General features: G+C 42.1%; 2 protein-coding genes across 6 annotated transcripts; both read left to right on the top strand.

Annotated features, from left to right (window-relative positions):
* Nucleotides 1-40,618: 40,618 nt before the first annotated feature.
* LOC147440371 (DNA-directed RNA polymerases II, IV and V subunit 12-like) lies at nt 40,619-63,162 on the top strand. Of its 5 annotated transcripts, none has more exons than XM_086530129.1 (4): nt 40,619-40,744; nt 41,926-42,015; nt 61,825-61,917; nt 63,025-63,162. In XM_086530129.1, the coding sequence occupies exons 2-4, from the start codon at nt 41,961-41,963 to the stop codon at nt 63,153-63,155; spliced, it is 279 nt and encodes a 92-aa protein (XP_086386255.1). In that variant the 5' UTR covers nt 40,619-40,744; nt 41,926-41,960; the 3' UTR covers nt 63,156-63,162. The 5 variants fall into 5 exon arrangements, with proteins under 5 accessions (XP_086386255.1, XP_086386259.1, XP_086386256.1 ...); XM_086530133.1 differs by lacking the exon at nt 63,025-63,162 and adding an exon at nt 62,020-62,387 and having other exon boundaries at nt 40,635-40,744; XM_086530130.1 differs by having other exon boundaries at nt 40,650-40,803.
* Nucleotides 62,298-63,894, top strand: LOC147440370 (uncharacterized). The gene is made up of 4 exons (XM_086530134.1): nt 62,298-62,331; nt 62,431-62,470; nt 62,542-62,567; nt 63,134-63,894. Exons 1-4 carry the CDS (start codon nt 62,298-62,300, stop codon nt 63,328-63,330), a joined length of 297 nt encoding a protein of 98 aa, XP_086386260.1. The 3' UTR covers nt 63,331-63,894.
* The last annotated feature ends 8,195 nt before the right edge of the window (nt 63,895-72,089 follow it).

Genomic DNA, 72,089 nt, shown 5'->3' with positions numbered 1-72,089 from the left:
ACCATTACCTCTGTGCCATAGACCATTTTAAGATTTTTTTGTTTTGTGGTGCCTTCTAAGCAATTCTATAAGCCCATGATTCTATTGGAGTCTTTACATCCCTCAAATGAAAAAACCACCCATGGCTATGGAGAGACCACAGCCAGTGCTAGGTCAACAACCACCCTGCTATGCAATAATGCGGTATCAATTAAGTACATGCATCCTAAAGGACAAGTAGAGGTGCATGCCATAGTATCTTTCATGCCCTATAATAAGGCTAGCTCATCGATGGTGGTAGTAGAGGAAGAATGGTACACTCAGTCGGTAACCACCATGATGGAAGAGGAAAAATGTGTACAATCAATTGGTAACTATCATGGTGGAACCAGTCTATCAAGCACCTCTAGAGGCAACACCTATTTACCTCATTGAAAACTAGGGAGACATGCCACTCATGATCAAACAAATGCCTAAATCGAGAGTGGTAAATTTCCAAATTATGGATTGGATGATGATCAGCAAAAATATTGTCCCAAACTTGATAAGAATGCTAAGAAAATCGAGGCTTACTGCTGCATGTGGTGTGGCAGAAGAGGGTGGACATTATCCTAAGGATTGTCCTAGAAACTCTGCAAACAAAGGAAAAACGTCCATCAACATAGTACATGTCATGTTGGTTAGCTCCTCTGATAGTGACCCTCCAGTGAACCTACAGCTCCAAACAAGGAAGTGATAAGGACACATGCAAAGGAAAACAATGCTAGTGAGCCAGACAATAGTAAAAGGTCTTTTAAAGAATCCAAAAAAGAGAGATAACAACGATATGGGCTAGGAGACAGAAACAATGAGAGAAATTGAAGAGAAAGTTCAAAGGTTGCTCAAGGAAAGAAGGAAGTCAATGTAGACAGAGTTCAAGGAACCAAAGCTAAAGTCAAGAGGCTTCGTACTGGTAGATAAAATTTATGAACCCCTTAATGCAACCTTGGAATGAACCCATTAATGCAGTGTTAGAAGCTTTTTGAACGGGCTTAAGAGTGGGTTAGACAATGGAAACAAAATGGAAAAACTACCCAACTCCTGATATGGAAGTAGCAAAATTAGAGCTTACCAAAACTTGGTGCAAATCACGTAGATAATGCTTGAGTCGCAGAAACCAAAACTTGAAACCATTGGGATATCTACTAGCAAAAGATGAAACAATATCAAAACAAATGGAGATAAAGGACACTAAAGAATTGAGGGATTCTTTAGTTGAAAATGACAAACCAAAAAACACAATACCAGACAATGAGGACGCACTAAAAGGAGTCTCCTTAGTGGAGGAAGATTGATCGAATCACTTGTGGGAAAAAATTAGAGAGGTGAACAATGGAAGCCTGACAGTGAAATCAGCTCCAATCAAAGAAGTTTGGCTAGGCTACCCACCCATGGAATTGGATGAAAAATCTCTATACAAAGATTCTGGATCAAAGCAATCGAGCTTTTCTAAAGCCCAAGCACTCAAAACCCTACCCTCATACTTGGGAGATAACGAAGAAATATCCTTGGTATGTAAGATCATGAAAGTAAATCGAGCAAAGTAGACTTTAGATGTGGAAAACCTTCACTCAATCATGTCAATACCTATTCAATGCACTATAACATTGGGAAGATTGTTGAAGATCAGACCACAATGAGAGTATTTGTAGAAAACTTTAGAGAAAGTTGGAATTACAAGATCAACAAAGGAAAAAGTCAAAGAGTCACAATTAGAAGAATCTCAAAGTAAACTTGTCAAATCCATTCCTATGAACAAAGTGGGAGATTATTGCGAGGGAAATGAAGAAAATACAACTTTTCCTATGGAATACAACGATGTAAAAACCATGGTTGTATTAGACACTTGGGCAGGCATTTTGATAGCCACCACAACAGTCTAGGAAGCTTGGGATAAAACAGTAATCAAGAAAACAAGAATGAAATTGCAACTAGTAAATGGTCACATTAAATGATCAATGGAATTGCTAGAAAATGTGATAGTTAGCTCATGTGGAATTAACTACCAACACACATTTCCCATTGAAGATTTTGAAAAGAAATTAAACTATGAGATAATTTTGGGACGACCTTTCATGAGACAGATGTAATTGATCCAAAACTATGGAAACAATTACCTATATTTGAAACAAGTAGGATCAATTACACAAGTAAACCTAAAAAGATCACTCTTACGAGGATGTCCTAAAAACACCTATCCAAGTCTTTGACTTCCAAACATCAGCTGAAACTAAATTACCATCGTGTTTGAACAAAGATAGTCCTATCTAGATGTGTGGGGCTTCACAAAATGGTAGTTTAAGATGAGAAGATTGTATCTTGGATCGAGAAGTAAACAATGAAGATTATGTACCTGAACCTTTTTTTGAACACTTGTTTAAGCCATTTGAGTGGACTCAAATATTGGCTACCATGGATATTTGTGTCAACGAGTCTACACCAACCTTTTTTTGTGACAAAGAAGGCTACAATGTTGTTCCGATCCAAATGGTGACTATTGTGTTGTTGGATGATCAACAAGTTTTCTCTGATCATTATTATGATGCTATTGATGAACTAGAGGAGAAGACTTTTACCACAAAAGTTCTCTGGCTTTTCCAATGAGCGTTGAAGATGACAACAAAAGTACATGAAAAAACCAAAGGGAACAAAAAAATTATAGAGTTAATAGTACAAAAACCAATTTGTGCCAGAAATCGAGGGCAACATACAATTTCTGATGATGGTTAATTCGGATGGTTGTATCAAAGACAAAATCACTGGCAGATACCCATCTCAAAAAAGGGAAAAATGCAAAACAAAAAAAAGCTCTCAGAAAGCCAGCAAAGTTAAAGAAATAGAATTTTCAATGACTAGAATGGAACGAAAGGTAAAATATCAAGAACTAAAAAGAACCTTGAAAAAAGTTTGGACCACTAAAATGGAATCAAAAAGTGATAAACAAGGGGCTATAAGTACTCCATAGCATTACAAGAAGTATAATCTGCAAGACTAAAGGATAATTATAGAGCAGTCCATGAGGCAACCTAGGGAATCACGAACATCCTATGAAGGCTTGAAAATGACTCTATTGCACGTGTCAATGCAAGGGACTTGCCGATACACTGTGTGCGAGCTACAAATGGCTCCAAGCACACAACTATATTAATCCAGCAAGCTCAAGAGAGCAAGGGTGTGTCACTCATCGCCCTACGCTCGCCTTCGTAGAGGATTCCTTGCCGCGAAGAAGAAGGAGCCGCCGCTGCGCCGCTTCACCGTCGTCGTGCGCCGCTCTCAACCGCTTCACCTCCGTCATGCCTTCATCGCAATGCTCTCTCTCTCTCTCTCTCTCTCTCTCTCTCTCTCTCTCTCTCTCTCTCTCTCTCTCTCTCTCTCTCTCTCTCACACACACACACACACACACACACGCACACACAAGGAGATGAACAAGAAGAAGATGGAGATGGAGCAAGAGCTTTCTTCAATCGCACAAATGAAAGAATGAATGATTTTTAGGTTTAGGTGACTTTTATATGAGCTCGCCCCATTCACACTTGGGTGCCCATACTTAGCCAACTAACCCTTGAATGTTCCTGTTAGAGTGCACCTCTCATCGGTGATCACTCTTACCCTTTTCCTATTGGACCGACAAGCCGGCCCATGACTACTAGAAGTGGATGCCAGTGGTTAACATGCCCCCCTTCCTGATGTAGATTCCGTCCTCGGAATATAACAGTGCAGCATCAAGATCCATGATAGAAGTACCTGTCAGAAGAAAAACAACATTGTGAAAGCTCAAAGGCAGCATCTACATGTGCGCAATAAGTGAGATGCATACATGATATTCTAGGAAATGCAAAAACAAATTCATGAATTGTAACATTGCCAACTAGAACAAGCGTAGTGCCTGAATAAAATGCAATTGAGTTAGGGTCTATTAGGTCGACTCTAAGAGACGTACACAAGAATAGGGCTAAAGTAAGTACTAGATTGACCAACATTAATGAAAAAATGTCGAATAAAGAGTAGTTAACCTTAGGAATGCTCGTCGGGGTCTAAGGACTAATGGTCTTGTCACTTATACCACTTAAGTGTGATCCACATAAAATACAAGGAAGTTTGTGCTATTTGCTTTCTCTTTTCTTTTTCTCTTTTTTTTTCTTTTTTGTGTTTTTTTTTTGTTGTTGTCATAGTTGCTACAAGTAGCTGGGGGGCTCGAGGTCTCAAATACCAGCTTGAGCATAAACTAGCCAGGAGACTCAAGGTCTCAAATACGAGCTTAACACATGGGCTTCCATAACACAAGTCACACTTAGGTGGAATAAACTAGAGAGAACTATATTCTCATAGCCTAAAACATTACTAAAGTTACTACAATTAATAGACTATTTAGAAATTAAAGTCGGTAATTAAGTGGCCTAGTTTAGCCTAAGGTACTAAAAGCCAACTAATAGACCAAACTCAAAGAGAAGAACAAGGTACTAGAAGTTTGAAAAAATTATAGCATCTAAATTGGCAATGTCACAACTTCATAAATTTTATGCATAGAAGAATTTAAACGACAAGATGCAAACATGTAAATGTGGAAGCATAGATAAAAGGAAGTAGTACACATTATATAATGGAGAACATCCATTGTTGTTGTCTTTCAAAGGCATCCTTATGTAGTCACAAACTGCACAATAGTCACCACCAAACATCCACCTTCCAGAGGTACATCAGTAGGAAAAGGTACCAACACTTATTTAACACAATTAAAAAACATAAGGAACCCTAACCTAATTATTTGCACTCCCCCTAGAGAGTCAAGGGAATAGGATATTGTAGAGATTGGGGGGGAACCCTAAGGCTAAACCCCTATCCTCGTTGTCAACAAAAAAAAAGTCATCATTCGTGAGACCATATGTGCCATCCGTGTAATCATGTAAATATTCTTCTTCATCAAAGGCACCAATGTTTAGTAAGAAGGTCACTAGACGCCTATAGTCATCTTGGTCAAAAGGGTAGGCTTGTGCAATGGGAGAAACACTCTCTACTAAGTATGGATCAGTCGTGATCAAGAAACGTATCAATCATTCTAACTCCTCAAAATTCCTCTAACATGCTAGCGTACCTACCAAATCCCATTCACAGGCAAGCACCGGAAAAACCATGTGAAACACTTGTGAAAAGTAACGAGGGTACCTCTCACCCAAGGCAGGAGTAGATGACTCTAGTGTACTAGCCATATCTGTACACACAGATAGATGATGTTTAGAGTGCAAATATTACAAGGGTCGTGTTCTTGTGCATAATGTGTTTTTATGATTTTGTGTTATGTATAGAACTTGTAAGTTTCCAGATTATTGTTTGGTGGCTCTTGATCTTTTAGTTTTTTATCTTGTTTTTGTGAATATAAGGCTTTATATATACATTCCCTAGGATTGGAGTTTGAGAGGTCAGGGAGGAAGGTTGAGAGGGAAGCAAGTGAATGATGGATGTCAGCAAACACTCCCCCCTTCCTTGGGTAGATCATACATTTTGGAAAGATGTCGTCACCTTTTGAAACCAATTATTCCAAGTTGTTATGGGTGAAGGCTTTAACCAATAGTTTTCGACCGCCCTATGCGTTTCATCTAGTTGCAAGGGTGGTAAGGTACTCTCCCATGATTTTATTTGCAACGTTGTTGTAGATGGTGAACTTACAACGGGAGGTGCAAACTCTTCCTTGTTTGTATGGATATGTACAATGGTGGGTGGACGTTGTGTCAAAGCTTCTATTTTTGTATAAGAACTACATGAAGAGCAAGAAGCTTCATTTGACTTCCTATTTCTGAGCTAGGTGGAACAAATCGTTCTTTCTTCGATACCCAAACTAGCTCTAGAGCGGGTGTGTAGCATTCCGTCATTTTTCCTTTCCACGATCTTCAATTTGTTTTGGAGCCACAGGATTGAGCTCACATGAGCCAGGTGACAAGTAAGATTACAATTTACGTTTTGGCACCCAGATTTGATCATTTCCTTCATAGTAGCCTTGGGCTTCCAATAGTTTTTTAGGAATCCAACGCAACGTTTCTTTACATTTCTTGGGGCGAGTGGAACGTCTCTTACCAGGCTCCTATCTTTTAGCACTAGCTATGATCGCTAAAGAAGCTTTAGGAACCCACTTGTATGTTTCCTTTGTTATATTGGGATGGGTCTTGTGTGTCTCAAGCTTTATTTCAACTACATTAGTTGAAGCTCTAGAGAGTTGGGCTATGGGGACATATGGTTCAGTCTCTTGGACATGCAATGTTTTGGGTTTTATTTCCTTAAGAGGTAATATCTCAGGGACTATGACTTGAGTGGCAGGGCTAAGAGTTGGTTTTTGCGTTGTGACACCCCCTGTCCCCCAATCAATAGTGCATTTGGAGGCTATCATCCATGTGCATCCTAGGTTTATATTACCCTCCATAGTTCCAACAGGCATGACCAAAAAGGCTTGAGCTAACAACCCCATTGTCATAACTGATAGAAGTGTGCCAGATTCCAAAAATTACAGTTTTTTTCTTGTTGACATCCTTGACTTGGATAATACTTTCAGATAGAGGTGGCTTCCCTAACTGACACCACACCCCATATGATAGCAGATTATATTTAGCACCCATGTCCAATAAGGCGTTATATAGCACTTTTCCATAGGCATTGTTTAGCTCAATAGGGTATCGTAGAGGTGTGTCAGAGTCCAACCAATCCTTGTCGGTTTCAACGTGGAATGAATGTGTAACTCCAAGGTTAGCCTCTCGTTGGCGTCTTATGAATTCTTGTCTGTCCTTAGCCTCAGCTTGAGCTTGTATCTTTTTCAATTCTGTTTGTGCCTTGGCTGCCTTTTTTTTATGGATGGCACATAGCTCCTCTTGGCTTAAAGAATCATAGTATCTTTTAAATTTGCTCCCATTGAGGAATCCACTGGTTTCAACTCCATCAAGAGTCACACGAATGGTTCCTTGTGGGGTGATCTCACATACTCTATATGGTCCTTTTCCCCCATATTTCAACTTTTTCTTTTCGTTACGCACTCCATACATAAGGACTTTATCACCAACATTGATATCTTTGTTCTTTAGATGACGGTCAAACCATTTCTTCCTCCTATCTCTCCACAAGTGCATTTTGCACAGCTAATTTCCTCTCTTTATCTAGCCTTTCAAGGATATATAATCGCTCAACTAATGGGTTACCATTCCAACCTTCTTGAGAAGCTACTCGAAGACTAGGAACGACAAACTCCCATGGCATAACCGCTTCTTGGCCATACACCATCTTAAACGGTGTGCAATCAATAACAACTCTGTATACAGTACGATAAGCCCATAAAGTTGAAGTCAGCTTTAAATCCCAATCTGTGCGATGAGCTTCCACCGTTTTGGTCAAGATAGAGATTAAGGTCTTGTTAGTGCCCTCAGCTTGTCCATTTCCTTGTGGATAATAAGGTGTGGACTTATGGTGAGCTATCATAAAAGTTGGTAGTGAGTTCTTTTATTACTCCATTTCTGAAATGAGTACCATTGTCACTCACAATCACAAAGGGACAACCAAATCTTGTAATAATGTTCTCAAAGAGAAACTTGGCAGTTGACCTCGCGTCGTCCTTATGTGTCGCCCAGGCTTTCGCCCACTTTGTCACATAGTGGCAACGATAATATATCAAGATTGAGTGCTATGAGCTGCCAGACTAATTGGGCCTACAAAGTCCAAAACCCATTTTTCAAATGGTTGAGTCACTTTAACAGGATGTAAGGGCATCTTATCCTTTCGTCGTGTGATCTTGTAACGTTGGCATTCATCACATCCTTTTGCAAAAAGTGATGCATCCTTGAATAAGGTAAGCCACCAATAGCCTGATTGCAACACCTTTCTAGCTGTTAGTTCCCTTGAGAAATGTCCTCTGGCTATACCTATGTGGGCTTCTTAGAGTATGTATAAATACTCATCCTCACGGGCACAACGTCGAAGAATATCATCCTTCCCTAGCCTGTATAGAGTTCCTGCAATGAGAGAGTAAGGTTCACATTCTTTTAATAGTTTTCAAGCTATGTCCATACGAATCTCTCTAGGTGGAAAACCATTAACTAGAAAGTTCACAATCTTCTCACTCCATTCAGGTATGGTTTCGACTAGGAATAGAGAAGTATCGGGAAACTCATCATTGACTCCAGTAGGGGCTTCACCATTGGGTATACGAGACAAAAGATCCGCCACGACATGTCTTTTGCCAGGTCTCACCACAATGGTAAAATCAAACTCAAGGAGAATTAACAACCATCGTGTAATTCTTCCCGTGGAACAAGGTTTATTTACTAGATGTTACACTCACGTGTCCCTTAGGTAGTTTTGATGTGAACCGTTTCCCTATACACGAGCACTTTTTACTCTAGCACTGGCTAGAGGTTTTTTCCCCGTGTAACCACATATACACACTATACGCATGTGTGGTAGTACGTTGTACTTAGGGAGACTCGTATCTTTCTCTCCTACTCACACTTGAACTTCTCATAACAAAGTGAGGGAGCTTCAAGCTATCCATCTTCTTGTTGTGTGTGTATGTGCATCTACGGGTGTGTGTGCATGTCTATAGCTTCCCTCACTCCCTTCTTCACCCAAAAATGGTGCATGTGCATGTCTATAGCTTCCCTCACTCCCTTCTTCACCCAAAAATGGTATCAGAGCAGGCTCTTTAGCTCCCACAAGCATTCTCCTTCCTCCATACCTCATATTAGGTTTTGCAGGAGGTGCATCCTCGGGATAGCTAGTCACCATTTTGCTCGCCACGGGTGCTCCAACTGTCCTTTTTGCTCAACCTAGGACACAAAATGAAGCTAAGAACCAGTACTACACAACGATATCACGAATCACCATTTCTGGACACATTAAGGCTTTTCTGTAGCAGCATTTACAAGTCTGCAGATTTTCTGAAGGTTTTGTCGGGAGTGCATTTCTTGCCAATTTATTGTTCGTGGGTGCTATGGCAAGCAACAATGACTTGTTTGGCATGCTTCAAGCTGAGGTTAAGCTTGATGGGACCAATTATCCGATGTGGTCTTACATGATGAAACATATACCTGTTGCAAAGTAACTATGGAACATTGTGGCGGATGTAGACAAGAGACCTGGCAGTTCTACTTCTATTGTTACAGATGCAAGTAGCTCTTCAATAGTTGTTTCTTCATCTTCTCCACCTACACAGGATCAACTTAGATGGGATGGAAAGGATGCCCAAGCACATGCTTTGATTGCTCTTTTTGTGAAGCGTCATATTGTTCCACACATTCGATCTTGCACTTCATCCAAGCAAGCTTGGGATGTACTTGCTTCTTTGTATGCCGGGCGCAATGAAGCCCGTGTGGCTTACTTGAGGAAGCAACTTGAGGAAATGCATATGGCTGAAGGTGTGTCCGTTGATGTGTATGTTACAAAGATTAAGGATTTGAAAGAGTAATTGGCAAACATAGATGAGATTATCTCGAACAATTCTCTCATCTCCACTTCGCTTAAAGGGTTGCCAGATTCTTTTCAAAGCTTTTCTACTACTCTTTGTTTGGTTGCAAAAGGAAATCCCAACATGTATACTTTTGATGAAGTTGTGTCACTTCTCTTACAAGAAGAGCTATCTAGAATGAATAGAAGTGGTTTGATTGAGGGAACTCAAGCACTTGCTATCTCTCAAAGAGGTAAAAGCAAGTTCAAACCACCTGTGAGCACATCAAAACCAAAGCCCCAAACTCCCTCTTCCACTAATTCTTCTAGTGATGGTGATTCACAAAAATAGAAGAGATGCCAGTATTGTCGAAAGTCGGGACATACCATTGAGGAATGTAGAAAGCTTACAAAGCATAATGATAAGAAGAAGTAATTGGGCATGTCTATCATTGAGAGCACGAGTAATGCAAAGGATGATGAAGCTAATCTTGCTCAAGATGTTTGGGCTTGTGTTGTTACATGCACATATGATTCTTCATTACATTCTACATGTATGACAGTGCATGGGGCTGATCTTGATTGGTACTCTGATAGTGGTGCTTCCAAGCACATAACATCATGTAAGAAGTCTTTTTGTGTCCTTGCAAGATGCACCAAAGGGGGGCATGTTGTTTGCGCAAATAATAAATGGGGGTGTTGTGACTCTCAAGAATGCCTTGTATGTGCCAGGCATAAAGAAGAACTTGCTTTCGGTTCCTACCATTGCCTCTTCGGGTCTTCAAGTTCATGACTTCAGCAATGGTGATGTTATTGTTATGTCTGGGACGTTATGCAATGGCTTGTGTCGCATGGATACTTATGAGAGACATGCATCAAATGCCTTGCTTGTTCGTACTCCTTCTATGGTTGAAACGGAGTTATGGCATGCATGTTTTGGTCATTTAAACTTCAATAGCTTGCTCTATTTACAAAAGCGTGATATGGTTGTTGGTTTGCCCACACTTGGCTGCATTGAGAAGCATGCTTGTGGAGGTTGTATACAAATGCATCGTGCCTCTTTTCCGAAGGATGGTTCTGTTCATGCTACAAAAAAATTACAACTTGTACACAGTGATGTATGTGGTCTAGTGAAGACTCCATCTTTTGGAAAGTATATGTATTTTGTTACCTTCATAGATGATGCTACTCGCCATACTTGGGTGTATCCATTGAAAGAAAAGAATGAAGTTTTTGCATGCTTTAAAAGCTTTGTGACTATGGCTGAAAATTTCAGTGGCAACAAACTTATTACTCTTCACACCACAGATCGTGGTGGGGAATATATATCATACGAGTTTAATGTTTTTCTTCGTGACAAAGGTATTATGCATCAATGTACTATGCCATGTATACCTCAGCAAAATGGTGTTCCCGAGCGTAAGAATCGTACTCTCTTGGAAATGGCACGTTGTATGGTTAAAGGAAAGCATTCTTCCTGATACGTTTTGGATGGAAGCGCTCATGTGTGCAAACTATGTTTAAAATAGATGTCCCACTAAAGCTTTGATAGTTGTTACACCTTATGAGGCTTGGAATGGTCGAAAGCCAATGGTGAGCCATATGCGTGTGTTTGGTTGTTTGGCATATGCTCTTGTGCCTTCACAACAACGTCACAAACTACAAGACAAGGCTATAAAATATATCTTTGTGGGCTATAGTGCTGAAAGTAAAGGTTATCATTTGTATCATCCATTAACGGACAAGATTGTTGTAAGTCGTGATGTGGTATTTGCTGAAAATTCAGCTCATCCCTTGCTTGAATGTAAAACGCAGCCAACTATTGGGTCACAAGACATGTTTGATACACTTATGCCTTTGTTTCAAAGTGGTACATTGGATAATGACCATGTAGAGCAGCCAAATGAGGTTCAAAGAGCTGAAAATTTGCATCCAAACATGGCTGAAAATCAGCATGAAGTTCAACCCATTGATGATGTACAAGTTGATCATGAATTACATAAGGAACGCACTTCTATCAGGGATGCACAAGCAATGCCAAGATGGCTGAAGCAAACTTTACAAGATAGTAAGTTGAGTGCTCCTTTGCATGGTAGAACAAGGTCATCTACTTGCCATGTATCAAGTGAATTTGTGCATGTAGCTCTCACTGCAACAACAGTTTGTTTGCGTTGAGGGGGGTATTATCATGCATCAAGAAAAATACATTGAGAAGTTGCTTCATCGTTTTGGTTTTGAGGATTTCAAGTCCATTTCAACTCCTATTGAGATAGGATTCAGGTTCTCAATTGAGGAAAGTGATGATGCATTTGACACTTCTCTCTACCAACAAGCTGTGGGATGCTTAATTTATGTATGCAACACTCAGCCAGACATACAATATGTTGTTTCTCAGTTGAGCAGGTTTATGCATAGCCCCAACACTAAGCATTGGCAAGCTGTGAAGCGTGTCTTTAGATACCTCAAAGGCACTATGAACTTTGGTCTCTTTTATGGTAGAGATAATCAGCCATGCTTGCATGCATTTACAGATAGTGATTGGGCTGGTTGTTATGATACATGAGTGTCCATTAGTGGCAATTTCTTTCTTCTTGGTAGATCATGCATATCATGGTTGAGTAAGAAGCAGCCAATTGTGGCCACATCCAGTTGTGAGGCTGAGTACAAGGCAGCATTCACAGCTACGGTGGAGTGTGTATGGCTCAGACGTCTCTTGATGGATCTATGCATGAAGCCACATGAATCTACGACCATTTTCACTGATAGTCAAAGTGCATTGGCAGTTGCAAGGAATCCAGTGTTTCCTGCTCGCACGAAACACATTGAGGTGCATTATCACTATGTCAGAGTGCGGCTACATGCAGGAGATATTGATTTCTCATATGTACCTACACAAGACAATGTGGCAGACTTGTTCACCAAAGCTCTTCCAAGAGAAAAGTTTGAAGCTTTTTGCAAAGCTTTAGGCTTGTTACCATGTGGGGGTTGAGCTGTCACCTCTCTGTACATGTTCACATCATTCACTCCAGGAGGGTTTGTTACACTCACGTGTCCCTCGGGTAGTTTTGATGTGAACCATTTCCCTATACACGGGTACTTTTTACTCTAGTGCTGGCTAGAGGTTTTTTCCCTGTGTAACCACATATACACACTATACGCATGTGTGGTGGTATGTTGTACTTATGGAGACTCGTATCTTTCTCTCATACTCACACTTGAACTTCTCATAACAAAGTGAGGGAGCTTCAAGCTATCCAGCTTCTTGTTGTGTGTGTGTCTACGGGTGTGTGTGCGTGCGTCTATAGCTTCCCTCACTCCCATCTTCACCCAACACTAGATAGAACAAGGCTTGATGATCAACATAGAAAAAAAACTTGTTGGCAAGAAGGTAGTAGCGAAATTTCTTCACTACATAAATCATACCTAAACCTTCTCGCTCGGTAGTGGTGTAGTTTCACTCGGCATCATTCAATTGACGACTTGCAAAGCTAATGGGGTAGTCGAGTTTATGTTCTCCTGGTTGAGCTAGAACACTCCCAATAGCAAAGTTTGATGCATCAATATGCACATGGAAAATTACATTCCAATCGGGCACTCGTAGAATAGGAGCACTAGTCAAGGTCTTTTTCAATGACTCATAAGCATGGTCACACTCCGCGGTCCATTGGAACTCAATAAGAAGCTTGTACAAAGGACGAGCTATCTTGGCAAAGTTTAAAATAAACCGTCGATAATAACCAACATGGCCCATGAACCTTTGAACTCCTTTATAGTTTGTAGGTGGTTGCAATTCAGCAATGTCTTTAATTTTGCTCTCATCTGTGGAAATCCCATTTTTGGACACTATATGCCCTAAAATGACTCCATGTTTAACCCAAAATTGGCATTTGAAAGGGTTTAAGGAGATGCGATACAATCTGCACTTCTCAAAAACTTTTCGTAAGCATGATAGATATTCTTTTCAGGAGGAATAAACACAAAGGTCATCTAAGAAAGCTTCACAAAACTCCCTCAAATATTCTCTAAAAGCAGTGTTTATTAATCTTTGAAAGGTAGCAGGGGCATTGGTTAAGCCAAAAGCCATAACACGAAATACGAACACTCCAAATTCGATTATAAAGGTTGTTTTAGCTTGGTCCTCCAGCGCAATTGTGATTTGATTGTAGCCAGAGTACCCATCTAAAAAGCTATAAGCTTCCTTCCCTGCAACTCTTTCAAACACATGTTCTGAATATTATAAGGGGTAATGGTCCCTCCTAGTGGCGGCATTGACCTTCTTGAGATTCACACACACTCTGAGTTTCCCATTCTTTTTTGGCACAATCACTATTGGAGACACCCATTCTGAGTGCTCAATAGGGTTATGAATCCGCATTTCACAAGCTTTTCAATCTCTTCTTGAACGATTTTTGCATATTTAGAATTCATTGGATAGGGTCGTTGCTGAACTGGTTTAGCCATGCTATTCATGGGGATTGTGTGTTGCGCCATGGAAGGTGGAACACCTATCATATCATGATATGTCCAGGCAAATATATCCCTGGATTCCTTGAGAAGTTCTTTAAGTACACACTCCTCAATCTCCGTCAGATCTTGGGCAATGAAAACACGTTTGGACTCTTCTCCTGGGTTTCCTTAACTATCACTGGACTGTCATAGACTCCATTGCTCCCATCGATAGGTTTTCTTTGAGCCTTTGTATACACAACCTTACGTTCCTCTGTGGTATTTGAAATGTTCAAGTGCAGGGTATAAGTTTGTGGGGTCTTGTTGTTCTGTGGACTGTGATTTCACTTCTGATTCCTTTTGTTGTTGAGCTAACTCTTGATTTTGGTGTCTCCTTATGGTACGGCTCAACTTTGACTTCTATGTAGCCTCTAGTTGTGTGATGTCAATGGGTTGTGGACTACACCACATAATGCTTTGAAGGTATTCACCCCAGTTATCTACCAACATCTGAGGAGCATCACATGCCCCTATATAATTAAGCCATTCTGCGATAGATTTTTTTTCATTTATTCTAGCACGCACATTTGCTCAATATCATCGCCTCTTATATCTCTTACTCTTCTTGTCTAATTTTTTATTACGGCCGATCTCTAGTAAAGAGTCACTAGATGAATCGCTACTTGTGTCTTCTACTCCCTTGGATAGATTGTCATCTAGGGTATCATTGGGCCCTGAATGGTTTGTCCCCACATTTGCACTAAGATTTAACTCAGATTTTTTGTCCTCATAGTCAATTTCAATTGATGATTCTGACCCCAAATCGTGTGGGCTATAATCTTGTGAGGCACTATTGGTTCCAATGCCACTCAAACCTTCATGTTGTAGGTCATCAGAAGCTATATGCATTGCTTCTAGCATATTTAAGGGTACGAGGAGTGGCATTTCATCCCCCTCACGTGTTACCCAGGTCGTCCCCCTATTTCCCCAAGTGTCTATGGTTGCTGCTAGGTGGACCCAATCCACATTGTCCGACTCAGTCATCCCAGGTAGTACATCCATATAAGGAGAATCTTCCCCAACATCAGTGTCCGCTTTACACGTGTAACAATACTGCAATGGGGCTGAGTGAACTGTGGTGTCAGATCTATGATCAGTTATAAACTTGTTTCCTAGAGGATGTGCTCGACTAGTTACAAGATCCACTCGAATGACAGAACCTTGGAACTACAAGTAGACATGGTTTTTAGACAAGTCATGCACGATTTTTGCTTCCCTCATGAATGGACATCCTAAGATCATCTTCGATGCCATAGTGTGCTTGGAGAAATCCATAACAATGAAGGTAATTCTTATTTCATGTCCAAAGACCTTGTTCTTGAGATCTTCTAGCATCCCAATAGGTTTAACAATAGACCCATTGGCCATCTTCACTACTATGGTTGTGGTCACAAGGTGAGGTCTTCCCATAGTTTCCCAGCAATGTTTAGTCACAATGCTAACCCTAGTGCCACCATCAAGGATTCCCTTCACAGTTAATCCCTTAGGAGTGATTGGTATGGTCGCATTGGATTCATCACCCTCAAAGTATTGTCCCAACATGTTAACAGCTATTTCTATAACAAGGTTCTCATCTAGGTTGGGTTTTGGATCTAAGTGTTCCTCCTCTATTGGCATCTCCCCAGCTCCATCCATCTGTGCAAATTGTGGTAGCCCAAACTTTAGTTCTCCATTGAGGAAGGCTCGAAGAGCTGAGACTAGCTCCGGGTCTTTATATAGTTTGGACATGATGGTGGTTCTAACTTCTGAAGACATGAAAACCGTCAATTTGGCAATGTTTAATGGCACCTTTTGGGCTTCAACCCCTTGACGCGGGGAAGATCGGATCTCCATTTCTTCAATAGGATCAGGTAGTCCCTCTATAAATATTATTTCCATCAAGAAGTGAGTACACCCACTTTCCCATGACTTTAAGTCACTTTCTTCTTGGATGACACTAGGTATGGCTAAGGGTCTATGGACTTGGTGAGGTTGTTGTTGCATAGGGAACACGGTGTCTGTAATCTGGATCTGCCTAGGTGCTAGTTCTAGATCCCTTTGGGTATCTTCTACCAAACTCCTTAATTGCTTGACTCGCTCGATCTCCTCTGTAGGGTTTGGATAAGTTCCTATCTTCTTCTTGGATCCTGGCCATTGTGGCTCATGAAGATCTTCCTTGTTGGTTTCTGGTCTCCATGGTTTCACCTGAATCAAAATCCTCTTCAGTGTCGTTCATATATACGGGGTCATCACCAGTCCCTATATTGGTCTTTGAACTAGGGTCTGACTGTGTTGCTTTTTGCGGTCTCTTCCTTCGAGTTTTCTTCTTCTTCTGAGATTGGGCAATTGATGCCGCGTCTCTTTCTTCAAGAATATAATTTTGTTTTTGGAGCATCGATCGTGTGAGTACATTTATTGGTATCACATGCGTACCTTGTGATGGCTCCTCGGTAACCTCAATCAAGTTTAATGGCGTGATCTCGGTGTATTTGGATTATTTGGACATTGGGCAATCAAATGATCTATGCCACATCGATTACACATGAGTATCAGCATTGTAGACGTGCTCGCTTGATTGGTTTACATTAGTGTGGCGTTATTGTGTAGCCTAATAGGACACTCGTCCACACGATGTGGACCTCACACTCATAGCATTGAAGAGGTGGTCTCTTAGCAGTGTAATTGATATTTTGGCCTCTTGCAGCAAGAGCAGCTACTTGATAGACAGGTTTGACTTGTCCCCAATAGTCCTCCATGAAGTATTGTGGACTTTCTTCAAGCACATCCATCTCATATGAAATATTAATATCTTCCTCACAGCCTTCCAAAAAAGCAATAGATGACTCACAACCCACTTGATTCACAGAAGTAATTCTTGGATGTGGTGGTTGTGGTCCTCGCACTGGAGGTGGTAAGGGTGTTGTTTGAACAACATCTTGGGCCCTAGGGACCATGTGTTGTGACGTTTGTTCAAGAGGTGGGGCCGGCATCAATGCAGGCACTCGAGATGTGTTTGTCCATACTAAGGTTGGTCTATTAGCCATCACGCACTTAAATACTATGTAATCCTTAGCTTGATGACCATACCTCCCACAGGGATTGCAAGTCCCATTGAATTTTACTCTAAAAGTAGGGCATTCACTGGTACTATGCGGTCCATAGCATACTGAGCACCATTGTTGCTCCCTTCTTGGATACATATGATTTTTTTGCGAAGCACGATTGTCTCTAAGACTCTCTTGAATGGCCTTGATGAGATCTTCTTAAGTCATCTCAGATATCTTTGGCTCCTTAGCAACAGGCTTTAGGGTCATTGGCTGATGCCCCGATGCTTGCGAGCTAATAGATTTAGGCTCAACAGACACTCTTTCTCCTTGAATCATTAAACTATCCTCCAATTGGATCGCATTGGTGGTGACTGCTTCCCAAGTGGTGATACCTCTAATGACTAGGCCACTGTAGATATTCTCATGGCGTAATCCCCTAATGAATCTATCAAGCAATTGATTATTATTGAAGCGCTCATTTAGATTACAACAAGAATTCAAATGCCTCAAGCGACTAATAAAGTCTCTCACCGACTCTCCTTCCTCTCGTTGGGCTTTCTGCAGTTGAGAGGCTACACCCCAAAGCACTCCCTCTCGTATGTATTCTTTCAGGGACAGTCTCCTAAGAGTATGGTAAATCATTTTTTCTTCCACCCTTAGGGTTCTATACCAATCCCCAGCCTTTCCACTTAAGGTTAGGCTTAAAGCATTACTCTTATGCAAGTCATTGTGTTCTCCTAGAGAATCGCATATTTGTTCAAACACTTCGATATGCTTTCTCACATCCCCGTCTCCACTAAATTTTTATATAAGCTTAGCTATTTGTACTGCTTTACTTCTAGGTTCTCTATCAGGCGTGTTACACATATTCTCAGCAATAGATCAACCGATAGCTTGAGCAAATGTTGCCAAGTCACCTAAGTGAGCAGGAACCGTGGGTGGAGGTGCTCCAGAGACTACATGTGGAGTAGGTATTGGCATTGGGCTTGTCGCATAGGAAACCCTTGGGTTCCACATTTGGTACGGTGTTGTGCCATGTGGCGGTCCAAAGTTTGTATGTGTGGCCCTAGGCATAGCAAACATCAGATGTGACATGCTAATGCTAGCCGGTATGGTTCCATGGAAATAAGAGCTTGGGTGTTGTGGTTGTGGAGCATAGGTAGTTGAAACAATGGGAGGGGTAGGGACTACATGAGTACGAGGACCCATGGGTGTATACGATTGGTACACACTTGTAGGTACTATTGCGGGCATTGAGCTACCATGTAGAGGTGCGTTACTAACAAATGAGGTCCATGGCGTGTTTCTTGGCATGCCCATCATTGGGGTAGGCATTGTAGTCGTGGTGTCATCAAGGGAAAAATGAGCTAGACTTAGAAAGGTAAAGCTATCACTTGTGGGCTCAAATTGCACTGAGACCCCTGGCAAAACAACATATGGGGGATCCATCGGACTTACCGATGGAGTCTCCATTTGCGATAAGGTTGGTTGTTTAGCCTTCCCTGTATCCAAGAATTTCATGAGACCTGTTGAAGGCATGTTGATCCCCTTGTTCTGTCTCTCTAGCTCAATAACCCTATGGATGACCTCACAAACTCTTTGTTGTTGATCCTCCATACTAGTAGCACCCGTTGTGGATTGTAGGACATCTAACCAACCCACGTGACAGGTGTGACCTGTGTATAGGTCGGTTAGAGTTTCTATTTGTAGTTCGTACTCCCAGTTCTCATTTAAGAACGCTCCATCTAGGCTTGAGGTGCTAGGGGTGTCCTTTGAGCTAGATGCAATGTTGCTCTCCACGGGTTGGCCCTTAGTGGTTGCTAAGTCAGGCGCACTCGATTGCTCTCCTAGAAAGGATATTGACATAGGAGCTTTTGCTTTTAACTCTCTTCGTTGCTCCACCTTGCGTAAGCTCTCAATTTCTTTTTCCCTAGCCGCGATGATATACCGCTCAACTTCTTGTACTTCGGCAAGGCTTCTACCATCAGGTAATTTAACCTCGGAGGGGAATAGCTCTGAAGAGTCAGGGTGTGCAGTGAATGAAACGTTCACGTGCACACTCTCCAAGAGCATGGGGTCTACATTGGTCATGAATGGCGAATTTACTTCCCCATCCCCCTCATTTACATCATTAACTCCATGTTTGGAGCGAGTGGCTCTACTAAGGGTTTCCTTCAAGCGGCTAAGCACGCTTGGCCCGGAGCGTGGACTCATGGCATGCATGTCTTGGCTTGAGCTATCAGGATTAGGCATTGGGAAACCCTCCATGACGTCGTAGTCAAAGGAAGAGTCACTAGCCACTATGTTTGGGTCTTGGTTTAACTACCTTGGGTCCCTACTGAGGGCCCGGAACCTAAGGTAGGTGGATATTGAGAACTCGCGTAAGTCGAAACGCTCTCTAGTTGCTCGGACTCTAGCATACAACCAAAGCACAGATGCATGTGCCTTTGACACCCTACAAGCGTCGACGAATAACCTCGAAGGTTAACCGCTTACTTTTTTAGGCGTCCGTTTTCACTCGTTTTTTATGTTTTTTAATGATCGGTTTTTGGATTAGAGTATTTGATAGCTCGAAACAAGCGTATTGCTCAGGGAATCGTGGTGTGCTTTACAGCACAGCGTTCAGTTACCCGAAGCTCCGTTGGTTCTCAAAAAGGTCGATCTTTACCTACGCGTGAGGCTAAATATGTAACTTTAAAGGGGGGCTGAGGCCTGAGCCTGAGCGTGGTCTTGGGTCTGGGCTTGGGTCTGGGGGATATTCTCGATCCCGGTCCTACCTTTAAAATTTTATTTATTATTTGTTTTTGGGGATAAGGTCGCCGCGGCTGCGCTATGCGCGCGAGCACACACACACCTAACCTACCTACTTACAACTAATACAACTATTGTTATACACTAACACACTACTATAGCAACTCATTAGCTAACAGAACTACTTACTGTACTTTACACAGAACTAACATTATGGATCTACTACCTTAATCCTAACACCTTATCACAAAGAAAACACGGTACCTTTCAACACCTTATTAACAAAAAAAACACAGTACCTTTAACAAAACAATACACAGCAACAAAACAAACTCCTTCTCAACACACACACCTTCCTTCACTACCTTTCTTACAATTCAAAATGCACCACAAAGTAGCATAGAGTGCTACTCAAGCTTAATGCAAGGCATTTTCACAGCAGCAGCGCCAAAAATGTACGCATCTGTCGCACGTGTCAATGCAAGGGACTTGCCGATACACTGTGTGTGAGCCACAAATGGCTCCAAGCACACAACTAGACTAATCTAGCAAGCTCAAGAGAGCAAGGGTGTGTCACTCACCGCCCTACGATTCCTCGCCGCGAAGAAGAAGGAGCCGCCGATACGCCGCGCTCAACCGCTTCACCGCCGTCGTGCCGTTGTCGCAATGCTCGATCACTCTCTCTCTCTCTCTCTCTCTCTCTCTCTCTCACACACACACACACACACACACACACACACACACACACACATGCATACACACATACACAAGGAGATGAAGAAGAAGAAGATGGAGATGGAGCAAGAGCACTCTTCAATTGCACAAATGAAAGAATGAATGATTTTTAGGTTTAAGTGACTTTTATATGAGCTCGCCCCATTCACACTTGGGCACCCATACTTAGCCAACTAACCCTTGAATGTTCCTGTTAGAGTGCACCTCTCATCGGCGATCACTCTTAGCCTTTTCCTATTGGACCGACAAACCCGGCCCATACTACTAGAAGTGGATGCCAGTGGTTAACAATTGACCTAGTGGAACCTGAGGAAGAATCGAAACCGACTTACTTAGCAATTGGCCTATCTTGAAAAGAAGAGGAGATCCTCACGAGAACCTTAAAAGAATATAGGGATGTCTTTGCATGGTCAGATAAAGATCTCAAGGGAGTGGATTATGACATCTCTCAGCATAGTATACCCATGCGAGATGATACTAATCCCATAAGACAAATACCCTACACTTATAATGAGACTTTTACCAAAAAAGATCAAGGAAGAGATAGAAAAACTCAAAATTCTTCTATGAATTTGAACACACCAACGTGGTGTCCCTAATCATCACACTACCAGAGAAAAATGGTAAGTTGAGAGTGTGTGTTACTCTCAAGAAGATGAATGCGGCAACCATAAGAGCTACTTATCCTCTTCCTATCATTAATCACATTCTAGAGAGAGTGGAAAAGAAGCTTATAGCTTCTTAGATGGATTCTCAAACCAACTAGCCATTGATCCTAAGGACCAACATAAAACGGCTTTTGCCACAAAATGGGGAATGTTTGCATACACAGTCATGCCTTTTGTGCTAACAAATGCTCCAACAACATTCCAAAGGTTGATGAGCCATGCTTTCAAGGGATACCTGAGAAACTTCTTAGGAGTTCATATAGATGATTTGTGCGTGCGTTCATCGAAATGAACATACCATTTTGAGCACCTCAAAAATGTCTTTGAGAAATGCCATCTATATAGGATTTGTTTAAATCTTGAAAACTCTGTATTCATGGTTAGACAATGCAAAATTCTCGGACATATTTTTTCCAAAAATGGAATTTCTACGGATATGGAGAAAGTGGGTGTGATTGTTGAAATTCCTAGGCTGACTAGCATCAGGGAAGTTCAAGCATTCTTGCAACATTATGGATATTACATGTATGCTATCATCCCAAGGGCCAGGACAGACATGTGGTCAAGAGGCACTATATTTAGACATCTACAAGCCTCTATATGGCATGGTTGGGTGGAGAGTTGCATGGTCCAGTCCCCCACGGTCTCATAATGGTATCAGAGCTCAAGGGAGAGGAGGGTATAGGCATGGAGGGTGTAGCATCATGGAAGATCTCTCGCTCTCTCTCGTAAAGCACAAAAGGTCTCTCTTTATCTCTCTCTCACATGGAGGAAGTGTTAGATTTACACAACTCTACTGCTTCTGTCAGATCTAGGGCATACATGTACGACTAGTATGTCTCCGAGCTGGCCATCCACTACATTGTCTGGCCACCCACTTCTAAGCCGACCGCCTGCCTTTTGTTGAGGTGCCATTCATATTTCTTTTTCCCCTTGCTAGGTCATGGGGTTTTCATTTGCATTGCCCTACCTCCCCTTGGGCACCTATACATGGGGCTAGGGGGGTACTCACTTCCATACATCACATATCTCATCTGATGTATTGAGGGTCGCCCCCTCTTCCACATACAAGTGTTCTCTCTCTCTCTCTCTCTCTCTCTCTCTCTCTCTCTCTCTCTCTCTCTCTCTCTCTCTCTCTCTCTCTCTCTCTCTCTCTCTCTCTCTCTCTCTCTCTCTCTCTCTCTCTCTCTTCCGCATACGTGCACTTTCACATGGTATCAGCAGCTCAGCTTTCCATGGCCTGGGACCGGGTGCATCACATTCCTGCATCAGGTTCTCCTCCAAAGGCCTGGATCAGTCAGCGTTTTGCATCAGCCAGACAAGCGAAGGAAAATGGAGCTTTTTTGTTGGAGAAACCCTTCTCTACCTAGCACTGGCCTTCTCTTCCCTCGTCGAAAAACCCCTCCCTCCATCAACGTTTTTGGCTATCATCTGCGTTTTTGGTAGGCTACTGTGTTTTTAGCAGAGGAGGGGAGCGCTAGCCTTGCCCATTATGGATCTTGCCTTTCGATACCCGGCTTGGCATCCGGTGCCTTGCCGATCCTATTCCTCTTCATTTGCTATAGATTGTAGCCAGCATCCATTGCTGTCTTTTGTGTTTTCAACCCACCAAGAGTTGTGACATTGATTCCCCACCCTCCCCAAACCCTCTGCATCGCTCACAATCATGCCGGGAGCGTACAAGCACGCTGAAAATTACTGGACATCAGCTTTCTTATCACATTGCAATTGCGTTTTTTAGTGGACCGTAGCCCCATGCCTTGTGTTTTTCACAAAGGATGAAGTTACAGAGAAGTGACCTCGTGCCAGGACACCATTTAGTGGTATTCTGTGGTGCGGTTGCTTAGTGGTTGTTACAGTACATGGTATCTTCGACATCAGCTTCATCATCTACGGGTGTACGATCCTTGGAAGATCCATTCATTCAAGCCATCATTCAAAGGGGGTGGTGACTTGTGGTTTGATGTGGACACACCTATGCACTCATCAGAGGAGTTCGCATGAGATATGGCCATGCTCATGGAATATGGGATTTCGACATTCCCAGAGAAGATACCACCATCTTGGGTGGACAGACACTTACCACTTGACCTCAACACGTCAGATCACTTGCTTACACAGGAGCATCTACATGGACTCAGGGAGAGGATCTTAAATCTCTTCTTGGATAGTTTCATTGCTTGGATCTATAGACTAGAGTGGGACTTCAATGCTTTGGACTCTCTTGGAGAGTTTACCCGTGAGATGCAGGAAATCAGGCATCTCGCAGCTACATCTAGAGTCATGCAGAGCAGCTTGGCTTAGATGACTTATCCCTCGACCTAGGCAGTAGGCCACTCCCAACTCATTCACATTGAGAACCACATCGAGATGTGTTTGGGTGGTGTTTTTGGAGAGGATTTTGTTTTGGTTGACATCGGAGGATTGGTGGCAGGAGATACATGTACGATAGTGCAAAAAAATTGGTATGGCCTTTCCTCTTCTTAGAGATTATTCACAGTGCAAACTACTCAGTTAGGCTTCCCTACTTCATACAGGATGATTATGGTGTAGACAGCTTGGTCTGACCACACCTCTTCTCAGAGGCCCTTCGCAATGCAGATTGTTAAGTTTGGCTTTCCCCTCATCTTGGATTACCCTACCTATTGACAGGACACCATCCGGTGGTGGTCCATGTGGTCTCTCGGTGACTGTTGCAACTTACAGTAGCTTCTACAATGCACACTATTTAGTCTGGATTTCCTTGTTTCGGAGGACGTTTATGGTGCAAATTGCTACATCTTGCCTTTCTAGACTTTTTCATAGCCTAGCCACCTGGCATATTGGGTTGCAGGTTCATGCATTGACAGGCTTCCGGTCATTCTCATGACGGTTCCTGGGCTTCCCATTTTCTCTAGACGGTTTGACTACAGACATCACACTATTGGGTAGGACACATGCAGCCTATTGGCACTTCTTTTATGACAAAGAGTTGTTTTCGCACTCAATTCAGGACCTTCATGCACTACCTTTTCTCTTCTACTTCACTCAGGTCTAGGGCATACATGTACGGCTAGTATGTCTCCGGGATGGCCTCCCACTGCATTGTCTAGTGATGAGGGCACTGACTATAGGGGATGGTAGCGACAAGCTGCCATGGCTTGCTTCAGACATGCAACAGAGAAAAGCAACAATAACGAGAGCGCGCACACACACACACACACACACACACACACACACACACACACACATTTGACTCACAAGACAAAAAAACACTATGATATTTCTTAATTTGTGAAGCCTTACATATAAAAGGACTTTAGCCATGAAAACTTAACTAAAAGAGCTAGAGTTCATTTGCATGCTCCAAGAGAGTGTTCCCATGGGTTGATACCAAACTGAACGAGGGCTTGGGAACCCAACAATCCCCCCCCCCTCAAGCCCAAACTAGGTAGACCACTCTAATGATACCTCAAGTTTTTGGTGTACTCATGAACCGTGAGTTTTAGGTTTTATCACAACCAAGGATTTCGGTGTATCCATAACCTGGTGCTACTATTAGGCTACCATCAAATGGGGTTTTTGGTTCATTGCCAAACCTTGGGTTTTGGTTTACTCAATAACCTCATGAGAAGTGGTAAAAACAGGCTAAGAACTGATAGAAAATTGGGAGGTCTTACCACTTATGGATGGCAGTGTCTATATCCCGTACAAATTTTGACATAGCTGTGATTGATAATTTGATAGGCTAAAAACAAAGCTTTTGAGCTGATAGTTCATCAAATTGACTGACAACTAACAAAATATGGCATAGACAGGGTAACAAATTTTTGAAAAATGTTTTGATGTATCGAGTACTCCAATCAAACCATTGCATGAGTCTTCACTTACTTTCTTTCTGCATGAGCATTGAATTTGAAGTCATATACCACGTCCTTGAAGCGAATATCCATGCATGACAGCTGATGCTTCATATAAAACAACATGGCTCTAAAATCTCCTCTTCTTCATTTGCCTCAAGCACAACTCATATATAAATTGATAAATTTTGGGAACAAACTTCAACCCATATAGGGAATGTTGTTTTTGCCAATTTCTGATATTTGGGTCTTGCCAGATATTTGGGATCCTCAAGTCGTCCTTTGCATCGCCAATGGTGATTGGTAGCATTTTTGAGGTGGTACTCATAAGCATCTTGAGATGCTATGCTTTGCAAGGATGGTGTTTTAATATGTCATATGCAATGAGTACCAAAAAAAAAATTGCCTATTGAATGCAGAAGTACATTGAGGTGTTGTGAGAGAAGACTACAAAATTGTCGAATGTCGGCAGCGTTTCAAAATTCTATGGAGGAGATGACAAGTTTGCATGCGCCTGCTAGGCTTTGCACCATCTAAGGAGCATTTTGAGATGCCGACTATGAAGGTGATGAGTGCGCATGTTGCAAAAACTGCCGTCCACAAGCACAAGCTTTGGCTGCGCTTCGATATGCTAGCGCTTGCCTAGGACAATACCACCACCCAACCTGTGTCTACGAGCTCTGTTGGTCTTGGGAGATGCAGTGTTTTAGACCGCCTACGTGTAGTCATAGCTTGGGATTCCGACCTCCTTGACTTGGCCTCACCAACGCCACAATAGGGCAGCACCTTGAGATGCATCACCCGCCTAATGCTCTGATACCACTTGATGAGGGCATTGGCTATGGGGGATGGTAGCGACAATCTGCCATGGCTTGCTTGGGACATGCAACAGAGAAAAGAACCAATAACGACAACACACACACACACACACACATAGACAGAACGTTGGTATGTGGAAGAGGGGGCAATCAACCCCCCCACTAGCTACTAGAAGAAGAGACCCTCAATACATCATATGAGATCTATGATCTATAGAAGTGGGTACCCCCCTGGCCCCATATATAGGTGCCCAAGGGGAGGTAGGGCAATGCAAATGAAAACCCCATGACCCACCAAGGGGAAAAAGAATATGTAGCGCACCCGTACAAAAGACAGGCGGCCGCCAAAGTGTGGGCTCTCCAGTGCGACTCTCATCACCACAATTTTGGAGCATCAAGAGTCACTCATCAGCCATACACATACTCCATCACATGTAACTTTGATCCCATAGGTCTTGACCTCCAAGGACAATAATAAAATCTATCTAAAATCTCTCTCTCTCTCTCTCTCTCTCTCTCTCTCTCTCTCTCTCTCTCTCTCTCTCTCTCTCTCTCTCTCTCTCTCTCTCTCTCTCTCTCTCTCTCTCTCTCTCTCTCTCTCTCTCTCTCTCCCCCCTCTCTCACGCTTCTGCACACGTGCACTCTCATAAGAAGTGACTGTCGTGGAGGGGGATGGTAACCCACAAGGGAGATCCAAGGCAAGCATGAAGCATGCAAGCAAGAGGTATGTGGCTATAGAAGATTGGATTATGAGCTGAGCATAGATGGGAGGCGCCCCTTGGGTGGGAAGAAGCCATGCTAGCACAACGCAAAACTACATGTAGTTTGCTCCTGATGCTTTGCCATGGCTGGAAGGAGGCTCGGAGGCAGTGCCAACCACCCCTATAGAGGCAATGGAGTTGTTTTTTCCCCTTGTGTGCAGAGTGCTATAGAAATCTACCATTGCTATTAATTTATGTGTTGGGGCACCCTAATTTGGGACCCCCCCCAATTAGGAGCCCACGGCTGTAATGGGTGGGTGGCAAGGGTTACACAACTTCCAACAACTCAGCAATACCCATAGCCAATTGGCGATGCCCACAACAAATTTTAGAAGGGCTCAACAAGATTTCTTGGCATGGATGACCGGGCAAATGGTGACAAACCAACGGATTTGAGCAATTCAAAGTATGTTTTTGGATTTCGCGTTGTGAAGGAGCCGACACTAATGCAAATTTTGAGGCCAAGAAAATGCCACATTGCCACCAAGTGCGCGATGTCGACTACGATGCGATCAAATACGGTAAATCAAGGCTTTGATTGTGGTGTCATGCTTAGGACTTAGGCAAGGCCTCCATGTACATCTTGGCACATACAACCCATTGATGGCCAAGCAATATCCTTCAACATGGACCACTCTCAACATGAATATTTTGGCAAGGCTATGAGCCAACATACATGCCAGATGTTGACAACAAGGGAGTCAAGGCTACGACAAAGTATCTTGCCAAGATGTTCCAGCAGGGTTTCAACTCCATATGGATTCAAGAATGGTAAGTAAGTACTTTTAGGTTTATACCTCCTAATTCATTTACCTTTGCAACATACGACCTGTGGATGTGAGGATGCTCTTCTTGGAGGAGTCACTTTAGCGTTGCCCAAAAATAGGACCAATGCAATCGCCAAGATCGTCTTGGCAATAGCTTTTTTGGAGTTGGAGGGATTTCTTTCCCCGCTAAGTCTACGAGACAATACATACAAGATATCCCACAATAGGTATGCATATTTTTTTTATTTTTATGCCTTTTTTGGGTGTCACCATGGAGCAAGCCCCTTAGGGAGAACCCTAAATGATTTTGATTACAATGTCGCTATTAGTCTCTTGCATAGTCGCATCCCGAATGTTTGCGATATGTTATTTGCATAGAGACTTGGGAGGGCATGAATGGCTATGAGCATCAAGGTTTCATCGTGTTTATCTTTTTGACGCACTTATGCAAAGCAAGGCTTCACCTTTATGCATACTGCTTAGAGGCTTCCACAGTTTGGTTTATTCTATGAGCATATGAACATGAGGAGACTTTGCAAGATGTCTCCACATTATTGCATTACGTGCCAAAAAGGGTGTATATGGTACATACGCCAGTTCTCACTCGTACAATAGATATGGCGAGAGTGTCATACACGTAGACAGTTGGATGCTTATGAGATAAGATGCAAGCCAAACATAGTATGCACAACATCATACACAACGGGAATACACCACCGTAGGCTAAGAAAATTTCCTCAGCCTAGCATGCTCTCTCTCTCTCTCTCTCTCTCTCTCTCTCTATCTATCTATCTATCTATCTTTCCTATCTCTCTCAAGGCATAATGATCATCCTCTATGTAGTATTTGATGTATGTTTTCATTGTGCATCATCATTAGCCAGGGTGCTCTGACTCTCAGCAAAGAATTGGTGATGATGCCATAAAATTTAGTATTCATTGGCCAGTAGATTGACTACTCATTTTCAAGTGACATAAGGGCTAAGAACCATATAGGCTACAAAAAGGGCTAAGAGCCAGTTGTTTTTCATCCATGGGTGATTGTCCTCAAGCTCAAACATATCTACATAGTGGAGTATACATCGACTCTAATGGACAAGCAAGAGGCTTGCCATTAATGATTTTCTAAGTGTCACTTTAGCATTACCTGGTTTTTGTGCGAAGATCGAGTTGATTTTTTGACGATCTTAAACTTGTATAGGCTTATCTATACCATGGTGTATAGATGCAACAAAAATTTTAGACAACATTACTTTCAACAAGAACCGGAGTCCCACTTGATCGAATCTCTTGCTTTCTCTATAGCACTAAGAGTGTCTATAGACACACCATTTTGGGGTAGGAGTTCCACTTGAGCGGATCTCCTGCTTTTTCTATAGCACTAGGAGTGTCTACAGACGCACCGTTTTTAGGGTAGGACCCATCTTGTGATTACTACATCAATCAATTAGTGTTGATTGTCACTTTTGGAAACCTTCATACTTTACTTTTCAGGAAAAGAAGTTCTTTATCCGCCATTGGAGTAGCCCAGTAAGTCCTTTCCAGACTCTCCCCAAGGGAGTTGCATTGCTAGGATATACCAAGGGGTTCGGGATTTCTACTGCAACACCCAGTGTTACCAATTTAAATTTCTTTATCTTCACTAATCTCTATTTTGTTGTGATTAGCAAGTCAAAGAAATTTGATAATGTATCCTTACAAGTTGCAATATGCACTCGACCTCCAGGTAAGTATAAGGTATTTTCCACCTCATCAAAGTGTTTCTTATGCTCTACAAGAGGGATGCATAAGCTAGACGGCTTTCATCCAATTTTCTCTTTAGCCACATGACAAGGTCATGTAAGAGCATCGCATTTTGGGGAAGTAGTGTTTCAGGTACCATTTGGCAATCTGTCACTTTTCCTCTTCATTGTTTATTACAATACCATGACAGTTTTGTTCCCTATCGCAACAATAACAAACTTACATGGTAGGGTTTGTTTGGCACATGTTGTTAGTCACATGGTGTACAACATGGTCTATGAACTAATGGATTTCGGTTTAGCCAGTGTGGAGAAAGTTCATGAGGGTCCCTCTCATTCATGTCGATGAGTTACCTTCACACATAAGTACATCTCGTACTTACTAGATGTCACTCTTTTTTACATCATTTTTTGTGACATATTCCACATGTGGAGAATATGAGTCTTTGGGACTGACACTAGGGCCTATTTTCTAAAGATGTGTTGCGACAATGTCCCTAGGTGCTGGTCACATCCATTTGTTAGACCATTTTAGACACGCAATATCAAGAACAATTTCAGTGTCCAAATATTGTCGGGTATTAAGTACAAGGCTACAAGTATTGTAGACAACATTGACGGATGGTTGTTTACATATATAGCAAGGCTATGTTCTGTTACTGAAAATGTTTCATTGCTGGTACTTAGATGTGATTGAGTTTTCACATTCTATTATGGTCCAATTTTGGTCACATGGCTTTCACATACGTACCATGGAAAGTCTAGTGATGAAAATGTAGGACCAAATAAGCTTGTGTTGAATGCATTCACACTAGGTGTTATGGGCCCTAGTGTTTAACACAGGCTTGTTTGAAACGACATGCAAATTCATGGACATGATAGATTATGAAGCATATTGCACCGCAGGTGCAATATTTTGTAAGATTTATTGTAGGCCTACCAACCACCATACGAGATGAGAACTTGGTATGGGTGTTTGTAGATAGATTGCCTAAAGTATATATATTTATTCAATCAACTCCACTTTTTAACCAAGTTGGTTGATTCCAATCTGTATAGCTTATACCCACGTTTACAAGTCATTTTGGAGGAGTGTCTGCTGTAAATGGTTGGGGAGAAATAGCAATACATACTACCACTCGTCTAAAGACAGATGGAAATTTTTGGTAAGTATTAACCTAGTGCTAAAGGATATGCCAAGAACATACCCTAGCAAGAAGCGAGACTCAACTGGCAAGATTACCTTTCTAGTTTGGAGTTTGCTTATCATGATGCACAACATGCTGCGACTAGGTTTAGTCCCTGCATGTTATTGCCAGGTTTCTAGCCTTGATCACGAGCTATGATGAGGTTGCTTACTTCTGAGAAAAGACAGCAAGTTAAGAACTTGGTCGGTGTTGAATTATTATATCGACATGTCACTTTCATGCAAAGTTGAGAAGAGGTATTATTGCATGTTTTAGTAGCTTCAAAATGTCTAAAACCTGGTCATTCATTAGACACCTTCCTAGCTGTGGTAACTCATTTCAAGTACTCAAGTGAGTTATAAATTGAGTCCACACACTATCATATTCATCCAGTTTTGGATAGAGTGGTAGCAAAGGGACAACAATGTGGAAAATCAAGATGTTTCTCTAGGTTTCATTGAACCACAATTGGCTCGAGTACAGGATGCCACTGTGGAAAACATTAGTGTTATTATGAAGACGTTATCACTTTATTTTTTAGGATGACAACGCTTCTCCAAGGGGGGTGCTATATTTAGATGGCTACAAGCCTATATATGGCATGGTTGGGAGGAGAGTTGCACGGTCCAATCCCCCGCGGTCTCATATATGATGTAATTGCTAAGCTCATTTATGGCCTTATGGATTGAAGAGTGCAAAGAGTCATTTCAAAAGCTCAAGCAAGCTTTGTCTTCATCACCTATCTTGAAGACACCATATTGGACTAAAATTTTCCATGTGCATGTTGATGCTTCAAATTTTGCTATTGGTAGCATATTGACACAACCAAGAGAGGGAACCATGGATTTTTCCATCTCAAATGCTAACAGACAACTGAACATGGCAAAAAAGAATTACACCATGACAGAGAGAGAAGGACTTGGAAAGGTTTATGCTCTCAAGAAGTTCAGGCATTATTTTTTAGCAAATAAATTCTTATTTGTAGACCACCAAGCACTACTATATCTTGTCAACAAACCATGTGATATAGGAAGAATTATAAGACGGTTCATCATTTTATTGGAGTATGACTTTATGCTGAGCACCCCATATAAGAGATCTGCTCACTTATCAAGGATCACTTGAAGGGAACCTCCCAAGGGTATTGATGATGATTTTCCAGATGCATACCTGTTCGTGGTTAAGATGATTCCTAGACAATTAGAGGATCTAATTACTTTGATGGCCATAGCACAACTAAAGTCACAAATTCCACTTCCTATAACACCACGACTGATCGAGCAATCGGTTATGTATTGGATGTTAGCAAGAAGATTGTACAAAAAGAACAAAGATGGAACTCTACTTTTGTACATCATCCCAGATGGACATGCTAACTACCCGAATCAAGCTCATACAATAGTAGTTGGAATCCATTTTGTAGTAGACCAAACCTTGAGAAGACTTACGTGGTTAGGGGTTTACCAGCCAAACATGAAAAGAGATGTTTGTGCCCATGTAGACAATTATTCATAATGCAAAAAGAGAGTAGCTATACCACATGCTACTTTGTTCCAAATATCTATTACACCTAGATGTAAAAAATATGTGGTGGAGTACTTGTCTATTTAATATGTACGTTAGTATCTATGAAAACTAGCAACACACGTTCTACATGTTTTTTTTATAAAATTTATGTCTCTAAGAAATCAAATTTGGGATTTTATGTGCATACCTAAAGATTCACAACATTGGCCTAAAATTCGGACCATTATGAAGAAGCTGAGCTTTCTATCTATTTGAGGAGAGTTTTCATTTATTAGAAATATATATTGTTTTTTTGTAAACAAGAAAACTATGACCTCTAGTTAGTTAAAAAAAGGATCTAATCATCCACCTCCTATAGAAGCGTGTATTTTGATTGGATAAAAAAAGTTTTTTTGTAAGCATTGTGCAAGTGAATTGCTGCATCCATTATTGCGAAGATATTACATTAGGAGTCAATCAATGTGCTACAATATGGATTTATGGCATCCAAAAAAAAGTCCCATGCATCAAAGGTAGTTTGTCACACTCAAAAGGCTCTAAGAGATTAGTTCATTGGGACTGTTTCAAATCCCTCTTATTGTGATTTGAGAAGAGAAATGCCTCACCATCTTCATTGCCTAATCATGCCTAGAAGAGTTTTTCTATTTCTTGTAGATGGTGAGGTTAATAATAGAAGGTTGGTAACTTTTTAAAAATGCCACTGATGCGGCCTTTTCACCTCCACACATGTGTTGGAGAGAGAGAGAGAGAGAGAGAGAGAGAGAGAGAGAGAGAGAGAGAGGTTCCTTCTCATGCGATGTATCAACAACAACTAGAGCCATTACTATCTCATGAAAATGATTCATGTGTCTTAATGGGGCAGATGCGCACGTGCACGAGCATGGGAAACACAGGAAATGGGTTGCTATTTCCTTCTCTCTTTGGCCTCTTTGAGGCCTTTGATCATTATACTAGCCGAAAGTTTATGTGCTAGGAATTCCATTCTTGAGAGGTGCACTTATAAGAAACCATCCATATCACGCGTGTTCAAATGGTATAAAAAATCCTCTGATACTTACATATTGTGAGGCAATAAATGATTCCTCTTAAACTTATGATTTTTTTCCTAGTTTCAATTAAAAAACCCATTCTTAGACTACAATCAAAATAATATTCATTTTTTGAAATAAAATACTCCTATATTTGAGCGTGTGTTATGCACTAAATTTTTTTGAGGTGCACCCCCAAGGTTCTATTGCATTTGCAACACACACAATGACTGCAAACAAGCTCTGTGTGTGTGTTTGTGTGTGTGTGTGTGTGTGTGTGTGTGTGAGAGAGAGAGAGAGAGAGAGAGAGAGAGAGAGAGAGTTGTTACCCACTCGTTGTCTTGTTGTTGCCTCCTCCTGCCCTCACAATCCCTGATCTACGGCCAACACCTCCCCTTGCCCATTCGCACATCGTTCAAAACCCATAACATTAGAAATTGGCAACATTGTCAAAAGGATAGCGTTGAAAATTTATATATGCAACATTGTAAGCATGGGCAACTCTCTGGTTTGTAGAGGCCAACTACATATCCTACCCCTCCCCCAAAGCACCTCTAAGCATGACACCTTTCTACAACAGCCCCTACTAGCACTCCACTCATGAATTCTTCACCAATGTCAGCATCTTGCATAAGGCCACATGACTTCCCCCCCTTCTCTATTTTTTATAAAATCATGCATACATACAACATAGCATATATGAGGAGGTAATTACTAATATCTATACAAATTTCAAATTTGAGGCATTACGAGGGAATAGAACACCAACATGTTGTGTCAAATTTTTGTTTAGATATTGATGAAGATTCCGTCAATGTTTCACTTGGAAATTGAAAAGGGAAAATGAGATTAGTTTCTGTTTCTACTGAAATAGAAGTTGCCTATTCAAAACAAAGGGAGAAAAAAAAATAACCGACTCTCTTTGTCTCTCTTATCTGGTGTCTTTATCTTCCTCCCCCACTCTCTCTCTCTCTCTCTCTCTCTCTCTCTCTCTCACACACACACACACACACACACACACACGTTGTCAAAGAGTTGGCGGTCTTGCCAGGAAGGCGCCAAGCCTCTAGCTGTGAGGGTTTGAGGGGAGACTGTGAAGCTTTTCACTTAAGCAAGCTTAGTGTTTGTAGCAAATACATTGTGTGTAGCCATTGGAATCTTACACGTAGACACACACATATGCACACGTGAAACCCTCAAAACAAAACAAAGATGAAAACAACAAGGCTTTGATCGTATCTAATCAAAGGTAAGATGAAAGGGTTCACTGATGCATTTATAACAGCAAGTCGTTGTGCTCCAAATAGACTGCGAATGGTTCTTTGAAAGTGTAACTTAGTGCTTACAAAGATGTAGATATTTTGCCTAGCGATAGGAGTGAGCCGTGTGTACAAGTCTTCTTGGTTCATAGTAATATTAAGACAACAAGATTCAACCCTAGAGGAGAATAAATATGTGCACATCGAAAGAATTAGAGTAGTCTAGTAGTGGCAAAATAAGAGAACGTGGAGAAAGAAGAATTTCTTGTAGTCTTTCCGGCCCAAAGAGTAACACAATTCTGTGTTGGAAGTGGATTTTACGGCTAATACAAACGTTAATTCTAATATGTTGCACAAAGTGAAAGGGTTGAAAAGTTACACCATTGGGGTTATTCATCTAAGAAAGCTCAGAAAGCAGTCAAACAATGGAGGAAAGAGATAAGAGAGACAACCAACACACAAAGACCCACACAAGCTCAAGCCAAAGAAGTGAAGCACACCTCAAGACTTTGTGGTATTGTAGCCAACTTGATGAAGTAAATGATGCGTAGTAGTCCCCAATGCTGTTTGTAAGCCACCAACAATGCGTCTTTATTGATGAAAGAAAGTTACATAGAGTGTATGAGTATTACAAGTGAGGAGATAGAAGGCTTGAGGCGTGAAGTAGCAATCTCAAGATGTGTTGGGCTGAAATTGAGAGAAAGTTTCACTCAAGGAGATGGCTAGGAGGTTGGGTGATGGCTTTATAGAGTGGCTTGATTATGGGGATTGCTTGAGCGCTTGATTGCTTAATGGTTTGCTCATGCCCAAGTGAGGGGCAAGAGGCTCTATTTATAGGTGAAGTTGCCTCTTGAAGAAGATATTTGCTTAGAAATATCCAAGGGATTTGTGTGACAAGTGTCTCTCTTTTCAAAAAATCTCAAAATTATCATTAAAGTTTCTAGATCTTTCTCTTCAAGAAATATCTAGAGGTTCTTCTAGATCTTTCTCCAAATATCTTCTCCTTGCTGCCACATGTCAAGAGTTGTTGAGCTATGGTGGGAACATGTGCATAAAGTAGCTTCATAAAAAATTGAGAGAGAGCTTGGCATACATCATGGATGACATCAAACAAACTCGTTACCACTTTTCTAAGGGATTTTTCTAGGTCCATAATCACTCCAAAGTGCACCTACTATGTGTAGAATGACACCTCACGGGGTATACTATGACTAAGGCCACTTTTGGCCATGCTATATATGCCATATGCCACTTAGGATGCCTAGTAGATAAGAGGTGTGTTTTATAGGCTCATTTCATCATGGCTCCAAGAAGAGGTTCACAAGGAAGCCCGGGATCGAAGCCCATTCCCAACAAGAGTGACACATCAGACTTCGACTAGCTTTTGGCATGCTAAATGGAAAATGCATATACTTATGCACACTTAAGGTATACACATAAAATCCATAATATTGTAGGGCTTAGCTTCCGTTCCCACCATGCACGTGCCACGGCACGACATCCACCCCCTCTAAACCTGCACATCCTCCTGTATGTGCCACAGCCAATGTTTGCAGGTTCGACTCTCTTGGAGTTTCTTCTTCTTCATCTTCACTGGGTGATTCCAAGCCTTCATTCTCGCTTACTTGATCAGCCGGATGATTATCCTCTCTTCTTTTGAATACCTTGATTCTCTTTCCTGCAATGGGTATCTTTATCTCTGTCCCATTCAATTCAGCCAGGGTGTAAGTGGCATTGTCATGTACATACTTGACTATATACTGTCCAAACCATCTTTTTGAAACCTTTCGCATGACAGTATGTTGGTTATCAAGACTATTGTCATACACTAAAACCCAATCTCCTTGCTTAATTACCTTCCTTCTTAGCTTGTGTCGTCTATCAAAATAGTCCTTGCTTTTCAACGTGGCATTCTTCAATCTTTCTTTTGCAACCTCAATGTCTTCAGGCCTTCTTTCTAGCTGTCTTATACGCAAGGCAAGGAGCTCTTCTCTGCTAAGCCCATCTTGCCAAGGTAGCACATTCCATGTGGGAATGGTCTCTTCAATGGGCATTACAAGCTTTTGACCATACATCAATTCTGCAGGCATGTAGCCAGTTACTGAGTTGTGCGTCGTGCGATCAGTCCATAGAGCATATGGCAATAGTTTTGGCCACTCACTAATTCTCCCTTCACAATCTTTAGCCAAGGCTTTGATGATTGGTGGATGCCCTCTTTCACTTTTCCCGTTTTCTTCCAGATTGTAAGCAGTGGTAAGGGAAAGCTTGATTCCTATCCTGGAAAAGAATTCCCTTGCTTCCTCGGCATCCAACTCTCCTCTATCTGCAATTATCTTTCCCACACAACCATAACGGCAGATTACATCCTCAAGGAGAAATTTACATATTGCCTCTGTAGTCTTTGTCCTTAAAGCTCGCCCTTCAACCTGATTAGTCAAGTCTTCTCTTGCAAGAAGCAAGTACCTCATCTGCCAGAGTCCTAAAGGCATGGTGACTAGATCCACAACCCATTTGTAATGCATGGCTAGTGGATAAGTAGGATGTAACCCATCACGATGTCGCACATTTGAATACATTTGACATGTTACACATGATTCCACAAAGTGGGATACATCCTTGTACATACCTTTCCACCAATACCTTTCCTTTAGCTTTGAAAAGGTTGCCCGCACACCACGATGTCCAGCCCATAGGTTCTCATGAAACTCCTGCATGAGCTTTACTTGACTCTGTTTGTTACATACTACCCTTTGTGGTATAGCACCCTTCTGTTTTGGATGTTTCCATAAGTAATCATCCTACAGAAAGTACCCATATGCTTTTTTGCGTATCCTCTTAAACTCATGCTCAGACCAATCACCCTGTTTTGTTAAAGTACTCAAATAACAACCAATAAGCAACCAATCTCCTTCATACCCATCTTCTAAAAACAACTCAAGTGCACTAGGTGTGCCAACATCATTATGCTCAACATGATTAATGGAGTAGAACCTTGTGCCTACATCTTCACTATCATCTACCATGTCTTGCTCATCCTCATACCTTGCCCTTGACAGCATATCCGCTACCAGATTGTCCTTTCCTGCAATATGCTTGAACTCAGGATTCAAGGACTTAATGTAGGCAATCCATCTTAGCATGGCAATGTCTGGTGTTGAGCAGCTTGTAATCATTCCAAGGAGTGGCAGACAATCTGTTTCCACAACCACATATGCTCCAATCAAGTACTCCTTTTCACACTTTAGTGCTGTAACCATGCCCCACAACTCCCATTTTACTTGTGGATAGTTCCTTTGTCAAGTACTTTGAACCTTGGCTCCAAACCTTACCACATACCTATGTCCCTCTTCGTCATCCTGCCCTATTGCCCATCCAATTCTTGTCGGACTCGTACCCACTGTCACTATTACTGGCTTTCCACACTCATAGTTTACCTTTCTTAAAGTTGGTGCTCGTTGTAGCAAATCCTTTAGCTTTCTTATAGCCCTTGCTTGTGCGTCTCCCCAATGAAACCTTTGGCTTTTCCTTAACAACTGATACAAAGGATCTGCTACATGTGCATAATGTGGAATCCATATAACATAAAACACACATGCACCAAGAAATCTGCGAACTTCACTCACAGATATGCATACCTCCTTCATCTTTTGAATTGCATCAATTTTTGCTAGACAAGGTCATCTCCCATTGGGGCCACACATGTGCCCAACAATCAACACCTCCTTCACTCCAAACGCAGACTTTAGTCCTCAAAGGGTAAGGTTCACCTCTTCCAGTCTGGATAGGATCTTGTCACAATCATCTATGTGTTGTGCCACAAAGTTGCGGCACCTCTTGGAATCCAAAGCTTCATCTTTATTACTTTCTTCACATCCTTTGATAGAAACATCATCAAGAAAGGATATAGTTACTTGGGGAATAAAGTCACGTAAGACCCTATTCATACCATTCATCATATGTGCAACCGAATTTGTTGCTCCCTGTGGTAAGGTACACATCCTCACCAAACCCAAAGGTGTCCTCATGGTAGTCAAATCCCTGCTTTCCATTGCTAGTTGGAATTGATCATACCCTGAGTACAAATCTCCCATAGAATATATTGGCCTTCCTACAAATACTTCTACAAACTCGTCCACAATTGGCCCTGTACCCATATTCCTGATTGTGACTTTGTTGACCGGCTACATATCTTGGATGAAGCGCAAAGCTCCATTCTTCTTTGGTACTGTGAACCACCTGTTTGAGTATGGAGCACATAAAGGCTCCAAAATACCCATCTTGATCTTCTCATTTAGCAACTCAATTAACTTTGGTAAGTGAGCTTTTGGAACTGGTATTGGCTGTAAGTTCCAAGGTACATGAGGGATGGTAAAGATCACTATAGGAGCAATAATGGTAGGATCTACACATCCTATCTCATGTGGCTCAAATGCAAATGCTTTTCCATGTTTAGAGAGCATCTCTTCAAAACATTCCCTTTCAACCTGTGTCAAGGAGTCCTCATTCCCAATCTTCAATTGCTTTAGAGACTCCTTTGTAAACCTGTGTCTAATCCCTTTTGGATCTCTGAGACTAGGTTGCAAAGAAGCCTATTCTAGCTTTTCCTTGCAGTCCTTTGGTAAAGGAAGTGCCACTGGTTTTACCTTCTTTGCCACAGTCTTGTACTTGGTGTCCACCTTTACTTCATGTTCTTGCTTCCTATCCTCCTGTTCCTTTTGAAATGCCTCCACCACATTGTACCTTTCAAGTGAGCACACTTTCACTATTTCATTTTGGTCATGTGAAGGATAATCTACTATAGACTGTAGATCCTGTAATGTGTCCACAAAAGAAAACTCCTCAAACACACATGTTATGTTTTCATGTTTCCTAGCAGACCATGTTCTTTCCACTCCTTTTGTAGACTATGTACATGTTTGCGGGAACCTCGACTCAAGTTCTCACATTTTAGAAAAGAGACATATCCATATTCTGTTAGGCTTGCAAAACCTGTACAAAAATCCTCCTTATGTGAGAACCTTTCCCTTTTTGTACCATCGTAATCCCGCTCTACAATGGTACCTGGCCAAAACCTATTCTCTCGATGATGATCATAAAACTCTTTACTCAATCTGGGCAATGGGCGCTCTCGGAGACTGTCACGATTTATTTCATGATTCACATAGACAGTGAGAAATTGAACAACACGTTTTCCATCTTTACTTCTTATCCTCGCATAAGCAGAACCATCATCCATTACCTTTGTTTCCATTCTAACCCCTACAATGTAGGGTTGTCCAAGGATGAGATCATAAGAAGATGTGTCGTGTACAAAGAAATTATGCTCTTCTTTTACATCTCCAATAGTTACTTTCACACTTGGACAAGCTGCATATAACTCACCTGATGAATTATTTGCTACCTTAACCATCCATCCATGATCTGTGTCCATTGGTAATTTGCACTTGTTGAATAAGCTCTTTGACATTATGTTTATTTCTAAGCCATGGTCAATTAAGGCAACAAATGGCTCTTCAAGATCACCCACCTTGACCATTGTCTCTGTCGTAGCTCTTGCCCAATGATTCCCGGAAAAGTGACTTCTTGAAATGGCTTCGTACTCCTCATCTCCATTTGAAAATTGTACTTGCTTTGTTCTTCCAAAAGAATGGTAGCACCTTACAACATCCTCATCATGCTCTCTGTCTTCCACCTGTATTACTTGTGTCTTTAAGCTTTCTCCTTCATATTGCGGCCGAATGGTGTCAACAAGAGTTTTCCTCTTTCTCTTGATGATATCAATGATCTCCTCGTGAAACTCGCGCTTGGCTATGCCAAGGATCTCTCCCAAGGTAAACTCTATTTTGCTATTCAAAATTCTTTCTTCTAGAACTTTCTTTAAGTCTGTAGCAGCCTCAATATCAGACTGTAACTTATAAGTTGGAGTTTTAGGCTTACCTTTTGATGACTCCTTTTTCCTCCCAGTTGTACTTTCTTCCATAGTCACTTCAGGTAGGGGTGCTTCCTGTGTTGGAGGCGCTCGAGGAGGTATTGTATCGCTTCTTCTAGTAATTCTTTTTTATGGTCCTTCGCCACTACTCTCTCGCCTGCACTTTTCTTCCACAAAAACTTTGTTGTTTTGACATTTTGCAATATAGTCATGCACTGACAAGGAGTCCACAAGGTCATTCCATCCTGTTTCTAGACGAATACAGTCACGTGCTTCATGTAGGACTTCTCTTGTAAGCTTTCCTTTCCTTGCTAGCTTCATAGCACTTGGCCACAACTTACCATTTTCTTCAAAACTTACCATTTACCGCATGTCTGCAAGTCGACGTCGAAGGATGGACTGTGTGTGTGTGTGTGTGTGTCGTGCGCACACATGCTTCAGCCTGCACGGCATATCCTCCTTCGATTGTTGCTAAGAGACGTCGCTCGACAAGCTGCGAGCCTCCTCGTGATGTCACTTCAAAATGCCACGTCAATGGCACTATGTACTATATAATATCTAACGCTACCTTTTGTGTGTTGGTAGGCCACACAAAAGGTAGCGTTAGATCCTCCCATAAGAGTCGGCATATATGAGGAGGTAATTACTAATATCTATCCAAATTTCAAATATGAGGCGTTACGAGGGATAAGAATCGGCTAGCGTTAAGAGGGATAAGAGTCGGCAAGTGAGTCAAAGTCGTCCGCGGCGCGCGCTCGTTTCTCTTCAAGGTGCGCGCGCGCGCACACACACACACACAGAAGAAGAAGAGGAAGAGAGTTTTAACGTCGTAGGAATCTATCCCAAGAGACCTTAAAGATCTAGCCGAGAGAGAGAGAGAGAGAGAGAGAGATTCGTTGCTTTGCATCAATCAAAGTATAAACTCTACCAGTCTGTGGGTTTTTATCCTTTTTGAATGCATACATAGAGGGAAAGTTGTTGCTTTGCAAGCTGGGCTGTTACGCTGCTTTGCCCATGTTTTTCCAGTGTGACTTTGCATAGAAGTTCTCGTATTTTTGGAGACAAAGACAACAAGTGCTCTTTTCAACTTATGGTGTGGGAATCTGAATCAAATTTATGGACTTTGAAGTATCTCAAAGCTGAGTGCCTGTGAAGGAATTGTGGAGATTTTCTCCATAAAGGGGGACATCTGGTTAAAATTCTTTGTTTATGATTGTGTACAAAAGCCGAACTTAAGGAGCCAACATGATTTGTTGGCATAAATCATCGCATTGAGCTTCTTCAGCAAATGTTGATCAAGATTTGACAGGCTATTATCTAAGAATAGATGGTTGCCCATAAAGTTGTGAAAGATTTGATTGTTTGATAGTTTTTAACTTGTGAGTTGTAATCATAGGTAAGAATAGCCAGCAGCAAGAAAACCATAATTACTCAGGATCAGACGAATGAATGATTAATTAGTGATGACAAGGGCCTTGTATTTGATGCGGTTGTTGTTAAGAAGAGGTTCCACCACTCAACTTGCAACGAGACTGCATTTTGCTATTGGCACCAACATGGTGAACCTATCTTGTGCTCATTATTTCTGGTCAACGGAGGAGGTTTGCAACCATAAAAAGTTGACGTACAAATTGCTACAAGTTATTTTTCCTCCTCATTCAGGTGTTGTTGCATGAAATTGAAGAAGAGATCAAACGTTTTTTCTTCTTTAGCTGTCTGCTAAAGAAGAGAATAATCTATGATTAAGAGGATGGGCTTGGACAAAAAGAAGGTTTTGACATTTCAATAGGATAGCTCATTTTATGAGGAGTGCTGCATTATTGCATAGAGTGATAGTGTTCAGGTTTAGTTTGTCGACATTGTGGTTAGGTTACCTTGTTCCGTGTCATTTGAAATGTTACATCTCCCTGTGTGTGCTTTTGAATGCTATTTCCTTGTTCATGATGTGCAGGTTTTTGTACCGTTGTTTAATCCAAGTACGAATCTATGGATGGAGGAATGGCTCAACCTCCTCCTGAACCAGTCTCATACTTGTGTGGAGGTGAGGATGCAATTTGTTCAAGTGTTTTCTTTCTTCAATCGAAAGTCGAGATCGTGTATGCTATCTGCTTCATTTCATTGTAGAAGTTAAAAGAATGATAAGAAGCATAGGATGTCTAACAGTCGTATCATCTACAGTTTTTGGCACATTAAAGGCCTTCGGCAGTAAGGTTTCAACATTAAATGCTGGATATGAGATCAATTGCAATCAGTACTTTTTTGCCGTTCCATTCAGCCGATTAGTTCAAAAAAAAAAAAAAACAATTTTTGGTGACTTGTCTCATCACCATGTTCTGCTCATGTATCAGATCTGTTTAGTCACGAAAATTTAATAGAGTTCATAGCCCACCCTCCCTCAAAAATGAATCAAGAAAAAGAGCGTGTGCTGGTTGTTATATGCACAAAGAGTATGTCTGGAGAGAGGAGAAACAAGCTAGTGAGTGGTATCGTGTGTATTACATCGTTGAAACTAGTCGTTACTGCTTAGAATAGTTCTTTTCAGTATCATAAGATTAATCACCATACTTTCATGCTCGTATGGTATTTGGCATGTAATATGCGGATGGTATCATCAACCATATTTGCTTGGTTTATTGAAATTGACTTTTATTTAACAATTGTAAATGGCCAATGGCATATTGCAATCTTGTCTGGAAATTGTTACTAAGTTTTTGAGCTAGCAAAATGCTAACTGCTTTCAAAAGTGACACTCAAAGTCTTGCGCCAACAAACCATGTCAGCAGGCCGAGATTTGTAGCACAAATCAAGATGCGTTTTGCGGGTGGCTGCGGCCAAATTTTGGTCCCCCTTACAATTGCCAGCAAACTCTTTGGATGAGGTAGGATCATGCCATGTGATCGAGTTGTGACAAATACACCTCCCACCTTCCCCCCTATTCCCTCTTCCAAAAAGGTAATTGGCCAATTCTTGAGCACACTTATGCATAATGCCAATGACCATCACCACTAGATAGTATATTCACTAGCATATATCACACTGCCATCTACACAAAATCTAGTTCGACAATCAGATTCTATCTATTTTAAAATACCTAGTTTGACAACCTTACGCGTGTTTTTCGCCTGCTACAAGCTTTCAACTTCTCTCAGGCGTGGGAGGTGGATGTTGTGAAGGGTGCGTTGCAGCAAAAGTTGAGGATTATAAGTCACATCTATACGATACTCAGATGCAACTTTGTGAAGGGTGCGTTGCAGCAAAAGTTGAGGATTCAAGTCACATCTACATGGCATGCAATGTGTGTAGAAGATTTCTAAAGAGTATCAACAAAGGTATCCAAACAAGTCGAGGCAACATCAAACAAGGCTCAAACAGGCTCAAGCAAGATCAGACAAGTTCAAACAATACCCTAAGAGTATTCTCAAACAAAGCCGCAAACAAGTGGTTCTCAAATGTGGCTCTTCTCATTCTACAAGAGCGGATCTCCATCTCCCATGCATGAAATGCTTGTAACTTAATCTTCCTCCATATGGCTATATGTTGTCAGCAAACAAATAACAAGAGCATCCAAAACCATTGATTACATACATGCTGAAATTTTTTGCAGAACGCCTCATTTACTGCTGAAAACCCTAATTTTCCATAGAGCTATATAGAGGATCAACTTTAATTTTTGTAGCATATCCGTAAACTCATTTGTTGGAGAGATTTTTAGAGGTTTTTGAACCATAGAAAAGCGTCATACGATTTTTACGCTTTTTAGACCTCCTCCTCCTTCCTTTCTATTGTTGTTTTCTTTAGAAAGACCTAGAGACCTGGCAAAGGCAAGAAGGCGAAGAAGAGCCGATTCCATGGAAGATCTCGGACGTATTTTGACGGTTCAGACGAGGATTTTTCTTCCTCGGATAGTTCGGATTCTGATAAAGAAGAAGCTAACTCCTTGATCAAAAGAGCCGAGAGGAGAAGCTAACTCCTTGATCAAAAGAGCCTAAAGGAGAAGCTAACTCCTTAACAAAGAGAGCAAACTGATTGTCCCTCGGAAATTTTTGAGCTAACTTGAGTTATTTTGGAGATATGTTGTATTGCGGACGAATACTCTCTTTCAAGAAGGGGAGATGTCACAAACTGCTGACGTGTCAAAGCTCTGAAGAATGGAGCCAACTTACAGATGCCGGCCGAGGGGCCTAAACCCTAAGAAGAACTAATAACAGAAGAAGAAGTCCTACCTTATGGGGACCCCGTCCGATGGGGTCCGAAGTGACATAAAGGATTAGAATAAAGTTGGACCCTCACACAGACACACAACGTGGAACTGATGACGTGGCAGATTTTTGGAAATTACGCTGACAGTGCTGGCGTGGCAAGCTGTACAGATTTCCGCGTTTTGCACTGATTGTTGACGTGGCAGTTGTACAGAATTTCTGGATTTAGGTTGGCAGCTTTTTGGCATTGCTTTTGGACCATAAGCTTTTGAGTTTGAAGGCTTTTCATGTAAACTGTTTTTCATAGGCCAAGGGCCTTTAAATATGTGCTAAGGGCTCATTCTCTGGCATGCTTCCTGGAGAAGGTGCAGAGTTTGGAGTACCATCTTGCAATGTGTTGATGTAATATAAAGAAATACCAAAGGGGCGCCAAGGTTTGGGGCCAATACTCTCTGGGGTGGAATTCCGCCACTCCGTGTCGTGTGTCGTCTCTCTCTTTCAGTTCAGTTGTTATTGAAGTGCTAAAAGTCTGTTCAATCGGTTCTTTCTATTGGCACGTGCTGCCCGTCTTGTGACAGATCCTCCATAGCAATATCTTTCTGTGATACCACTGTAACAGGCTTGGACACTCCAACCGAGAAATCAATAGCAACACACAAATAGAAACTTCAAAATCACTAAGCTTTTATAATATATATATATATATATATATATATATATATATAGATAGATAGATAGATAGATAGATAGCTAGAGAGAGAGAGAGAGAGAGAGAGAGAGAGAGAGAGAGAGAGAGAGAGAGAGAGAGAGAGAGAGAGAGAGAGAGAGAGAGAGAGAGAGAGAGAGAGAGAGAGAGAGTCGGCACTGCCTGGCGTAAATCCGTGCCCAGAGGTATTGGCCCCAAAGTTTGGCGCCCCTTTTGGTATTTCTTTATCATTAATGATTACAAAGTACAACTCTCGAGGGACCTCTGCTCTCAAACTCTTGCTCTCCAGAGTGAGGCCCCAAGGGCTCTTATAAATAGTACATCGGATGCCCAAAAGCAGAGCCCCAAAAGCAATTAGTTCAAAAACACTTTCACCCAAAAGCTCTGGTCCCCAAAAGCTATTGTTGGAGATTTCCAAAAGCAGCCAGCGTAATTTGCGAAAATCCATACAGCCTGCCATGTGGCACTTGCATCGCAAATCGTGGAAATTCCGCATGGCCTTACCGTGTCAGCATATCAGTGCATTTTACGAAAATCCCTTTCAGGGTTTAAGCTTCTGTCTTTTAGGGTTTTGGGTCCCACGAACGGTGCTTCATAAGTTCTTCAAGTTAGTCCATTCAGTTTCTTTGCCAGTTGGTCATGCCACTCATCACTTTGTGACGGGCCTAAATGACTTTGAACTGAGTCTAGACACCCTTTTACTCCTTGGATTCTAGTGCCGATTGGCCTAACCATCTTGTGGCAACTTGCCCTTCGCAACTGCGAGTCGCAATTGTGAGTGAAATCGGCTGTCGGCCGTTTCACACTGGCCACGCAATGTCCGACCATTTGTGACTTCAAAAAGAGGGTCCCAAAAATTAAAGAAAAATCAAGGGAAAGAAACTAGCAACTAAGGTTAGTGGTTGCCACAACCTCGTGACACAGTGGGAGAGGTATCTGCCTTTGGTGGAGTTTGCCTACAACAACATAGTACATACTTCTATGGGGAAGTTGCCATTTGAGATTATCGAGCGTCCTAAGGAGGTTCCACCTATTCAAGCACCAAGGATAAGATTTTTGAAGCAGATTTGTACGTTCAGGATTTGGACATTGCTTTTGCTAAGGTGCGCGAGGCTCTCGAGAAGTCTCGAGCACGACATAGGAAGGCAACAAACAAGCATCAACGTACCTTGTAGTTGAAGGAAGATGATTGGGTTCTTTTACGATTTGAGAAGGCACGCCTACAAAAACAAAAGGGTAAGGAGCGACTTTTCCCAAAGTTTGAGAATGCGATACTTTGGCCCTTTCTCGATTTAGGAGAAGATAAATGATGTATCCTTGAGAGTGAAGTTACCGAATACTTGGAAGATTCACAATGCATTTCATGTGAGTCTATTGAGACCTTTCATAGGTGAGGTGCTAGTGGACAAGGAGCTAGAGTAGAAACGCGAGGTGGAGGAGACACAAGAGATTCTCATTCCAGAATAGATCCTGGTCCACAAGGAAAGGAAATTGAAAGGTAAGCTAATACGCCGGTATTTAGTTAAGTTTAAGAACTACCCCGGCATTGTGAAATGGATAGAGGGGGAGGACCTAGCAGATACTTCTCGGATTTTAGAGATTTACCTTGAGGCTTTTGGTCTAGCTTCGACAATTTCAAAAGTTACCAATAATTAGCAGGTTGAGTCTGGTGCGGTGCGAACTGCACAAGAGGGGAGTTACTTTGATTCTTTGTCACATATTACCTAGATGGATTAACGTCACTGATTTCTTTTGTGATTTCAGGGATATGACAAGCTGACAGTATTCTGCTGTATGACTTTATGAAAAGAAGTACTTTGAAATGGGAATTCCTAAAATGAATTCTGTTATATGTACTCTCTCATGTGTGTAGTGCTTGATTGCATGTTTGAAAGATGAAATGACTACATCATTTCGGTCTTGTTCACCTCAGGAGTGATCCGATCCCTTTTTGGGGAAATGACGTAATTCTCCCCAAGCGAAGCCGGATGAGCTACAAGAGCGCCCAAGTGCCATCCCTCCTCGGGGGGGATTTACTTCACGTAAAAGGAGCTGGGAGGTGCAAAAGGGAGACACCACCAACCTCAGCGGATGCCACCTGTGAGCCGACGCCCTTCTAAGCGGGTATGGCATTTCCTAGGTGAAAATCGTCGGGTTTCAAAGGCAGTTTAGTGAGGTCAGCGATAAGTTACCTGGAGGAGGCAACTCCAAAGGGAAGACCGAAGCAAGTCTCGCAGTACCTGGGCCTCTGAACAGAGGTACTTGGTCGCTGTCACGCCCAAATCAAGTTGGCAAAATGGGTCTCTCAAGGGATTAGTCATGGCCCTAAGAGTGTAGATAATTCTGGCCTCTCGTAGTCCAGAGGAAACTAGTGACAAAAGCGTCTGCCTTCGGTTTCTGGGTGCATAGTCCAGGTCGTTCTTCTTGTATACTTTTTTGGTGTATGAGGGGAGCGACCGGGCATGCCCTACCCGACTCCGAAAACAAAACAAAACGATATGACAGTAAGAAAATTTAGTGAATCAAGATATCCGTTAGAGATTAGCGCGGTCTGGATGTGATTGCTAAATACGTTACAATGATCCTGATTCTCATCTAAGATCTCGACGAGGATAGTGATGTGAATGCGGTGTGAATGTTCAATGAGTATTGTATATGTGTCGTCTAGTGAGTCGGTACTTAAGAGTCGGTGTCTATTGAGCTAGTTTTTGTCCAATGTCTGTTTTTGTAGGCATAATCGAGGGCGATCACAATTCTTTCAAGAGGGGGCTATGTCAAAAAGTGATGATGTGGCATGACCTAAAGATGAACTCCGGATAGAGAGGGATCAAATCCCTTGTGAAAGATGCAGAAGAAGTTTTACCAACTTTCAAATGTTGCCAAGTGGCCCAACTTTAAAAGTTTAATTCCGAGCAACTTATCGGACTGTTTATGATGGGGCCTAAGGAACACAGGCTTAAAAATTTGCATAGAAGGCTGATGACGTGACAGTTGTACGAATGCTCGCGTGTTACGCTGTTGACGTGGTAGGCCATACGGATTTTCGCAAATTGCGTTGGCAGCTCCTAGCGCTAGCTTTTGGGCCCAAATGCTTTTAGACTTGAAGCTTTTCATTTGTACTCCTTTTGGAAGGCCTAGGGGCTATAAATTGAGTTCCAGGGCCTCAGTCTCAGGCAGATTAGCTTGGGAGTACTGTTGAGACGAGGACCCTTGGACATTGTAGTTTGTGAAGCATTAATAATAAGGTAATACCGAAAGGGCCGCCAATCTTTGGGGCTAGTCTCTCAGGGCGCAAAACTATGACGTGCTATGTTGTCTCTCTCCCAGTTTTGTTCAGTTCTTTTAGTTTGCTCAAGTGTGTTGTGGTAGATTCTCGACTTGGAGTGTCCAAGTCTATTATATTAGCTTTGTCAGACATACATGTCGCTCAAAAAATTCGAAAAATTATGATTCTTATTGTGCGGTTATATGCATTGACCTCGTTCTCTAACTTTTTTTGTCTCTACCCTGACCCCATTCTTCGATTTTGTTTTAGGACCCATGTTTCTATGGTATCGTTGGAGCTCTGAGAGCGACACTTTTGACAGGAAAATTAACTCAAGGTCCACATTGGAGAATTCTTCTTGACACTCGACTCAAGCAACAATTTTTACAAGTGTATTATGGTTATCCAATATACTCTTTTACAAATACAACTCGATGCCAACAACGTGTTGCGTTAGGTTTGTCTGCTGCAACAATCCTGCCTCCTTAAGGATACCAAAATGTGGATTGTGGAAGAGCTTACCTTCTAGTCTCTCACAACTCAGAAACAAAGCAGAAGAACTCAAGAAGGTGACGGAGGCTCGTGCAAAGGGTTAGTGGGCGATCTATGGCGGCAGACAGGTCATGATCCAGGAGTCTTGGACTCCTAGCTCTCTGAGTGCCGCACCTGACCTCCCTATCCCTGATTTTGGCCATTGCAAGGCTTGATCATCGATTTGGCTTGTAGCCAGCAACAGGGCTGAATGTTTGTGAGTGTTGAATGCATTGATATGCTTGTTGATTTTGTAGAAATCACTTGAGAAGCTGCAAGAGGTTTTGTTGCTTCTGAAGCTAAGGTGCTCGACATGTGTAGGGTGTTATGGAGAAGGGAAGTTAGCAGAGCATGCAGGGTGATCCATAGCCTAGCAAAGGATGTAGAGGAGGAGGAAGGCTACTGGCGCCTAGCATCATTCAGGGCATGTAGGGCAGGTGGATACTCGGATGGCTCATGCAAGCTAACAAGAGTGCATGCATGGCAGGTAGCAGTCCATGCAAATCAATTGGAGTCCATGCAAGTCATCTGGAGTCCATGCATGGTTTATGCAAGGCAATTGGAGTGCATGCATGGAAGGTTGCATTTCAAGGATAGGAAGTACCAGCCACCCTAGTGAGGACTAGTTCAAACTTCAAGCATAGTAAGAAGCAGGCAAACCTAGTGAAGGGAGTTCAAGCATATCAAAAAACAGGCGACCCTAGTGAAAGGTAGTTCAAGCATGGTAGGTGCATGGTAGCCCCAAAAGCTGCCATTTTCAGCCAAGGCGCCCCCACACACACATGGGGAACCAGCCACTTGTCCGAAACAGCCCATTATTAGAGGCTCAAACGAATGACGGAAGTGCACACGTTTGGCACTTGGACTATCACAAATTGGTGACGTGGCACAACCCCAAGGGGGTTAGAGAATTAAAGCCTAACATTGGACGACTCGGCCAAAGGATTAACCCTAAAAACGAGCTGACGTGGCATATGTATTGTGTATGGACTCAATCTGGAAATCACGAATCAGTTTGTTGACGTGTCAATTGTACGGAATCTCTGCAAATTACGAAACAGCCCAATGGGCGCTAGCTTTTACTTTCAAATGCTTTTGGGAACCAAGCTTTTCATGTGAGATGCTTTAAGGCCAAGGGCCTGTAGGTGGGACACTCACTCTCGCATTCCAGTTCCAAGAAGCAGAGCAGGCCCCCAACCTTGCACCTTGTGGAAGCAATATAAAAGAAATACCGAAAGAGGTGCCAAGGGTTTGGGGCAATTGCACTCTAGAAGTGGAATTCCGCCACTCCGTGTCTCTTGCATGGATTCTATCTATCACAAATTGCCGACATGCCAACTATTGAAGACAAAGGGGGTTAGGACTCCTTGGTCTTAACCCTAGCCAACCGAAAGGTCATCGGAGGGGCCTAAACCCTAGTAGAAGAAGATTTTATTAACTTGTTGAAGCTGACTGCGGACAAAGTGGGTTAGGATTAAAATCCTAACCCAACCAACTTGACTTCAGTGGCCAAGGGCCTAAAACCTAAAATAGATCAGAGAGACACTCACACCCTAAAATTGTGTAAAACCAGCTGACGTGGCATGCTGTACGCAATTATCCCCGTTTTGTGGAGGTTGATGTTGATGTGGCAGTGTTGTATGGACAGCCCATAGGGCGCTTGTTTTTGGATCAACAACTTTTAGAAGAAGTGCTTTTTATTTGAGATCCTTTTGGTTGGCCAAGTGTAACGTTCACCGGAAGTGACTGATGGTGAATGCTTAGGATAAGTGCTCAATGCTGTTGCTAAATAGACTATTTTCTTATTTTCTCGAGTAATTTCTTTTTATTGAAATTAGGATATTTAGAGATGTGCACTTGAACCGTAAGGTTAGGAACTGTAGATCTATTGGAATTATTAAAAGCCATCAGGAACGGAAAACTTTGATGCGTCATATGATGGGTGACATTAAGCATCGCGAAGGGGTTTTACCGTTAGTTTTGTGGGAGAGACCGGGAAACGAATATTCCTGATGCGTCACGTGATGGAGTGACGGGAGCATCGGAAAGGGAATATCTCGTGGGTCTGGCAGAAAAACCCGAACTGGAAAGAGGAATACGCGTAAAGACGCAAGCACAAGAATAAAGATGGGTTTAGAGAAGCTTTTCTTAAAAAGCGGAATATTTTAACGAGTTTTCCGGGAAGAGCAGACGCTTTTCCGCAAGGAATCTATGTTTGCATTGCATTCGTGCATGTGGTTGCATCCAAGGACGCCTGGGAAATGTTGTGCAAGGCATTGTTTTTAACTTATAAGGTTTTATTGAGTTTTTGAGCAGGTTCAGACCAATTTTAAAAATATGCCGGCCACCCACTTAATAAGTGGGCAGCCACTTAGAAAATAAAGCAACAAAACCAGCCAGCGAATTCTCTCTCCCTATTTCGGGTGAAGCAGCGCAGCTATTCGTGCCGTGGCCAAGGAGCTATAAAAGCACCACATGCCCTCATTGAAAAGGAGGTTACCAACGTCAGCAAGAGAAGACTCTACCGCAAGAGATCGCGAGACTACGAAGCACGGAAGTCGCTTTTCCCGTGCAAGAGCGACAGGTATCTATTATGGATTCGCCATACAAATTGTTGTCGCGTGTTTGTGTGTGTGTGTTTGCAGGTACTTCATCGCGAAGGAGAAGCGAGAAGGCTTCGACTCTACGCTTGGGAATTCCGGGAACGGAATTCGGAAATTGTCTGCGGAGTCTCGACTCCGAGTACAGACGGAAAAAGGATTGAGAGCTCGTCTCTCGGATTTCCCTTACGAGAAGGAACGACCATTGAGTCAGAGATTTAGAACGGAGGGGTTTTCTCCGGTTCTTGTGCTTGTAAAAAGATTCTCCCTAATAAAGGATTCTCTTTAAGGGGGGGGACCAGCCCATCTTCTGGTCCCAAATACTGTGTCGAACTTCTCCCTCAACTTTGTTTAGTTGAAAGATTATTTATTTCATCTTGTTGATTATTCGTGTGCGCTCCCGTTTGTGACAAATGCGCACTCAAGGTTCTACCCTGTGTAACCACCGTTGTCAGCACCTCCCTCACTGCCATATGGATATAATGGTTGGAGTCCGTAGGCCTACCCCCACTATCCATATCCTGGCTTTGCTTCTGCATCAATGTAAGGACCACGGAGACCATGGGAGACTACAACCAAAGGCTCCTTGACGTGTACATGCTTGTGTCTTTCTTCAAGTTGGAGGACTAGTGCGAACATTTTATCGTTGGTGGATTGCCATCACCTGCTAAACAAGTTGCTACTATGCAAGAGCTTATGGACCATGTTGCGGTCGGTTACAAGCTTATGAAAGGAAGTTTGGATTTGAAGATCGATCGACAAATACCCACAACGTATAAATTCTCGGGATTCTCATGACAACTCGACTCCATTGGCAAAACCTCATTTGACACAACATCAGCGAGAAACTTTACAACAAGAAGGAAGGTGCTTTGAAAGTTTCCAAATGGGATACAATTATTATAACTATCCTGCGTCATCACTTTGTGACATTCCCCCCTCTTGAAAGAATTGTAATCGCCCTCGATTACGCCTGCAAAACAGCCAATGGACAGAAACTTTCTTCTGTAGACACTGCACTGCCTCTATGTACCCATGCACTGTCACAAACTGCTGATGTGTCAAAGCCTTGAAGAATGGAGCCAACTTGGAGATCTTGGCCGAGGGGCCTAAACCCTAAGAAGAACAAGTAACAAAAGAAGTTTTGGGGACCCCGTCCGATGGGGTCCTAGTGACATAAAAGAAATCAAAATAAAGCAAGACCCACACAAAGACTTGCGCAGTTGATGACGTGGCAGCTGTACGGAAAATTCAAAAATTGCGTTGATATGGTGACGTGGCAGATTGTATGGATTTCCACGTTTTGCGATGGCAGTTGTACGGAATTCCGTGATTTACGTTGACAGCTTTTTGGCATTGCTTTTGGACCATAAGCTTTTGAGTTTGAAGGCTTTTCATGTAAGCTGCTTTTCATAGGCCAAGGGCCTTTAAATATGTGCTGAGGGCTCATTCTCTGGCATACTTCTTGGAGAAGGTGTAGAGTCTACAGTATCGGCTTGTACTGTGTTGATGCAATATAAAGAAATACCGAAAGGGGCGCCAAGGTTTGGAGCCAATACTCTCTGGGGTGGAATTCCGCCACTCCGTGTCACGTGTCGTCTCTCTCTCTCTCTCTCTCTCTCTCTCTCTCTCTCTCAGTTCAGTTGTTATTGAAGTGGCTAAAGTCTGTTCAGTCTGTTCTTTTCTATTGGCAAATGGTGCCCATCTTGTGACAGTGGTATCAGAGCATCAATCGTGTGCTTTTCTGAAAGCATACCGGTCCCACAAAAGAGCAGACAGAGCAAACCAGAGACTTATGGAATTTAATTGAGGTATCTTCGGCCTCCAACCTCGGACTTATTAGCCACTCCCACTCTTATTCCCTTACTTCATCGCGCACCGGGCGCGCTCCTGTCTTCACCGCTCATGTCTTACATGGCATAAGCCAAAAAGATCACTTGCAAAAGAAGGATCCAAGATTTGTTTCGAGCTGCTTTTTTTCTCAGAAGCAGTGCCATGCAGATGTTAATGTCTATAGCTACCAAGCCGCACACTCCAAGGACTTGGCAAGCTTTCAAGAAAATTCTTGCCCGAAGTTATATGGTTTCTAACATCTTCCTTCGGAGTGCAACTTCTGGTAGAGTGGGGTATCCTGAAATGCCTGCCATAGAAACCCTAGCAGATTATAACTTGAAATTTCTCGGCATCTCTCAGTAGGTGTCTCTTTTCGAGTTGATAACCTTGGAGGTCCGGTGTGACTGCTATGTCTTGGGACTACCATCACCGCCACAGAAACACTGTCTGTCCAAGAGCCGATGGACCATGTTGTGCTCGGCTACGACCTTATGGAATGAACCTAACCCTAATTTTTGGTGCAGGTTGCAAGATAGAAAATCAGTCGACTTTTCGAGCTCTCGACTGATGTTGAGATTGCTTTTCAAGTTTGAAATCTGTTTGAGAACTTGTTTGGTGATTCTATTTGAAATTTGTTTGGTATTTGTTTTGAACCTGTTTTGGTGCTGATATGAAATGTTTGACTATAGTTCTAGTACTGGTTTCATTGATTGGTGATTTTACTCCCGGCTGGAGAAGTGAGAAATATTGTTTCGGTATTTTTTGAACCTCGGAACGATGTAGGCCGATGCTTGGGGAGCGTTTCGTTGTATGTTTGAAAACCTCGGAACGACGCAGGTGGGGAGCGTTCCTTTGTATGCTAGAAAACCTCTGAACGATGAAGGCCGATGCCTAGGGAGCGTTTGGTTGTATGCTTGAACCTCCAAGCGACGCAGACTGCGGTCTAGGGAGCGTTTGGTTGTTCAGTCCTCGTCCTTTGAGCTCATGGCCCGGACCTTTTTAGGTTATTTGCGGGTGGAGTGACGAGGTAGTCGTTGAGTAGCTTCACACAACAAACCATTTGTCTCGAGGGAGTGGTCAACGGTGCCGTTTGTTGTGTCTTTTAACATGCATATGTGAGCTTTTGTGTTGCATTGTGATATGCCAACCACTGAATATTCCTAATTTTAGTGCATCAAGCCACCCATGGAAGATCAGTGCGGTCTGGGGTGATGGCTAATTTTACTACGCCGGAATATCTAGAGTTCCGATCTGGATGAAAGGAGAAGCCAACTCCTTGATCGAAAGAGCCAAAATGAGAAGCCAAACTCCTTGATCAAAAGAGCCAAACCGAGAAGCTAACTCCATAACAAAATGAGCAAACTGATTGTCCCTCCGAATGTCCCTCAGAAATTTTTGAGCTAACTTGAGTTGTTTTGTAGATATGCTGTAATCGTGGACGATTACTCTCTTTCAAGAAGGGAGATGTCACAAACTGCTGACGTGTCAAAGCCTTGAAGAATGGAGCCAACTTGGAGATCCTGGCCGAAGGGCTTAAACCCTAAGAAGAACAAGTAACAGAAGAAGTCCTACCAACTTATGGGGACCTCGTCCGATGGGATCCCAGTGACATAATAGACATTCAAATAAGCAGGACCCACACAAAGACTAGCACAATTGATGACGTGGCAGCTTTACGGAAAATCCGGATATTGCGTTGACATGATGACGTGGCAGACTGTATGGATTTCCGCGTTTTGCGATGGCGGTTGTACGGAATTCCGTGATTTACGCTGACAACTTTTTGGCATTGCTTTTGGACCAGAAGCTTTTGAGTTTGAAGGCTTTTCATGTAAACTGCTTTTCATAGGCCAAGGGCCTTTAAATATGTGCTAAGGGCTCATTCTCTGGCATGCTTCTTGGAGAAGGTGCAGAGTCTGCAGTACCGGCTTGTACTGTGTTGATGCAATATAAAGAAATACCGAAAGGGGGGCCAATGTTTGGGGCCAATACTCTCTGGGGTGGAATTCTGCCACTCCTTGTTGCGTGTCGTCTCTCTCTCTCTCTCTCTCTCTCTCTCTCAGTTCAGTTGTTATTGAAGTGCTAAAAGTCTGTTCAGTCTGTTCTTTGCTACTGGCACGTGGTGCCCGTCTTGTGACATGCACCAGACTCCACCAATCAAGCACTTCTACAAAGACATCGGTCATTAATCATTTACATTTCTGTTGAGGGGTTCAAATACAAATCATGATCATTGTAACCTATTTAGCAATCACATCCGGAGCGCGCTGATCCTTCACGGAGGTCTTGATTTACTAAATCTTGTTACTATCAGATTTATACCTTTCTTTTCACATTTCAATCAAGCAAACCATGCCCATGACTATCCCGCAAGACAATACATCCACATAGCATGCAGTTCATAAATCACACGCTTAGTTCACATTGAACATCGCGTTTCAATCTTTCAATCTAGCCATCTCATTGAGTCCACAACTCTTGATGCACCTAGATCACTGTGCAACCATCTCATCCGTCCGGAACTCTTGATGTACTCACAATTCAATTATCTCATCCAGATAGACATCTTGATGCACTAGAATCTCATTCAGTTCACATTCAATTCTCATCTGCTTAGCCATGGCCCATCACATCCAGATCTCGCTGATCTCTAACTGATGTTTAGATGCACGAAGTTCAAATCATTCACCAAACAAAATGTTGCAAACATTCATCTTTCTCTACATGTCTCCAACAATACACACATGAAAGAGCACATGTCTTTAGTTCAATCAAGGAAATTTTTAATTCAATGTACATATATTCATAAAGTCATTCCACAACATACTGTCAGCGTGTCAGTATCCCTAAAATGTCAAGGAGAAATTAGTGACTTTATTCAATCTAGGCAATCTATGATAGAGAGGAGAGGACTCCCCTCTTGTGCAATCCACCAGATTCAACCTGCTGATCGGTAGTTTTTGGCATAGACATTGCTAATTTTCCTAAAGCTTCAAGGTACAACTCTCTGCAGAGAATCGTTGATGTTCTCCTCCTCCGTCCACTTTGCATCGAGGGCCAAAAAGTACCCTTGACCAAATTATCCGGTGGACCTACCTTACCTTTTTGTTCTTTTCTTGTGCCTTGTGACCTATTGGTAACCCCATTGGCCTCCCTTGTCCACTAGCACCCTCAATCTGTGGAATTTTCTAATGAACCATCAGTAGATTTCGTTGCTTTGTCAAAACGCTCGGATGCATTATCTTTTGATTCCCTTGCTTCTTTGGAATTCCCGGATGAACTTTCATCCGGTTCCCTTGGTTTGTGGGAATGCTCGGATGCACTATCATTCGATTTCCTTGCTTCTCCAGAATCCTCTGATGAGCTTTCATCTCCCTTGGTTCATCGGAACCCTCAGATGCACTATCATATGATCCCCTTACTTCTTCGGAATCCTCTGATGATTTCATCTAATTTTCTTGGTTCTTTCTCTTCACTGGAAGACTCTTACCTTGCTGAGGTGGACACTGACTTGTCCATAGGATATGTCAAATAGTCCACATGCGTACCAAAACCTTGCTTGGCATGCCCCATAAGTCTTTGAATAGAGCAAGACTTCTGTTGCAGACAATACCGTCGAATCTCTTTTGGCAATCCACAACAAAATCGCTCAATTTGGTCCTTCAAAGTGACCCTTCGGAATGAGGCCACTGGCAAATAGGTATCCTAAAACCTCTAGTAGTAGTCATCCAACGTATCTTTCTTGGTCATTCTCAAATGATTTTAAGCCGTGATGACATCTTTTTCATATTCTTCTGTTATCCAAGGCAGAAGTAAAAATTCTCTTGAATTTTACCCACTTCTTAGGTGCTTCTCTGCGTAACAACAGAGTAAAACACCATGTCTATGCATTTCCTTTTAAGATGCCGCCCTTCGCGCCTTGGAGACTGAAGCGTCCCCGAGTAACGACCTCAAGGGCTCGATGGGTGTCCTGGTAGCCTATCCTTGAACTCGTGGATCGTCTTGTTCTTTTTCTCACTGTGAGAAAAGGACGAGCTCTCCTCCTTTGAACCGCTAGATGGCCGTACTGCCATGCCTGCTACACTTTTTCAAAAATCTGTTTTTCTTGCTTTTTAGCCTTTTTCTCTTCTTCTTCTGTCTTTTCTCGTCCTCTCTGGAACTAGTGGACGATGAACTGTCGGAACTCTCTGAAGAAAAATTCGGGTCATCCTCGAAACGAACATGCTTCTTGGATCTACTTACCACCTTGAAAATCGACTTTTGGCCCAAATAACCGGGGAAATCTGTTGATTTCCTCTTCTTCTGGGAGTGCTTTAAGCCTTTCCTTAATGGGCTCTTCTTCTTTTCAAAAGCTTTGTCAAACTCTTCCTGCGAGTATAGTTTCCGCTTTTCTGCAGTCTGCTTTTCTTTCAGCTTACTTACCGTCTTGAGAGGAGAATTGACGGCCTCTCGCCATCTCAAGTGAATGTCATCAATTGAGATGGATTCTGACGGGGGACAGAAAAGTGGGGACAGGAAGCCCAAAAATGGGCGTCCACCCCTCCTCTCAGAGGGCGTTGATAATGCAAACTGCTTGGTCTGGCTTTCCTTTTTCTCAAAGGACCTTAGTGCAGAGTGCTACTTCAAGCTTTCCCTCATCCTGGAGGACTTTACCTGTTGACAAGATACCATCTAGTGGTGTGGTCCATGCTGTCTATTGGTAGCTTTTGCAGAATTTGGTAGCTTCTATAGTGTAGACCTCTGATTCTGGCTTTGTATGTTGTGGAGGATGCTTGTGTGGTGTAGACTGCCTAGTCTGACCTTCCTGGAGTGTGTGGATCAGCCGCTTGGCCATGTTGGATTGTGGCTTCTTCCTTTTTTCTTTAGAGGAGTGATTACAGGCACCATATATTCTTTTTGGTTTCTTTCGGGACACGACTTTTGCAAGTGTATTGGTACTCCTTTTACAACGGGTATGTGTAGTTTTGACACTCAGTTTGGAAGCCATATACAGTAGTTGTCTACTTGTGAAGACATCTTACTACGGAGATCTCTTGGCGGTTGTGATTCCCCAGACTGTTGCTATACTCGTGGAGTAATATCCTTTATTGGACATCGAGCAGAGATCTTCATTGTCAGCCTCACTTGTTTGGCTTCTGGCGGTTTGTTTCAGCATCGGGTGCTGAGAGGGGGTGTTGGAGTGTTTGACACTCTTGCTGCTTTACCTTTGTCTATGGCATTTGTGTATGGCTAGTGTGTCTCCAAGGCTGGCCACCCACTGCATGGCATTTAGGCTCTGTTTAGCCATAGCCCACATTTGCCCATTTGTTTTTTGGGTACCTGTTTTGTAAAGTTTATTGTGTCGTTTGCTATACCTCCACTTGTGGCCCCTATATAGGTAGGGGCACATGGGAGGTGTAGGTGAAAGTCATTTTTATCCGTCGCCTATTGGCTCTGTGTGGTTGCTGGTGGTTATGGGGGGCTAATCATCTCTCTCTCTCTCTCTCTCTCTCTCTCTCTCTCTCTCTTATAGACAGTCTCGGATTGCTTTCCGACGCCTTGTGCGATGGAAGAAGCGAGCTTACCTAGCTCAGATGGAGCGAGACTTGTATCAGATGTTGTTGAGTAGGGACTCAGGAGAGGCATGGCGACTCTTCCATGAACACTCCCCTCCCCCAGTGATTACTTCACTTGAGGTGTGGGGCCAATATGCGACATCATTATATACGGTTCCTGGACAGGAACCCCTTCCAGACCCTACCAAGCCCTGCCCAGCTACGAGCACTTTCTTTACACGTGAGATGGTACAAAGGGCCATCGACAGGATGAAGACCGGGAAGGCATATGATCATGACGGTCTAGTAGCGGAGCACTTTATACATGCCAGGGATATGCTGATGGAGGTTCTCACAGTGTTGTTCAATCGTGCCATGTGTGAGGGATTACTTGAGACTTGGAGGTTGTCTAATATTGTGCCCATCTTCAAGGCTGGTGTCCCTACAGATCCTGGGAACTACCGCACTATTATGGTTGGACACACATTGGCACGGTTGTATGCATCTATCCTGGAGCAACACTTGAGTAATTGGGCAGAGGGCGAGGGTGTACGAGCAAAGGGTCAAGCCGGCTTCAGGAGGGGTTTTTCCACTCTTGATCATATTCTGACACTCAGGGCCATCATTGAGGAGGGTAGAGCACATGGGAGACGGATCTTTTGTAGCTTTGTGGATTTTCGTAAAGCATTTGACATGGTACCAAGAGCTCGATAGATGCGCAGACTATAGGAGATGGGGGTGCCCATAGAGGTGATTTGGGGGATTATGGCTTTGTACAGATCAATGATGGGACATGTACGCACTCCGGAAGGGGTATCTGATTTAGTTCACTCTACTATTGGAGTGAAACAGAGCTGCCCATTGTCTCCTACTCTATTTGGTATGTATGTTGATGAGGTGTCTGGTTACATCGATAGAGAGGGTGATAGAGGTGCACGGCTGGCAGGGACGTGGATCCCATTGTTGCTATATGCTGATGATATTGTGCTGATATCTGACTCGCAAGAAGGTATGCAACGACAATTGGATGCACTACGCAGTTTTGCAGAGGATAGTGGATTGTGTGTAAACCTAGGTAAAACCAAGGTTATGGTGTTTAACACCACACCGTAATGGGTCAGGAGATCAATACCTACTTTCAAATATGGTCAGGAGATTGTGGAGTATACAGATGCATACACTTACCTGGGGGTAGTCTTTATTGGGCCGAGATTTTCCTTGAGAAGAGCAGCAGAGACTAGACTAACTAGAGCTGGTGCGGCTCTGGGAGGAATGGAGAGGATGTGTTCGCAGGTTCAGTTCCAGGAACCTAGGACAAAGTTATGGATGGCTCTTTGATACTTTGGTTGCCTCTACTATGTTATATGGGGTGCAGGTTTGGGGACCTTTTGTAGGCCAGGAGGGTTGGAGGCGTATGGAGAAGCCCCTGGTATCTATGATCTCTCGGCTGATTAGAGCCAAGGCTTCCGTACCGCATGATATCATTCGAGCGGAATTAGCTGCCCCCCCATGGAGATTGAGGCGCTTACTAGATCAGTCTCCTTTGTACACAATCTGTGGGATACTACCAGAGACAGATATGCCAGGGTGGCTCTAGAGTCCTCCAGACAATTAGCTCTTAATGGGGATACATCATGCTGGTATGCACAAATGGCATCATGGTTTCACCATGGACAGGTTACCTCCTTTTCAATACTCTCTACAGGCACCCTTGAGGTCTTTGACGCGGGTAGAGATTAATAGACTCATTCGTCAGGATTTGATCCAGCTGGACACGAGGAGGACATGGAGAGCCGATACAGGAGCTGGGCACAAAGATGGCTTTCTATAGAGAGCATTTTCTCCACCTCACGGGGGATGGCTTTGTGATTCGACCTAGCTATATGGACAGGCATCTTTCTCATGGTGTGCGATGTGCCATTGGCTAGATACGCACGTCCTCACATCAGCTCGAGATTGAGACTGGCAGATTCAAAGGGACACCAGCAGATAGCAGGATATGCCGCTTGTGCCATCTAGAGCCAGAGACAGAGATACATTACATATGTCATTGCACAGTGTACTATGAGATATGAGGCCGTTTTCATTGTCTATTCAGAGAAGGTTTTGGTCCTCTATCTAGGGTCATGAGTTATGAGGATCAGAGATGTCTTGGGCTATATATACTTGAGCTACACATGCATACAGAAACTTTACTGAGGAGAGCTGAAGAGGGACAACCCCAGAGACAGATCACAGATTTCTTTACACTAGATATTGTACACCCAGAAGAACAGTTAGAGGAGCAACCAACAGTGAAGAGGTCTACCCGCACTACTGGCATTCTCATAGACCGAGCATTGGAGCTAGGGAGATCTAGACGACCCCGATGGAGAAGAGGAGCTACACAGTTTCGAAGGAGGCTACAGCAAAGGATTCAAGCCATACTTTTTCGTCGTCCAGAGTGCAGATGAAGATGGATCTCTATGAAGATAGATCTCTACTTCCCTCCCAAATTGTCTACACATTGTACTGCTCAGTTCACACATTTCACGCCTTTCGCCTTTCACACCTATCCGCTTAGTTTAGGATTCCGCAGTATTTATATCTTGTTATCCCTAGTTTAAAATTTATTTTGTTAATCTGACTTGGTATCAGATACACCGCATTGTAACTTCCTGGTCTCATAGGTCATTTTGGCCTTTTGAAGACGTTAATATAACATTTCATTTCATTTCATTTCTCTCTCTCTCTCTCTCTCTCTCTCTCTCTCTCTCTCTCTCTCCCACACACACACACGCACACACACAGAGGAGTCACTTGTCTTAAGGCTTTGGAGACTCAAGGCTAGACCTAACGTAGGGTGCTAGTACAAAATATAGGCAGCTGGAAATTGATATAGGCGCCCAGTAACCAGCCAAATTTTCTAAAAAAGTATAAACTTCTTATGCTGGGCTAGTTTTACAATCAGTTGATATTGTGCTTTTTCTTTCTATCTTCTGTGGTGAGTATGCCTATCAACTACCTTATTTTTGTGCCTATGAGTTTGCACTGGGGTATCGAGGGCTCTTAAGCGCCATGTATCTTATCTTTGTGGTGAGGGTGACTCTCAAGTGTGACGAAATTGTCTTATTTCATCTTTCAGTAGCTGGTGGTCTTGATTTTTTAATTTGTTACTTAAAAGTTTTTCTTGCTGAATTCAGACTGTGGAGCTGATAATGCATTAAAACCCGGGGATGTGATACAGTGTCGAGAATGTGGATACCGTATTCTTTACAAAAAACGAACTCGACGGAGTATGTTTCATAAAGCTTTAGTTTGATGATTTGTCCATTATTGCAAGAAGTCTGTTTGTAGAAATGAATGCTCAAGCTACCTAGACGTTTATTTTCTTGCAGTTGTTCAATATGAGGCTCGGTAGCCTGTAGGTATTGGTACATGTACGTAATGTGGTTGCCGTCGTGCTTGTTGCTGCTACCTCCAAGTATTCGATACAAAGATATGTGTATCTCCACTACACAATCACAGCATTTTCAATGATCTCCGTTGGCTCCTAGGCACGATCATCCTCTACCTAGGTCCGCTTTCAAAACAAGTTGACAGTAGCATTGCTTAAAAACCCCTTTTTGCAACCGAGGAAAATCTCAAGGATGCATGCATAGACAAAAGCTATTCCATGTTTGGAAGCATGGCTATTACCAAATTTCAAGGTACCAGGCAGGAAGTCCCTGAATCTAATTATAGCTTTATTAATTCTTTAAGTTTAGTTTGAAGTTACTCTCCCATGCCCTTCTCTTTATCTTCTGTAGGTGGTGGTTTTCTATCTGCATCTGGTGAAGAAAGTGTTGTGTATGTCTCATTTATTTTCCAATTTAGTTGCTAGCATAGAAGACATTGAACCTGATGTTGAAACGTCTCAGAAGACAGAGATGGCAAAGTTATCTTGGTGAGTGAAGTAGAATCTCTATCCATTCGCTGATTGTTTTCTCGACTAGTGTCATATTTGGATTCATTTGGAAACCTAGCATTTGGAGTAGCATTGGGTTTGTCGACATCATAGGTCTTAGAGATCTCATGGAGGGATTAGAAGAGGAGATTTGTCCACGGCTCAATATCTCAATTGCTGTTACCATACAAGTTTGTTTCACCGACTGCAGTTTCCAAAAGTGTGGGGGTTATGAATTTGGTGTGTTGCTGGCTTGGGCTATGCCTATCTGCTTTGGGGCAGGGGAATGAAGGGGGCGGCTAGCAAGGCAAAAAAGTGGTGAGCTATTGTTATTTTAGTTACTGCAAAGAATTCATTGTTGTGAGTGGTAAGTTTTTTGGTGGTAATACTATGATTTTGGGGGCTAGCAAGGCAATACAGGTTTGGTGCAACAAGTAATGAGCTATAGTTAGTTTAGGTACTTCAAAGAATCCAGTGTTGAGCTTGTTATTGGGAAGCTCGTCGGTGGAATTTCTCCATATTTTCAATGGGAATTTTGCGGGGTTTGCTTCTCTTTTCTGGTGCAGAGCTTGCCATGGCATGTGGTGATCAAAATAGCTCACTGGAAGCTTCTGTTATGCTTGTGAGCACTGTTGTAACTTTCAGTTATTATATTAGAGATACCTTCTCGGCCCGGAAAGATGAAGAGGCTATTAAATTTGGCCTGCTATCTTGTATGAAACTGGCTCTAAAGCCAATTGTGAGTTACTTATGCTCCAAATGAAGTGGATCAGGACAACTTTTTGTGCTTTTATGCCCAGATATATTATAGATACCTTCTCGGCCCGGAAAGATGAAGAGGATATTAAATTTGGCCTGCTATCTTGTATGAAACTGGCTCTAAAGCCAATTGTGAGTTACTTATGCTCCAAATGAAGTGGATCAGGACAACTTTTTGTGCTTTTATGCCCAGATGCATGTAATGAATCTGTGGTGCTTGCAAAGGTGGTGGCAGTCAGATTTATGTATGGATATAGAAGTTGGACCTTTGTACAATGTTAATTGGGATTGGCACACTCACATCAAGACATAATCTATCTGGTGGACCCTACCGCCTGACGTGAATGACATAAAACTAAAACGATATAAAACTATCTACTACAATTTACCTCTATTGAGTTGTGGTCACTATCTCCAGAAAGTTATGACAATGTGTAAACATCTACATAAATCTTGTCCAAGGGTGGTCATGCAAAGCTTAGTTATTACTAAGGTGTTACTGGTGCAACTATGCCAAAATCGGCATAGTTACAGAGAAGGCCTAGGATAGTTGCCTGTAGGACCAATAACTGTTGCATTGGGTGACCATGCAAGAGGCACTAGTTATTTTAAAAAGTAAATGATTAACTATGCATCACGTTACCATTGCCTGAGGTGGTTTAATCATGTTTTGCTTTGTTAAAAAGGTAAGGCTAATTCCAAACCAGCTCGTAGTTTTGTGCCCATTTAGCCATTTTCATTGTGTTTATATGCTAGTTTCAATCAATATTTCTCAATTGTCAAGGTTAAAAAATCATACTAGACAACTTTGGGACAACATTTTGAAATTACCAATATATGGTTCGCAAAGTAAGGATAGCAAACTGGTCAACTTGTTGTGGATAGCGAAAGTTACCATACACGCAATTATTTCTTAGCAAAACGCAAAATACGTGAGAAACTTTATAAATTTAGTGTACTTTCTCCTTTTAAACAATATCTCTACTATTCCTTAAAAAATGTCGTTTAAGCGTCTTTATAAATCCCTAGACAAGCATCTTCATTTGGTTGGCTTTAACACTTGTGTTCAATGAGGTTAGAGGTTGCTCTTGGTTGCCCAAATCCTTGCCATCAATCTATAAATTGCATCAGACAGAGCTACAGACTTTGTTTGGTTGCCCAAATCCTTGCCATCAATCTATAAATTGCATCAGACAGAGCTACAGACTTTTGTTAAATTGTTGACAACGTAGTAATGTATTCTGTGCTAAGTTACGTGCACCGCTTTAAATCACCTACACAAGAATTCTTTTACCATAAAAATGCGAGACATTAGAAAAGCAAAGAGACTTACAAGGGGAAAACAGCACGAACTAAATATATGGCTCGATGGTTCAAGAAGCTAGGGGGGCAAAATACAATGGGGAAATCTAAAAGCTACCTCTTAGGTTTCTTCTTCTTCTTTTACTCTGTCCCCCCTATATCTCACTCACCTTTTTCCTTTAAGTCTCTTAAAAAAGAACACTCTCTCTTCTCTCTCATGTGTTGCTAAATTTCCATGGAAACTTGGCATGGCAGGTAGTTGCCAACCTCACTCTCACGTGAACTGGCTCCCAGTGGCCCATTTCTTGCCCTGAGAAGTGTGTTCGGTATGACAACCTTGAATCCAGCAAGGCTTGAACTCGGAACGGACGGCTCAAAAGTCGCGATGCCCTCAATATGCTGGCCAACACTCACGGGCTGCTAAGACAGTTACTACTTCTTTTTATTGGGGCCCTAATAGTTCATGTGATTTAATAGTCCGTTCTAGCCTTCCTGCTTTATGTTGTGCAACAAACCTGAAAGCGGCAACAAAAATGGCAGCATTTTTTGAGCACAGATTTGGGCCATGGCCTGGAGCCGGGCGGCCACACCGCCATGCAAAACTGTGTCACAAATTGAAGCCTTGACGTTGTGTGAGCTCGCACCCTCTTCTTAAAGATCGGAATAAGTTTATGAGGGCAGCCTCAAAAAAGGTAATAGGATGGGAACATGACTGGGTTTTCAGCAAGCTGCCAAAGATCAAGGGTTGTTTGAGAAGCATGCTGTGCTTGGCAAGGCTTTGGTGGATATATATGTCAAATGTAGTGCCTTTACAAAAGCACATGAAGCTCTTGGTGAAGTTGATTGCAGGATATGTCCAACATGGTAGTGGCAAGGAAGTTTTGGGCTATTCTAACCACACGTGATGGGAAGGCCTTTCGCCCACTGCAATTGCTTATGCTTGCATCTTGAAGATCTGTGGCCTTATGCAAGACCTTCACATGGATGAGAATCCACAATGACATTCCTAGTCAGGGGTTGTTGGAGAAAAAACATGTTATGCTTGGAAATGCTTTGGTCAATACGTATGCCAATTATGGTCACCTAGGCATGTGGCCTTATGTACATGTGAGAGAGAATTCATGATGAGATCAAGGGTTGTTGGAGAAATACACTATGCTTGGTAATGCTTTGGCCGATATGTATGTCAAATGTGGCGCCCTTACAAAAGCCTATGTCGTCTCTTTGGAACGTAATGATTGCAAGATCCTCGATTTTTGGGTCTCTTCTCAAAACAAGAAAAATAGATTTTTAGTGTGCATTACTTTATTTTTTGGTTTAGAATGCTTGATATGCAATGTTGAGAGGTTTTAAAGTGAGAAGCAAAGTCATTCCATGTTCTGGTAGGTCAGACGGACGTTTGGTATACGTTTGGAAAAAAATATTTTTTCTTTGTTTTTTCTTGCTTTTTATGCTTTTGGTGCCTTTTTGTCAAAAGCATAGCCAGATTTTTAATTTGCATTTTTCATAGAAGCAAAGGTTCAATTTTGTTAGAATTTTTTTTTTTTTAATGCTCTTTCCAGTGAAAAGCAAGTCCGTTTTTTAGTTCAGGTAGATTAGGTGAAGTTGTGGTTCAAATTTTTTGTGCTTTTTTGCATTCCCAAAAAGCAATGTGCTTCTTCATATTCTCTAATTTCAAAATTATTATTTTTGATCACCGTATGAGTGAAAAACGAACATACAATAGAAAAACAAGACTAAATGTAATTTTAGGAGATTTTTTTTTTAAAAACGAAATCATAAATACATTGGGACGGTATGATAAGTGTTGTGATTATACCATAACATCATGGTACAGTCTAGTTTACACACGACTCATTAGTTGCTTAGATACCATTTTACATATTGAGTTACGACAAAAAAATTGGATGGTCTTAGCCAGAGTTGACTTCAGTCGTATTTTTAGTAAAAATCTAAAAAGGAAGGATCTATTCCAAGCAGAAAAGGGGACACCATCTTTTGCTTGGGACACACTCCAGATTGATAGAAATTGTTTTAAAAAGAGCATTAGTACTTAGTTTTGAGGAGCGTCAGTTGCATAGAATACAATGAAAGTCTACGTACATATTATACGGAGGTGGTGCAAGTTCTTCATCACTATCTCTATAAGAATATATATCTCATTCGCGGAAAGAAGAAGAAGAAGAAACATCTCTCTCTACTCTTTTACCATATTCTCTTCTCTTTTCATGGCATATGCGCTTTGCATTAAATTCGTCGCAGTATCCTAACTCTCATCATCGCTCTCTTGCAGCAAATCAATAAGCCTTTCAATCATTGGCAATCTTTTCTTGTTCATGGTAAGCAGCTCTAAACTCTATAATTATCATCTTTTTTCTCTTTACTTTCATTAGTGAAAAACTACGCTCTCGGTGGTTGCTTTTTTGTGTATGTAGGCATGTATCGGCTTACCGAAAGTGTACAAGGATGCTCCAAGCTTGTTTCATTGTGTTTAGCATTATATGCATACAGTGTGTTCATGATCACGTAGTTGCATAAAAAGTATTCTTTGCATCTCCAAAGAGCTGGCCTAACGGTAAGGCTTTGGCCTCTCAACATACCGGTTGTGGGTTCAAATCCCTGTTGCGTCACACTCTAGAGGGACACCTTGTGCTCACCTGGTGTTCATGTTGCTAGGGATCTTACCCTTGGACACTCGAGTTTATCCTCCTCCATATGTGGGTCACCCGAGGAGGAGGTTCCTAGCTAGTTGCTATGAGTTCTCTCCGTCGTTCCCAACATATGGTGCATCAATTAGGTGGCCATGTTGATGCCTACACATGGCTCTTGCCCGATGGTATACGTACCTTATCCAACCTACATATGTAACATGGCTAATATTTGGAAGGGATAAGCACCTCTCCCTATGGGCCCTCTGGTGTGTCAAAAAAAAAAGCATTTTTTGCTTTCATGTCATGCAGGCGGCAGGGACACTATTTTAGCCATATCTCCTAAACCATATGAATCGGGCAGAACCTTTTGAATAAGAGATCATTCACATTTTTTAAAGCGTCTTCTCTTCTATGTATCATATGAGGATTCCGCTTTGCTACCCACTGCACAATCAATAAGTTGGACCCTAGGCTCCTTGGAGAGCCATTAAACCTAATTATCCAAATCAAGAACTTGATTAGAAATAGTATTAAATGTATTTAGATGACTGTTATTACTTCATGAGTGCGAGTTATTAATTGTTGTTTGTACGGAATTATCTATATGTGTAGGGGTGTTACCAAGGAGGAGTACCATGTAGAGTTGTGGGATTGATGAGAGGTTCATATATGTTTTATGGTTTGTTTTGGTGAGTTGATTTCATGTGTTTGATATCCATAAACATCTGTGGGGGGGCAACCCGAACTACCATATATTTCTATCCTTACAGCTTTGACATAAACCATCAAACCACTTCATAATCTCAATCCGAAATCATATACCACAATTCGATCCTCACATGAGTGCTCATCACATGAGTGAGCACTCTACCCTAATCTGGGTGATGCATATCTATCCTGCAAAACCAACTTTAGCACACAACGTGACTCCAAAAAATTTGATAGCACAAGCATAATTTTTTTTTTTTAAATCCAAGAACCACACTGACTTCCACAACCAAAACCATGAGGGATATTCAATCCTTGACCATACATCATATTCCTCACTGAACTGACTCCCACACTAAGATTTTTGACTATACACATTGTAGAACAACTGAGCCAATACACATGTTATTTAAAGAATGGATTTTTTTGTAGAAAGTATGATTAGTGACTCAACCTAACCTCAAAACACCATCTTGAAAGTGTTTAACCATATGTAAAAGATGTACGATGACCACACCTCACTCCCCTTGCACATAGAGTTAGTTTTGACTTGTAAGGTAGTTCAGGTTGGCTCTACCATATAGTTCCAAAGGGGAATATGTAGGGCACTCACATAGACTGTGTACTATCTAGTTCTTTATAATTTTGAAAAATTTTCTTCATACAAAAAGGTCAACCAATGATTTGCCTAGTTTTCCTTCATAACTCCTCCAAGGCGAGAATGTTCCCAAACAAATTTGTTTTAGTAGACATTACCTTATAAGGTTAGTGCTATGCCTTGAGAGATAGATTGCTACAAAAGAAATGAGGCTTTGATTTCATTGATGAAACAATCTTTATATTGAAAACCTAAATTGCAACGACAAGACCAAGCAAGAAAGGCTAGTTTTGAGTGTTACTAAGTTTATGTTTTCAGCATTTGTGCAAATTTGTCTAGTTTTGGAGATTCGTTTTTTTGTATGTGTATGTATGTGTGTGTTTTTTGTTTTTTGAACAATAGAATTCACTATAAGTTTAGAATCAAGTTGTAACATCCACAATTCATGATGTGTTTGCAAAATTGATGGAAATCTTGAAATTGAAGGTTAATATCAGTCAAAAATATGCAAGGGAGACTTTTGATTCTTGGAGTTTTCATTATGTTATTTGTAAAATGCTAGGGATTTTTACCAATAAGGTCTCTTGCCAATATTTCCCATAATATATATTCTAAAGCCTCTAATCGGGGGTCACATGAGGACTCCACAGGGCAGGTTGCTACCAAATTACATTATCTTCCTTTTGACTAAACCTTTTTCCCCTGCTTAGTTTTGGATTTTTAAAAACCCTAATAAAAGTGTCCAAAAGTCACCTTCCCCCTCCTCAAACTCCCCTTCAACCTATTTTATGGTAAAAGAAGCATTTTTTTTTACACACTACTCGTTTTTTTCGTGCATACAAAATTCTAAAAATTCAATTTTTTTGAAACTTCATTTTCCTCCTTTCTAACCCTATCCCGACCTATCCTACAATCGAAACTCATTTTCTCTCTCTAGAAACACTTTTCCAAGCACTTTTCTGTTGAAACTTAACCAATTACACCCATTTCTCTCTACAACAATCAACCCACCTCCATCAAGCTTAGCCAAACTTGCCATGGAGAGGCCTTCTCTAGCCTCTCTAGCACACATGATCCATTTTCAACTTAAAATAGGTCAGGACAACAAGACTCATTGTGTATCCTACCACCTAGAGCTTTAGATCTCCATGTTCGTGTTCACCATTGTTGAAGTTTCTAGCACCAAGCGCTCCACACCTCTGTAACAAGCACGATACTTTTATAGCTTGGATGAGTAACAAGCACGATACTTTTGCTTTTCTTGATGGCTTCGGTGCACCGCCTATTGAGCTCACCTCATCACATTACATCTCCACAAGTAGGTGATATGATTATATGTTGCAATGTTCATTATAATACATCTCTAACTATGGTGTGGTGTAGATATTGTGGTGTCACACCACTCTAGTTCATTTGTATTTTGGTAGGCCATGTATGGTATGTTTTCAATCTTACTCCCTTTTTGCTCATAGAGTCGGTGCTTCCTTACAATGTCAAGTTTTTCTCGAAACGTTTATTTGGAAAAATTCACAGTTAATCGAAGTTTGATCTAGGAGCCCTCTGAAGGCTATCAACAATAATGGTAGTGCTCTTGTGCAAGGGGAGGTTGTTCTTAGTAGTGGCCACACCTTAAACTTCCCTTGGAATAAAGACATTTGAATGCCCTTAGCAATTTATTATAGTTTTTTTTTTTTTGTAATCTAGTAGGCCTTTAGAGTCCTCAGTAGATATCTCAAAGCATATGAGTCCACCAAAATTTGGAGGCCTTGCCACTGCAATAGCATCAGCCTCTATGCTAGAATTCTTCAATGTATAGGGTTTTTACACATCTATGTCACAGTGCAAATTGTGTGTGTGTGTGTGTGTGTGTGTGTGTCGGCCTTGCCACTGCAATAGCATCAGCCTCTATGCTAGAATTCTTCAATGAATAGGGTTTTTACACATCTATGTCACAATGCAAATTGTGCGTGCGTGTGTGTGTTGGCCTTGCCACTGCAATAGCATCAGCCTCTATGCTAGAATTCTTCAATAAATAGGGTTTTTACACATCTATGTCACATTGCAAATTGTGCGTGCTTGCGTGCGTGTGTGTGTGTGTGTGTGTGTGTGTGTGTGTGTTCTGGCTCAATTATGTTAGCCATGATATTATATACAGTTTAGTATGTACAAGGTCTATTTGTTGGATCCATCATCTTCTTCAAAATAACTTAGGCTGGGTTCAGACGGGGCGGCGGAAGAGAGAGAGAAAGGGGCGTGCCTCCTCCATGGCAACATCTCATTGGCTGGCAAAAAGCAAAGGTATTTCCGGACCCACCATTTCATGAGCGACCCTCCCACCCTCGGAAATGAGGTACTTCCACCCGAAAGCTGCACATCTTCAGCCACGTAGGAGATTGGTGCAATTCCAGCCATTGATTTGGTGTTGACCACTCAAACTGCTCACCCTCCCTCCGCTCTGTGTGAATTCTATGGGTGGCGGAACAGGAAAATGCATTGTACTACCGCCGCCCCGTCTGAACCCACCCTTAGCATAAATTCTTGTCAAGCCACCTGCTCCAAAGGGCATCTTTGTGATACTTTGATCTGTAGTTCTTTTCATTGACTCATTAGCTCAAGGGTGGAATGAATAGCTACTCATATAACTCTTTTAATCTATTGTAATGAATACCAGCCTACATGAGAAGGAGAAAGTTATTAAAAACTCTACCCACCTCAAAGCATAGTGATCCATATTGTAAATGTCTTTTTATTGAGCAGTCCATGTTATTACTATCATTTAAAGGTAAAGTGGGTACGGCTGCTAGTTCTAGGAGAACACAAAAAGGATTCAATCCAAGCTCATAAAGGTTAGTTTCAAGTTCCCATAAGCATGGGTGATATAGTTCTTTATTACTTGATTTTTAATAAGCTTGATGGGTTAGGGGGGTTTTGGGCATTAGGTTTATGAACTTGTGGAGCTCTTAATGACAGAGCATTCCTTAGAACTACGATTTTGAAAAAAAAAACGTGGGGTGCCCACAACAGAGCACCATCTGGCAAATAATGGGCCCGTACTTTACCGAGGGGAGATAAGGGCCACCTAGTTTACCAAGGGGTGCCCACAAGGAAGTGCCATCTAACAAACAAGGGGCCCCTAGTTAACCAAATGACATTCCCTCATGGAAACCCCCCTTTTTACTTTGTTTGTGAGTATAATTAGTCTATTTGCACTCTCAATGCATCCCACTTGGTAGCTTGCAAAAGAATGGCCTTTAAGCTCTCTAATGCTTTTCTTGTGCAAAGACTGCACAAAGGCTACAAAGGGGCTACAACCTTTGTGACCTCTAGGGTGCAACCTCTCTGTGAGAAGACCCAAGCTCTCTCTCTCTCTCTCTCTCTCTCTCTCTTTGTGGACATTTTATCTACTTCTTATTCTGTATGTTGTTAGATACTAGCCAGTATTTGTGTACTTCCTTTGAAATGAGTAGTCACTTATGACTACATCTTCTGACAACTTGGATTTTC

The sequence above is a fragment of the Adiantum capillus-veneris genome, chromosome 15, assembly GCF_014529385.1.
Source record: "Adiantum capillus-veneris isolate H3 chromosome 15, ASM1452938v2, whole genome shotgun sequence".
NCBI classification, from domain to species: Eukaryota; Viridiplantae; Streptophyta; class Polypodiopsida; order Polypodiales; family Pteridaceae; genus Adiantum; species Adiantum capillus-veneris.
This window is presented reverse-complemented; position numbering and strand designations above follow the sequence as displayed.

Coding starts and splice junctions, on each gene's coding strand:
- LOC147440370 (XM_086530134.1), top strand. CDS start 62,298: ATGTTTGGAAGCATGGCTATTACCAAATTTCAAG. Junction 62,471..62,541: donor TCTGGTGAAGAAAGTGTTGT/GTATGTCTCATT, acceptor GAAACGTCTCAG/AAGACAGAGATGGCAAAGTT. Junction 62,568..63,133: donor GAGATGGCAAAGTTATCTTG/GTGAGTGAAGTA, acceptor TTTCTGGTGCAG/AGCTTGCCATGGCATGTGGT.
- LOC147440371 (XM_086530129.1), top strand. CDS start 41,961: ATGGATGGAGGAATGGCTCAACCTCCTCCTGAACCAGTCTCATACTTG. Junction 42,016..61,824: donor AGTCTCATACTTGTGTGGAG/GTGAGGATGCAA, acceptor TGCTGAATTCAG/ACTGTGGAGCTGATAATGCA. Junction 61,918..63,024: donor CAAAAAACGAACTCGACGGA/GTATGTTTCATA, acceptor TAGTTAGTTTAG/GTACTTCAAAGAATCCAGTG.